The sequence below is a fragment of the Anabrus simplex genome, chromosome 1 (genome assembly GCF_040414725.1).
Source record: "Anabrus simplex isolate iqAnaSimp1 chromosome 1, ASM4041472v1, whole genome shotgun sequence".
NCBI lineage: Eukaryota > Metazoa > Arthropoda > Insecta > Orthoptera > Tettigoniidae > Anabrus > Anabrus simplex.
In genome coordinates, this window is record NC_090265.1 from 846,418,425 (window position 1) to 846,490,513 (window position 72,089).

Here is a 72,089-nt window from a genome sequence, read left to right on the forward strand (position 1 = left end):
AATGTGCTGGAAATTTTACCTACACTCAGATTGATTTACTCTTAGAAGTACCCTTAAATTTTAGATTATTAAGTTAAATTAATAAAATGTCAATGTAAGGTTAGAAACATTATAGTTTATATTTTTCGAGATATAGCTTTAATAATAGTAAATATTATAAATTAATTTTAAAATGTTAAAATGATTTTTATGATGCTTTACATTTCATACAAATTACATTTCACATTAACTTTAAATTATAATTAACTTATTTTAAGTATTTATAATGTTCAGTATATTATGTTTATGCAGGTGCATAATTATATGGTTTGGCATAATAGCAGGCTTCATAGCCTGAGCCCCGCCATGTACAGAAAGACATTAATAAAAAAATAAAATAAGCCCTTCTTGTCACATCTCAGCTAAATATTTGTACAAAATATTGTCATATGAAAAATAAGCCTATGTTTTCTTTCAATTAATGCACTTATTCCAAAACTTTAGTTACTTAATCGTGAAAATTTACTTATTAAAGACATATGCACATTGCTGCATTTTTCCTTTGTCGGTGAATAATTTTCTTGGCCTCTTATACTTTATAATCTGTGTCCTGTTCGTTCTACATGATCCATGTTCCGAATTACTATGGTGCGGTTACTGCAAGTACAGCCACAGTATGCAACCCACCTGTCCGCTGCTCTCTTCTCACGCGGCAGCCAGCCGTCCCGAGCGGAGCAAGTAGCTCCTGCTCCATAGAGCAACTGCTTGATGACGTCTGGTCTGGTAGATTCCACATTCATGCGAAAAGAACGGTTGCCAAAATGTATGCCCCAAACCTCGTATTAGTGAGATTCATTCATTATCTGAAGACGTACTAAATTACGCATGCGCTTTTTTAAATATTTTTTTGGTTGGAATATCAGGAAGAATAGTAGAAACTCCTTCCGTCAGACCTCTACACATAGGCTGAGTTCAAGAGGGTGAATGCTGTTAGCTTTTAGTAACTTCTGATGAGAGTAAGTTGAATAAGGATTTCTCCCGCCCTTTACTTTAACCCTAAAACACAAAAATCCACAGTTCTGGCCTTTCAGGCAAGTAACTCAATGTTGAAAACATCCTAGGGATATGAGCTACGAATTTTAGGTAAATAAGATATAATAGATTATGAGAATAGGTTTACACTTCTTTTTAGATTATGAGAATATATTCTTTATTTTTTCCTAAAAGTTACAATCCTTTTCTTAACCATCGTTATCCGGTCGATTAGATTAGCAGTTTGCCTTTTTCTACCACTACGAGCGTTAATGTGAGTCAATGCATTGTTTCACTTAAGCCCTTATAACTACATTCCGTGGGGACATTTTTCGAAAAATTCAAAAACATTTTTTCAGAATAAAGAGTATTGAACCAAAGAACACATTACAGAAATAATTATGTAAATAAGTTAATTTAGCTAGGATTTGAATAAAAAACTAAACGAGTAAAGAAACGAGCAATTTTAGGCTGTTTTTCCGGAAGTGCATTCAGGCCGGAAGCGATTTTCGAAATTTGGTTTTTAGTTTGATAGAGGTATTCAAGACTCACAATTAGAAACATTTCTTGGCTCTTTAGCCCTTCAACTTTCGGCACAATTGAGCAAAGTGCTTAATTTTAAGTTTTTCGTAATATGGGGACCACTACTGCTGAAATGTGTTCAGCATTAAAACTCGTAATTCTGACTACACTGATTTGACAGTAACGCATTATTTGTCATTATTTCGCACATCAAAATGTTCATTGTAACAGCTTCCTAACTCATCAGAGAAGTAGCCGTGATGTTCTCTTACACTCAGTCTGTTCAGTTATAAATGAAAAAGTGCGAATGACATCTTAAATTGAATAGCATGCAACCTATGTTTGTAATGTATGATAATGATTTAAGGAATTTTAGACTTGTACCTACTGAAGTGGAAACTGGATCAATTGCCACAAGGAGGACAGTTTGCCGCATATCCATCTATGAAGAAGCTACGTCATATTGCAGTCAAATTTCGCAGATGTATTGCAAACGTTGTGAATATCAGGGTACGAATCAATCCCGATGTACGAAGTCCGATACTTTTGTAGACCTTCCTCAATCAGAAGAGAGACTTAGTGGTAGGATGAAGTAAAAATTGTGTCACACATGCTTCTTAGGAGGGGCAAAAGACGTCGTAGTGCAGTTAGTGTCTCAAAGTCGTGATACTGCAATGGACATGATGGAAATAAGTAGACGAATTGCTGCTGATTGAAGAAATAGCTGTTATGTATGATATTTTTGTAATGTTATGATGTGTCTATATCAAAACAATGAGCGCAAATTGTACCAGTAAATACTACGTGGTTTTATTTTCTATTGAAGTAGGTTTTGTGTTCTATGGTTAAAGTAAAGTATCAATTTCCATTCCTTAAGTACATCCTTATTCCCCGTCGGTATGACGGACTTTATGTAACTCGGAATGACCAACGTTAGTACCAGTGGTGACTACTTTAGGGGACAAAACGTTTCCTGCACTCCACAAAATTATCTTAGAGGGGCAGAGTGCCATTTTCCCCCACCCCAAAAAATCGTAGAGTCTGGTAGTCTTCGGAGGCTGCTAATGCTTTAAATCTGGAGAAGATGGTAGATGATTTTATTTTATATCAAGAAATGAGATTAGAAAGAGGGCATTCGCTCAGAGAAATATATTTTCCAATGAATACTGTTCAGGTGGTACATCTGGTGGTAAAGATTTTCACATTTCGTATCATGAAATGCATAATATATACAGTACGGTAGTAGGATATTTATTAAGAAAATGTATTTATGAAGCAAGTTATATTTTTTTACTTGTGATTATTTTTGATAGATTCATACATAAAACATTCCTTCAAAGTATCTATTTATGAATCAAGTTTTATTTTTCTGTTTACTTGTGAATATTATTGAAAACTCTGTACATAAGACTCGTTCAAAAACGTATTTGAGAAACAAGCTCTATTATTGTACTGTTTTTGTTTGTTTGTGAATATTGTTATTATTTAGGTATGTTTACACTAATAGTTGTTCCTCATTTCACATGCCTGTGCTCATGTTAATCGTGCCCCCCCCCCCCCAATAATTACCCGAAATCGAAGCGCCTGGTTAGTACGATATATTGGGGCTTTACTGTATTCAGTTTGGAATATTTATTTCTTCCAATGTACCACTAGAGTCCTCGTAGATGGAGTTAAACAGAAAGTGTTTTGTCCGATAGCGGTAGCCATCACTCGATATGAGACTCTGTTTTGACACTAATGAGGTATCTTGTGACGTCACTGCCACTAATTAAGAGCCGGCCGGTAACGCAGTAATGAAGTCTATAGCATTTATCAGTGAGCATGCTGCAACCTTTGATGGGATTACCAAGGGAGGGAACAGCGATTACAGACCACATCAAGACTTATTTTCTTTATCGCTAATCGCATCACAAAGCGCACAGAGACAACGGTCGTTAGAGGGTCTTTGTCCATCCGTTTAAACCTTGACGGCGTCCAACATCGGACAGTGCTTTTATTTCTAATATTGTTAAATTCATAGAAGGTATCACGGTATACACAACCTGCGTTATGCAGATGACACTGTCTGCGGACAAAGCAGGCGATATGCAAACATTACGTGACAAAGTTGATCTCGCTTTCAATGACGATGATTTGAACATTTTAATGTCAGTTCTTCTCAAATTCATAACCATCTATTTATCAACTTTATTGTTTAATTTTTATTTCGCCGGCTTGAGTGCTCAGACGGTTGCGGTGCTGGCATTCCGACCCCAACTTGCCAGGTTTAGTTTAGTAACGCTTTATTTTTCCGCCTCTGTTGTGTACTCGTTAGTATGATTAGCTGCCACCCCCGGAGGCCCGGGTTCGATTCCCGGCTCGGCCACGAAATTTGAAAAGTGGTAGGAGTGATGGAACAGGGTCCACTCAGCCTCGGGAGGTCAAATGAGTAGAGGGGGAGGGGGGTCGATTTCTCCCTCAGCCATCCGCCAAGTGGTTTTCCTGGGTTTCCCACTTCTCTTCCAGGCAAATGCAGGGATGGCACCTAACTTAAGGCCACGGCCACTTCCGTTCTCTTCCTTGTCTATCCTTTCCAATCTTCCTATGCTCCCTCAAGGCCCCTGTTCAGCATAGCAGATGAGGCCGCCTGGGCGAGGTACTGGTCCTCCTCGCCAGTTTTATCCCCGACCCAATGTCTGACGCTCCAGAACACTGCCCTTGGGGCGGTAGAAGTGTGATCCCTTGCTGAGTCCGAGGGAAAAAATAACCCTGGAGAGTAAAGAGATTAAGAAAGAAAGAAAGAAAGAAAGAAAGAAAGAAAGAAAGAAAGAAAGAAAAAAGAAAGAAAGAAAAATGTTTTATTTTACCTGGCAAGATTGAGGCCTTCAGATCTTCTCTTCTACCTAACCAGACACTGAAATACACATATATATCATCAAATTACATTACAGTGATTAGATTAAATATAAATTTATAATGAAAAATGATGAATGATGAAATTAAATTATATTGAAATCAATTAAATAAAAGAAAAATCTTAAAACTAATATTATACATGTAAAAAAGAGGTAGTGCAATAAAATTGAATTACACTTGAAAAATAAAACGACAAAGAATTTTATAATAATTTTCTACCTGAGCATCGATGACCATAGAATGGTTGTGAGTAGCAGCACCAAGTTTACGTGTGTTCCTTACTGGTGCGTAAAATGTCTCCAAAGTGCTTCATTGAAAGTGCGAATAGCGCTTAACCCTCTGATACTTTCAGGAAGAAGGTTCCACTCACGGCAGGCAATTACTGTGAGTGAATTATCGTAAATAGCAGTTCTGTGTGTAGGTAAAGTAAGGATGGAATTATTAGCAGATCTAGTGTTAAGACTGTGATAAGATGGGAGGTATATGAAATATGAACTGGCTCAATCCGGTGGTATTAAAAAGGAGCTCAAAAATGTCAGCCTCGTGTCGGTAGATTAACTGGCACGTAAAAGAACTCCCGTGGGACTAAATTATAGCACCTCGGCGTCTCCAAAAACTGTAAAAAAGTACTTAGTGGGATGGAAAGCCAATAACATTATTATTATTATTATTATTATTATTATTATTATTATTATTATTATTATTATTATTATTATTATTATTATTATTATTAAATTTTGATTTCTCTTTGTATTATCCTATATAACGTGCCAAGTGGTCGTCGCGTATTTAAAAAAAGAATAGTTAGATTTTTGGAGTGCTGAAAATGAAATTTATAGAACATTCTATCACTGTTGTCGAATGCGTGTAAGCTATCAAAGATCGATATAAACCTTTTTTTCAATATGCTTTATGTCATACCGACACGGCGACGATGGGATAGGAAAGGCGTAGGAGTAGGAAGAAAGCATCCGTGGCTTAATTAAGGTACAGATTCACTGTATAAACAACTTGCGTTATGCAGATGACATTATTCTGCGGACAAAACAGACGATCTGCAAAAATTACAAACTGCATGTTTATGAATAATTTCTTAATTTTTTTCAAAACGTTAAATTCCTCACCTTTTTTCCCTTCGAAAACATAAAATATCCAGTTTACTATTGGGCCGATGGCCTGCGATGTTAGCCCCCTTTAAACAACAAGCAAGCAGCAGTTTACTATTTATGGTAAATTCACAAGAAAACCTCCAATATTTTATACCTCCTACTTGCCTTGTTGAAAAATAAATAAAGTAGCTACACTTAATACTTCCTGAGAAAAATAAACATATGTGTAGGGAAAAAATGCTCCTGAATATTACATTAATGTACACCAGGCCCATATTCTGGATCATCTGGGTTGTATTCATATTTTCTGCCCATCTTCTGGTTTCTGTTTTTAACCTCCTAGCTTCCTTTGAACTGGCTTCAAATTTTATATCTGACTTTCTCATACATAAAATGTCCATTTCACAGCACGCACCAATTATGTTCACGCGTGGCTCTGTACCCAGTTTTCTTAATACCTTAATCCTATCATTGTTCCCCTTCCTTGCAAGCACTTTCGAAGAAGATCGAGTGACTGCTAAGCGAACAAATGAACGACGCATAGTGTCTTTCAGGCTGGCCAATATACAAAACTCCCCTAGCACTCAGTCGGTTGCACGTCGGTCCCTTCGCCGCCGTTTTTACTTCACCCAGTGATAACACTGGTTAAAAGTCCCCTACAGTGTTGTTTCCCATTGTAACTTCTGTTCCGTTGTTACACTATAAATTATGGTCAATATTATTTATATGTTGCTTTGTTCGCGAGCGAAGTGTTAATAAACACAGGGTCGGTCGTTTAGACTGTGGCGCACCTTTTAAGGAAGGTGATATATTTGTAGCAATGGAGCGTTTTCATTCTGCAATTCCAAGTTGTACATTGTACATTTTCTTTATAGTTGGCACACTTTCTCCATTTTTTTATGAACCCTTAATGAGAGATTCTCGATAAAGACGGAATTAGTGGATATGGGGCGGGAGAAGAATTTTTTTTGCAAGAATGTGATCATAACAGGGACACCGACAATGAATTTTGTGATGAGGAAGTTAACGTTGGGAGTGATTTATCAAATACCGATGGGACTTTCGTTTTAGGAAAGGATAATACGAAAATCTGGACAAATTTACCACACAACTGAGGACCATAGATGGAAAGGATAAAGTGTCAGAAACATGTTTTCGAGTTAACGCCAATAGTAGAGTTTCCGAGCACAATGGCACTTCCAACCTTCTCTACTAAAGGAGACCAGAAATTAATGGTTACCTACGGCCTTTGAAGTGCAACTACATCCAATACATTTTATATAATTACATAACATATTTTAGCTTCTATAAATTTCATTCCTCTAATTAAGTGGCTCAGAAATTAGAAAATACATGAGTGATAGCACACTGACACAACGGACAGCACAGAAGAATTTCAGTGCAAGAAGCTGGCACATTCATTCTTCCCCACCAAACTCATCTGGACACATTGGACTGTGCCTCTATACCTGTTAAACTTCCTACCAATTAAACTAATGCCCTCAGGCGCATGCACAAGTTACCACCATATGCGGCATGGCTAATTACAAAAAATCCCACATTTTTCGTATTTCGGCATTCTCGCCATTTTCCATCTTTGTTCGTCGATTGTTTTGTTTTATAATCAACACGCTCTTTACTACGCACACAGGAGGAGGGGGCGATAACAGTCCTAAAAGAAAGAATAAAAGTCGTGACATTATTTGAAAAAGTTCATTTTTTCAATCCTCTTCATGACTTACAAGGCTCTATTAACCATGTATACGTTGTAGCCAGCAATCTCTACACAAGAACCAAGGGCGGCGGAACGACCGACATGCGCCACTAGCATTACCGAATTAAGCGCACCTCACTACGGGCTAGAATCCACAAACCTCCGAAATAGAAAGAAACTAGCCTAGAAAACATTTTCCAGTTCTCGGGTCAGAAGGAACAGATCTACTGTACAAAGGAGGGGTGACATTTTTATATGTCACATCGTCACATGGTATTTAAATGGCCGTTAAATGGCGTTCGGGGTACTATTTCAGAAAAAACCACATGAGCATTATAAAATGAACTTCCAGCTAACAAAATAATTAAAAATCTAAACATGGTATTTTCAATTCAAAATGGCTTACAACCTCCCCTTAAAACTCTTGGAACCGGGCGAGTTGGCCGTGCGGTTAGGATCGCGCAGCTGTGAGCTTGCATCCGGGAGATAGTGGGTTCGAACCCCACTGTCGGCAGCCCTGAAGATGGTTTTCAATGGTTTCCCATTTTCACACCAGGCAAATGTTGGGGCTGTACCTTAATTAAGGCCACGGCCGCTTCCTTCCCACTCCTAGGCCTTTCCTGCCCCATCGTCGCCATAAGACCTATCTGTGTCGGTGCGACGTAAAGCAAATAGGAAAAAAAAACCTCTTAGCCAAGTTGTAAACGCAGAGCCTGCCTTGCAGGATATCAAAGACGTAAAATACAGAGATGTGATGTCCACTTCTGGCTAAGCATATGTCCCTGAATTTCACTCTGCCTTCATAAAAAAGTGAGGTCCAGATTCATTCCAAAGGCAGGTAGTCATAGAGCGAACCGCTCTATTTTACTTAACGCCGAGGTTAAGAATAATGGAAGCTTTATCTTCCACTCCTCCAAGGACCTTCATGACTTGTAGAGAGATAATTTTGGTTTTCCAAGTTCTAAACTGAACTAAACTGCAGACCAAACGTAAACTAGGAGAGGTAAAGAGAGCCGTTAAAGTACTAAATTAACGCCCCGAGGTCTAGAAGAGTTGTTCGAAGTTGGAGGATGAGATTGTTTTAAACTTCAAATTCTTAGGTTCTCTATTATTTTTTTGTCCGTCGGAATCTGGGTCTTGTCAGAATACAGTACATGCAATAAAAGAAATAAAGCGTACGCGATTCAGCGTTCGGCGATGTGCAACCATTTCTTGTTTGATGTTGCTTATTATTGACTCGTTAGTGTTGTTTTGTTTCAAGTGTGGCTTCTCACCTGCCGATGCTCATCTCCAGGGCTGAGCAAACTCAAACATACTGTTCTAATCTAGGAGTGTATAGCCTGCTTGACAGAGGATTTTATATAAGTCATTAAACACATAACACATAGTGTTTGCAGTGTACTATATCTTCTGATATGGGCTTGAACTATTTTTGTTTAACTTTTTTTGACCTGTCTCAATCTCATGCTTGGACAACATGGAACTGACTGAGGTATGAGCGATGCTAGTAGTGCCATTCTTTATGCAGCCAGTCCCTTTTATGAATGGTGTGGATTTGTCGCGAATAGGGTCCGTTGATTCGTGCATTTCAGACGGCTTGGCAGACTGATTGGTAATAACAGCGTCTGGTTCGGTGAGGGAAGCACCCGGCAACTACCTTCCTAGTATGCTTCTTTAATGACGCAAAGGCCATCTATGACAGCTAAAAGGCATAGCTGTTCAGGATCAAACTAGCATTCGGACTGAATAACATACATGTATAAAATGCACTGGCGGAAAATGAAATCAAATCACCATGAAGGCATTTGTTTAGAGGTGTACAATTTAGGCAAAGCAATTGTCTAGGCAACATACTTATTTGATTAATCTTTCCATATCACAGATTCAAGCACGCACAAGAAGACATGAGATGTGGTGGTACATTAATAACCGCTCTAGTCGCCACGATTTTGAATGCAAGCATGAAAACGAGCATGCACTGTGTCGTACAGGTGTCATACGTCATTTTGTGGAATTGAGTTCCACGCCTTCACTTCGCCCTCCAATACACTCTAACTTGACACCACTGAAGTCGCAGATGGTAGTGATTCGGAGTTAGTGGCATGAACGTTGCGAACGTCTGGCTCGGAGCTGTCCCTCAAGTAATGGATGTGTTACAGTTTACTGTCACGCTTATGCCAACTGAGGCTCTAATGGATGCTGCAGATGCAATAATATCACCATAGCCATGCGGCGAATTCGGCGATGTATCTATATAGGCCTATCGGTTCCCGGCTGGGGCTGGGGATTTTAGCCATGTTTGCTCAGACTAATAATCGTTCTGGTTCCGAGACTGGGAGTTCGCCTTAATAAACACATTTTCATTTATACATATCATACTACCAACCTCCTCAACCGGACAGGTTAGTGAGACTTGTCAACTCTCACGCAAAATGCGTGAAACATACGCATTGAAACATCAACTCATGCTCCCACGTAACGAACTTTTAAACTCGCGCATTTTGAGATAAAGGCAAAAAACGTCTGCAGATGTCTCGCGCAGGAGCGCAGCAGAGCTCATGTGAATAAGAACCTTCAAATTAACTTTTAAATACTGGCAAAGTAGCTACGATGTTGTACAACGATGAATACAAATTAAAGTAGTAGCCAGTAAAAATAACTGGTCTTTGTTTTGCGTTCTTTCATTAAATTAATTACATTGAACAGTTGAACTGATGATATATTATTTCGTTCCTTGTTCAGTATCTACTCAGGTATTCTAGCTTATAGTTTAACTCGATATTTTTCTTGTATTTAATTTCGGTTTTTTTTTTTTTGGATAATTACTTTTGTTACCTTAAAAATTGATCTATTTATTCATTGTTCTTTTACAATCTGCTAGCTGCCTCTGTGGATCAGCGGTAGAGTGTCGGCCTCCGGATCCCAAGATAGCGGGTTCAAACCCGGCAGAGGTAGTCGGATTTTTGAAGGGCGGAAAAAGTCCATTCGACACTCCATGTCGTACGATGTCGGCATGTAAAAGATCTCTGGTGACACATTTGGTGTTTACCCGACAAAATTCATTAAATCTCAGCCATAGACGCCCGAGAGAGTTTCGGTTTACTCGGTCTGCCATCTAGTGGGGGCCTAGAGTAAAACGGAACGTCGAAATTGACGAGCAGACAGCCAGATGGCGTCAAATTGAAATGTCTGCACACGGTAGCTGAGGCCATACGATTATTATTTTATTACAATCTGCTTTACGTCGCTCCGACACACATATGTCTTACGGCGACGATGGGATAGGAAAGGGTTAGGAGTGGGAAGGGAGCGATCTTGGCCTTAATTAAAATACAATCCCAGCATTTGCCTGATGTGAAAATGGAAAACAACAGAAAAAATCTTCAGGGCTGCTGACAATAGGGTTCAAACCCACTATCTCCCGAATGCAAGCTGACAGCTACGTGACCCATAACACGCAGCTACACGCTCGGTATTTTATTTCGTTACGTACCAACATAGTGGTACATGCAAATATATAGAATTGTTGAAATGATCGTAATAAGTAGATGTAATGTCAGGTGCTACTAGGAGCCCTGTGGTCACCAATCCTTCCTTGAGACCACTGGAGAGGCACCTCCCATGAGTGGTAGAGGATACTGCAGATGTAATCTGCCGGACCTCTAATTATATTTACTAATTTTTATATCTTTTATTAAGAGTGAAGCACTGTATTTTCTCTTTTGTAAGGGTTTGTGGTGTTTTGAGGTCTGCCATTGCCTAAATTTAAACTAAGTCGTATCTTTAAACAGATATTTGTACATGAAATTCAACTTCAAGATGTTATAAACTAACACATTAATTCCTAAATTTCTGCTAAATAATAACATACATACATTATCATTATAGACTGTTATGCCTTTCAGCGTTCAGTCTGCAAGCCTCTGTGAATTTACTAAACGTCGCCACAATCCTCGATTTGCAACTAGTGTTGTGGCCTCATTTAGTTCTATACCTCTTATCTTTAAGTCGTTAGAAACCGAGTCTAACCATCGTCGTCTTGGTCTACCTCTACTTCTCTTACCCTCCATAGCAGAGTCCATTATTCTCCTAGGTAACCTATCCTCCTCCATTCGCCTCACATGACCCCACCACCGAAGCCGGTTTATGCGTACAGCTTCATCCATCGAGTTCATTCCTAAATTAGCCTTTATTTCCTCATTCCGAGTACCCTCCTGCCATTGTTCCCACCTGTTTGTACAAGCAATCATTCTTGCTACTTTCATGTCTGTTACTTCTAACTTATGAATAAGGTATCCTGAGTCCACCCAGCTTTCGCTCCCGTAAAGCAAAGTTGGTGTGAAAACAGACCGATGTAAAGATAGTTTCATCTGGGAGCTGACTTCCTTCTTACAGAATACAGTCGATCGCAGCTGCGAGCTCACTGCATTAGCTTTACGGCACCTTGATTCAATCTCACTTACTATATTACCATCCTGGGAGAACACACAACCTAAATACTTGAAATTATCGACCTTTTCTAGCTTTGTATCACCAATCTGACATTCAATTCTGTTGAATTTCTTACCTACTGACATCAATTTAGTCTTCGAGAGGCTAATTTTCATACCATACTCAATGCACCTATTTTCAAGTTCCACGATATTAGACTGTAGGCTTTCGGCACAATCTGCCATTAAGACCAAGTCGTCATCATAGGCCAGACTGCTTACTACATTTCCAGCTAATTGAATCTCTCCCTGCCATTTTATACCTTTCAGCAGATGATCCATGTAAACTACAAACAGCAAAGGTGAAAGATTACAGCCTTGTCCAACCCCTGTAAGTACCCTGAACCAAGAACTCATTCTTCCATCAATTCTCACTGAAGCCCAATTGTCAACATAAGTGCCTTTGATTGCTTTTAATAATCTGCCTTTACTTCCATAGTCCCCCACTATGGCGAACATCTTTTCCCTCGGTACCCTGTCATATGCTTTCTCTAGATCTACGAAACATAAACACAACTGCCTATTCCTCTCGTAGCATTTTTCATTTACCTGGCGCATACTGAAAATCTGATCCTGACAGCCTCTCTGTGGTCTGAAACCACACTGGTTTTCATCCAACTTCCTTTCAACGACTGATCGCACCCTCCCTTCCAAGATGCCAGTGAATACTTTGCCTGGTATACAGTGAGATACCTCGATAGTTGTTGCAATCCTTCCTGTTCCCTTGCTTATAGATAGGGGCAGTTACTGCTTTTGCCCAATCTGAAGGTACCTTACCAACATTCCACGCTAATTTTACTACACTATGAAGCCATTTCATCCCTGCCTTCCCACTATACTTCACCATTTCAGGTCTAATTTCATCTATTCCTGCTGCCTTATAACAGTGGAGTTTATTTACCATCCTTTCCACTTCTTCAAGCATAATTTCACCAACATTTTCCTCCTCCCCTTGAGCTTCGCTGTTCACAACACCTCCAGGATGATTTTCTTTTACATTGAGAAGATGTTCAAAATATTCCCTCCACCTCTCCAGTGATTCCCTGGGATCTATTATGAGTTCACCTGAATTACTCAAAACACTGTTCATTTCCTTTTTCCCTCCCTTCCTAAGATTCTTTATTACTGTCCAGAAAGGTTTCCCTGCTGCTTGACCTAGCCTTTCCAGGTTGTTACCAAAATCTTCCCATGACTTCTTTTTGGATTCAACAATTATTTGTTTCGCTCTGTTTCTTTCATCTACATACAACTCCCTATCTGCCTCGGCCCTTGTTTGGAACCATTCCTTATAAGCCTTCTTTTTACGTTTCCAAGCTGCTCTCACTTCATCATTCCACCAAGATGTTCGCCTTTTCCCATCTTTACACACAGTTGTTCCTAGGCATTCCCTGGCTGTTTCTACTACAGCATCCCTGTATGCCACCCATTCACTTTCTATATCCTGAACCTGCTTAATGTCTACTGTTCGAAACTTCTCACTAATCATGCTAAATAATAATAATAATAATAATAATAATAATAATAATAATAATAATAATAATAATAATAACTCGCAAAGAATGAGGGAAATTTGGGCTCTAAAGAAGGCCAAGTTCAGTGTCAAATGCAACAAGACTTAACGTGGTCCTTGATGGCCCCAGCGAATTATATATAATAATAATAATAATAATAATAATAATAATAATAATAATAATAATAATAATAATAATAATAATAGGAATGGAGAGAGAAGCCCTTAGGAAACGGATACGCAAACTTGAAATAGCGTACCAAACGTCACGCATGATAAAACAAAAATTGCCTTTCCCAAAATACCAAGATACGCCACTATGAAATGATTCTGAAGTCAGTAGTTACGCATGCATCCGAAACCCTATCACTAAATGCTAATAAAGGACTCCGCGAAGAACTGGAGGAAAAGGAGCGCAGAATAACTAGGGGAATCATGGGGTCCAACTACAAGAATGGCATTCACCAAAGAAGATCCAATAATGAAGTCTATAACAAAATAGAGAAAATTAGAGACACGATCCGCAAAAGACGGGCACGATTGTACGGTCACATCATACGAATGGAGGGAAATAGGTTGACCAAACAGATCTCTCACCTGTTTGATTCTAAAACCACGATGCCTTGGTTTAGAAACACCAAAGAAGACCTTCAGGTGCCACAGATCAAATCGGAAGACGCCTTTGACAAATGTATTTTTCCGAAAGAAGATGGTTAATTATGGGCTAAACGGAGACGAACAGGTGAAAAGAAGACACGGTGGCCCTTGGACTGAGGAACGCAAGCAGGTCCACTCAGAAACAAAGATCAAATCGGAAGACGCCTTTTAACAGGTGTATTTTTCCGAAAGAAGATGGTTAATTATGGGCTAAACGGAGACGAACAGGTGAAAAGAAGACACGGTGGCCCTTGGACTGAGGAACGCAAGCAGGTCCACTCAGAAACAAAGATCAAATCGGAAGACGCCTTTTAACAGGTGTATTTTTCCGAAAGAAGATGGTTAATTATGGGCTAAACGGAGACGAACAGGTGAAAAGAAGACACGGTGGCCCTTGGACTGAGGAACGCAAGCAGGTCCACTCAGAAACAAAGATCAAATCGGAAGACGCCTTTTAACAGGTGTATTTTTCCGAAAGAAGATGGTTAATTATGGGCTAAACGGAGACGAACAGGTGAAAAGAAGACACGGTGGCCCTTGGACTGAGGAACGCAAGCAGGTCCACTCAGAAACAAAGATCAAATCGGAAGACGCCTTTTAACAGGTGTATTTTTCCGAAAGAAGATGGTTAATTATGGGCTAAACGGAGACGAACAGGTGAAAAGAAGACACGGTGGCCCTTGGACTGAGGAACGCAAGCAGGTCCACTCAGAAACAAAGATCAAATCGGAAGACGCCTTTTAACAGGTGTATTTTTCCGAAAGAAGATGGTTAATTATGGGCTAAACGGAGACGAACAGGTGAAAAGAAGACACGGTGGCCCTTGGACTGAGGAACGCAAGCAGGTCCACTCAGAAACAAAGATCAAATCGGAAGACGCCTTTTAACAGGTGTATTTTTCCGAAAGAAGATGGTTAATTATGGGCTAAACGGAGACGAACAGGTGAAAAGAAGACACGGTGGCCCTTGGACTGAGGAACGCAAGCAGGTCCACTCAGAAACAAAGAGGGAATTCTAGGCTCAAAAGAAAGCAATGTTCACTGTCAAATGTATCAAGATTTAACGTGGTCCTCGGTGGCCCCAGCGAATAATAATAATAATAATAATAATAATAATAATAATAATAATAATAATAATAATAATAATAATAATAATTGAAAAGACGTACAGAAGTACCTGGGCATGAGATCAAGTCACAATAAAACGCGAGAAAATCGCCATAGTGCTAACTACTCCATTGTCGGAAATGTAGGTTAGTGCAACTTTAACCCCGTAGGAAAAAACAAGACATAGGCCCTACCAACATATTCTAGATTTTTGAAAATACGGGTTTGATTTCCGGCAGGATCGCGGATACAATATTATCTGCGTATAGTTAAATCCTCAAACTTCGTGTCTGAGTGTTTTGTTCTTCTTAATAAATATCTTCATTTACAATAACACACCACACAACCAACCACCAGAGAAACACGCAGTAATGAATACATCCCCCACATAGGGTTATCGTCAGGAAGAGCACCCGACCGTTAAACTGGGTTAAATCCATACAAAGCGCCGACGTCAGATAATTGAGAAAAAAACAAAGTAGAAGAAGATATTTGTTAATTTATTAAACATACTATGGAGTCTCTGTGATTGCCTTGAATATTAGTTTAATTCACTAAATATAAAATATCTTATTTAAAGAGATTTGTACAAACTGTAGGCAAGATTCAGCAAACTGAAAATCTTCAATGTTGTTATCATACTGGACGGGTAGAACATTGAGCGGAACTCGACTCTCCGGACTAATTCGTGCTGGGGGGTTGTTGGGATAAGCAAAAAATCAGCATAAACGAATTCGTAATTGTATGAACATTTATGAATTCAAAATGATGAACTGAAGAATTCCTGGATTTTGGCCAAAGGCTCTCAGGGTGTCTATCCTCATTTTGAATTATTCTTATTTATTTTATTCGTTTCGACCCATAGGATCTCGGGTGACTTGTTCAGCACATCTTCTTCGTTCTTCCCAGTACCTCTTCATTTTTCGCTCTTCTTATTTCTATTCGCTCCTGTAATTTGGATCTTAGTATCGGTCAATTTGTGACTTTCGACGAACCTTTTGTAAGCATATCTGTCTCGCACAGTTATTAGTGGGTATTTACCCATTATGCCAATGGCTTTCCAATTCTCTCCAACTTCCTTCATCCAGTTATTTCCCGTTAAGCATGTCGCATTCCATATCTTCTTTGTTAAACTGTTGTCATCAATCGTCATCAAATGACCCACGAAACTCAACCTTCTTTTCCGTAATACACGTGAAATTGGTTCTACTTTCTCATATATCTCCTCCTTGATCTATGCACCTATATTTCACCCTGCCTTTTTGTACTCCACATATCTCTCAAGACCTTTCTTTCCTCCTTTCGTAATCGAATACAAGCTATTTTACCCAATGCCATGGTCTCAGTAGCGTACAATGCAGCGTTCCGGATGGTCATCGTATAGTGTCGCAGTTCGGCATTCATCGATAGGTTCTTCTTCCCATAAGTCGTCTTGGCCGTGGATCGTAGTTTCTGTAGGAGTTGTGCTTTGTCTCCCGCACTCCTCTTATTCTGTAGTTTGCCTGTTATATTCTCACCTAGGTACCGGGAGCTGTCGACTCTCTCTACTACTTGATCCCCAACTTCCTATTTGGCCTTTGCATTCAGTATTTTGGTCTTCTTTTACGCTATCGTCAGGCCAAACTTCGCCGCTGTCGGCTAGATTGCTAGCGCCATCATCGCATCTTCTTCCTTCTCGTGTAGCAGTGCCATATCATTGCGAAGGCTAACCATTTGATCTTGTATCCAATCCGTAAACCTTCGATGCCCATTGTTTTGTTCAACTGTCTCCATTGTTTCACCACTTCATGAAGAGCCAAGTAGCACAGTATTGGTGAAAGTCCATCACATTGTCGGACTCCTGTTTCAATTTCGAAGCTGTCAGACAGTGTATTCCGGAATTTAATTCGGGCATTTGTGAATTCTAGAGTGTCCCTTACTATTGCAAGTGTTGTATCCAGTCTTCTGGCACGCAGGATATGCGGTATTTTATTCCTGTCTACTGAGTCATAGATATTAATTTCTCAATTTGTCATGATAAGTTTTTAAAATGGTTTTGTAGTTTTTAACTTTAGCTTTTTGAGAAGTATTTAAAATTGTAGATCTAATTTCACAATTTAAATATTTGAGTTCTTTATAAACTATTCCTTTTGTAATCAATGTTCACTTTAATGTGTATTCTTTGCCTTCAGGCAGCCTCAGGGTGGAGGAAGAATTTATAATAGAAAAATATTAAACATCTTTGTACATTTATGAAGTCTCGAATTTTGAAATCTAGCACGGTTTCAAGAAATACTTGATTTTCGCTTGCTGGAAAGCCTCCATCTTTTTCTTCAGGGCTAAATTACGAAAAGTCAATCAATCAGTCACTACTGATTTGCATTCAGGGCAGCCGCCCAGGTGGCAGATTGCCTATCTGTTGTTTTCCTAGCATTTTCTTAAATTATTGCAAAAAAACTGGAAATTTATTGAACACCTCCGTTGGTAAGTTATTCCAATCCCTAACTCCCCTTCCTATAAACGAATATTTGCCCCAATTTGTCCTCTTGAATTCCAACTTATCTTCATATTGTGATCTTTCCTACTTTTAAAGACACCACTCAAACTTATTCGTCTACTGATGTCATTCCACGCCATCTCTCCACTGACAGCTCGGAACATGGCACTAAGTCGAGCAGCTCGTCTCCTTTCTCCCAAGTCTTTCCAGTCCAAACTTTGCAACATTTTTGTAACGCTACTCTTTTGTCGAAAATCACCCAGAACAAATCGAGCTTCTTTTCTTTGGATTTTTTTCCAGTTCTTGAATCAAGTAATCATGGTGAGGGTCCTATACACTGGAACCATACTCTAGTTAGGGTCTTGCCAGAGACTTAAATGCCCTCTCCTTTACATCCTTACTACAATCCCTAAATACCCTCATAACCATGTGCAGAGATCTGTACCCTTTATTTACAATAATATTTATGTGATTACCCCAATGAAAATCTTTCCTTATATTAAGAACTTTCACCCCATCAACGAGTAATTAAAACTGAGAGGACTTTTCCTATTTGTGAAACTCACAACCTGACTTTTAACCCCGTTTATCATCATACAATTGCCTACTGTCCATCTCACAACATTATCGAGGTCATTTTTCAGTTGCTCACAATCTTGCAACTTATTTATTACTCTGTACAGAATAACGTCATCTGCAAAAAGCCTTATTTCTGATTCCACTTCTTTACACTTAGCGTTGGTATATATAAGAAAACAAAGGTCCAGTTATACTGCCTTGAGGAATTCCCCTCTTAATTATTACAGGGACAGATAAAACTTCGTCTACTCTAATTTACTCTAAAGTAAAAGAAAGGCCTTTCACGTCCAGATAATACACCTATAGGATGTTGGCTAAACACGAGAAAGGGGCGCGGTTGTAGAAATAAAAACCGGAAGTATGTTTGTGAACTTAAAACATCTTGAGTGCAATCGTAACCTGGTTGTCGAGTCGCAGAGTGTTGTATGTTAAAGGTGTTACTTTACGATGACGAAGAATGGACCCTAAATGTGGATTTATCGCAGAATGTGTAAGATCCGTCGGATAGACCATCTCACCAAAGAGTAGGAATTCCGTCGTGCCGGGAAATCATTACGAAGTGTTATCCCTCATAAAAGGCAGGAGAACAGCCGGTTTTAGTCACATACTTCGAAATCATACATACAACCTGGTACAACCGTTCACGGAAGGGCGGAGAAGATTATCCTCGACGCGGAAAATCCTCGATTCGCTAATTTTGATATTTGATACAGGGAACACGTACTAGTCCATGATTATCACTGACCTTCTGCGAGGAAATGGCAGAACAAGAAAAAGAAAATATGTTTCAACTGTTTTAACATGGGCATGTTTTGGAACTGGGGGTCTCTCTGGAGTTAGCATAATTAGTATCCCGACACCATTGTAACCATATCAACTAGTTCACTGTTTCTTTAAAGGTAAATTTATAGATGTAGGTGAGGTTAGCCATTAATCGTAATTGAATTCTTGGATTATTGGACAAAACCTGATTTTATTTCGCCGGCCTGAGTAACTCAGTCGGTAGAGCGCTGGCCTCCTGAGTTCAAGTTGGCACGTTCGATCCTGACTCAGTCCGGCGATATCTGAAGGTGCTCAAATATGCTAGCCTCGTGTCGGTAGATTTACTAGCACTTAAAAGAAATGCTGTAGGCCAAACTTTTGGCACCTCGGTATCTCCAAAAAGCATAAAAATCGGGCAAGCTGGCCGTGTGGTTAGGGGCACACAGCTGTGAGGTTTCATCCGGGAGATAGTTCGAACCCCACTGTCGGCAGCCCTGAAGATGGTTTTCCGTGGTTTCCCATTTAAGGCCACGGACGCTTCCTTACCACTCCTAGGGCTTTCCTATTTGGGTCGGTGCGACGTAAAGCAACTTGTAAAAAAAAAAGAAACCATCACCAACAACTGCACTGTGTTCCGTTCGCTGTTTTTGAAGTGACTGACAAGCTTACAAGGAGAACGTCCTGCTCGGAAATCTGAGAATAGCAATAACTGTTCACAACGCAGATGAAATTCGTAATAACTTTCAGCACTCCCCACTTTAAAGACCAATGGTGTAGAGACATGGCATATCTTCAGAAGAGTCGGAAAAATGCTGATAAGATTGTAGAAAATGTATTGAAACCATTCAATTGAACAGGGAGAATAATTTAAGAGTTCAGACTTCTGCTCGCATGCCGTGGGAATTACTGAGCGAGCGTCATATGGCTTGTGTCAACACTGGCGAGATAAGAAGTGTTCACCGCCAGCGCGCAGCCGTTTAGCACTCTGTCCCTCAGTTCGCTAGAAACTATTGGACTTTTAAGGTGTGTTGTGAGGTAATTATCACGATGGTTAAATACACTATAGAGAAAAGAATATTTTTGGTCGAGTGTTATTTGCACAAGAAGAAGAAACCAGTTAAAAGGTGCCTTCGAAAATTCCGTAGACAATTTCCTGGTGCGACGGTACCATCAAAACGTTACGTGCATCAGCTCGTTTACAAGTGGCGTAGTAGTGGTTCCGTAAGCAATAAGAAAAAGAAGCGAAGGAGAACAGCTCTCACACAAGAGAGGTTAGAAGATATACAGGCAAGACTCCAGGTCAGTCTACATAAGTCGCTTCGGAGATTAGCTCAGGAAAGTGGTATTTCACCTCTTCAGTACGTAATGCAACAAAATTTTTGCATTTACGATTGTATCGGACTCATTCAGTCCATAACATACTGCCTACAGATTTCAATGCAAGAATACGATTTCGCAATTCGCTAATGAATAGTGTCCACGACGGTATTGTGGATCCGAACTTTATTTTTATGAGCGACGAAGCCTGGTTTCCTTTAATGGATATGTCAATTCACAGAACAATAGAATCTGGGATACAGACAACCCGCACATTTTACAGCCGATACCTCTGCACGATGTGGAGGTGGGTGTGTGGTGCGCTATCAGTGCCCGACGAAGTATCGGTCCGATATTTTTTCAGGACATGATTACTTCTGACCGTTATATTCACAACATTCTGGAACCATTTTTTGCTGAACTGACTGAAGAATAGAAAAGGTACGGCTATTTCCAGCAGGATAGTGCAACGGCCCATACGGCGCGTAGCTCTATGCGACGGTTACGGGAAGTGTTCGATGAAGATCAGATCATCAGTAAAGCCACGTTCACCTGATTTAAGCACATGTGATTTTTATCTATGGGGAAATCTTAAAGGAAAAGTTTACAGTAATAATCCTCGAACTGCAGAAGAATTGAGAATTGAAATTAGGGACATTGTGCGTTCTATCGGTATCCATGAACTACAAAGTGTGTTTCGAAATCTCATTACAAGATGTGAAGCTTGCATTGCAGCTGAAGATCACTTTCAGCATCGTCTGTAAATACTGGTGAGTTCAGTTTAATTTCCTAGTTTATTTATTTATTTATTTATTTATTTATTTATTTATTTATTTATTTATTTATTTATTTATTTATTTATTACCGGTGAGTTCAGTTTAATTTCCTAGTTGATTTTTAAATTTTTTATTCCTTACTTATTTGTTCAGAGCATCTATGTAGCCGGCGAGTTCAGTTTCGTTTCTATAGGCGTAATCATGCCGCTTGTCATTGCGAGCACTGCGCTCGCCGTCTCCGTTTCCCAGCGCGCCCAATCCTCGGCACTCCGCTCTGAACTTTTAAATTAATCACCCTGTAATTAAGTACTTTCAATTGGCCACCAACTGTGACAGCATTCATTCTTATAAACTTGAGAACAGGAGACCAGTGCCTAAGCAAACCAACCTAACACATCTATGAGCAAACCAAACAAATTAAATCTTTGGCGGTGAAGCCCAAATGGGCCTTAGCCTGCCAGCGGGATAAATCCTTTTTGGCTGTCATTCTTGGCTTTCTAGACCGGGGCCGCCTCCCACAGTCAGATAGCGCATCAAGTGAGGCGTTGGCATGGGAAAGGTTGTAAGTGCAAAACATGGATTTTTCGTTGGGTTTTTTCGTGAAGAAGGCGGTAAAAACCAAGGTCAACACCACAAAAGAAGTAGTCCATAGGTAATTAGAACAGCTTGAAATTGTTCCCTTTACATTGCTCCTATGTTAAGCACCAGGCTATTCGAGCTTTTGGCACTTACTACCTTTCCCATGTCAAAAATTATTGTTTTCATGTAGGTTGAGTGGACCTCGAACCAGTCCTGAAAATGCGGATAATAATCCTTGAACTGGCCGGGAATCGAACCCATGGCTCCAGGTAAGAGGCATGCTACCTACCTCCAGAGAGGCCGGCATCAGCAATGACATTACAAATATTTATTTAGCGTATGGCATTACACATGAAATAAAATGTTGCCATTGATGTTTCCACGGTCCGTACTTACAGACATGATATATGCTTTTGGGCTTATGCCGTGCCTAGAAAAAGGTGAAATTCTTTACGTTTTGCTCTGCAACTTCAGAAGAAAATCTCGACTGTGCACGAGGAAGGCTTTTCAAACAATGAGGTTTGAATTTAGACGTTATAATAGGAGTTGAAGTGGTACGTTCATTCGTCACCAGATGGATCACCGGACGCGGTACAGCGCTAGCGTTCGAAGCGGAAGCTGAAGGAACCATGAGAATCAGTCTGAGAGGGTCACATAACATAACAGGTGTACGTAACATATGACATTGACAGGTGTATGACACTGACACAAGCCCGAAATCAAACATCTGGCGACGAGGAACGTACGAATTTGGAAAATACCGAAACGAAATAACAATAGTGAAGGGACAGGGAAGGGAGCTACCTACGTACATCTTTAATGGCTGGCAAACAGATATTACTTAATTGATAGTGTGGGTAAGAGCTCGAGCATCACGACCCGACGATAGGGAGTGCTCAGCTGATGCTCATTTGTCTGGCTAGTTGAGAAGAATATTCGGTTCATGTTCCTTGATACGGGTACCAATGGACTGGCATTTCTATTCCTTTATTGTTATTTTATTTTAGTTTACCGAGTGAGTTGGCCGTGCGGCGTGCAGCTGTGAGCTTGCATCCCGGAGAAAGTGATTTCGTACGCCTCTGTCGACAGCCCTGAAGATTGATTTCCACGGTTTCCCATTTTCACACCAGGCAAATGCTGGGGCTATACCTTAATTAAGGTCATGGCCGCTTCCTTGCCATTCCTAGCCCTTTCCTATCCCATCGTCGCCACAAGACCTATCTGTGTCGGAGCGTAAATTGTAAACACAAGTATATATTTTCACGCCTTTCGTAGCCCTTCATACAGACAAGGGCTATGGAAGGCTTGAAGATGAAAGAGTCACTAGGCATCACAAAACTAGTACCGTAGGGGTCCAAAGAGAACAAGAGTTGGTCGAGGATAGATGAAAGTGAAAAATCTCGCAGAATTAAGTGGAAGCGATGTCAGACTCAAATAAAGGCCCAAGGGTCACTACGCAACGAAACCAAGTTCAGATCCCCTGGGGTTTTACATTTTTAGTTGCCTCTTACGAGAGGAAGGGGATACCGTGGATATATATGACCACCTTCATACACAGGGGAAATCTGAATATCTCTGCAGTCTGAAAAGAACACGAGCTGATTAATGAAGTTCGGACAGGAAAGGTGGCAAGAGAAGGTATGCCCACAAAGATGGAATAAACTGTGGGGTTAAGTGAGGTCTCGTGGTAGGTAGCGCCGTCACAAGAGACAAGAGACTAAGAACCAGAAAGTCTGTACTGCGTGAGATTAGTCAGTGTCTATATAATAATAATAATAATAATAATAATAATAATAATAATAATAATAATAATAATAATAATAATAATAATAATAATAATAATAATAATAATAATAATAATAATAATAATAATAATAATTGTTACCGGGTTTTGGTGGTAGTTATGCATGAAAGAAGGTGCTGGGTGGTGAATAGGTCTCAAGCTACTAAAGTGAAATTAATTTTAAAATTTAACAAGGTTATATTTTCTTTGCAAAATTAGGTAACAACAAATAGAACAGGTACTTAGTAGCCGAAACACGATTGAAGAATACATTTACATAGGTACCCCATTTGGGGCTTCAAAAGTCAGAAACATAATTCTTGGGCAATCAGCTCAGTTTTACCCCAAACACAATTTTAACAGAGGGGCAGAAAACCCCATTCATACCTAGGAGCCCTTGCTCCAAATTACACTGAAAAGCCTCCTCGAGGCATACAATATACAATTTTCAAAAGAGCCACTCGCTCTCAAATTTAAGCCTCTCCCAGGCCACACCAAACTCCACCTTTAAGCTGTCCTCAAAGGACATATACACAGGGGTAAAATACCCAACCTACTGAGGTCTATTAAATGACAAGAAGGTTAATACATGACCTCTAAAATACAATTTGAGGGGAGGCGAACTTGCACTCCTAATACACTTTGTTTAAGACCTACTTGGCCTTAGGCCGTTAGTGCAAGGGCTAATCCCATACTACAGAGGTGACTTAAGAAAATAACAATTTACATTACATTACGGAAGAATTGGTTGAGAAAATAAGTTCACCTCAAGACAATGTGAGTGGGAGCTCGAGAGGGTTAGCACTCTCTATCCCAGTATGTAGCTTTACAAGAGAATAGATGAAAAGAGAAGTTACATTTTAGGAAAAGGTTACATAGTGGAACGCTTAGAACCCGCCCCGAAAGTTAAACTGCTGAGCTAGCAAAGAAAGAATTTATTAATCGGCCATTACCTTGTTGTTGACCGCTGCCGAAGAAAGAGGCGCTTCCCGCCCCCTGCTATGTACTTAACACACTGAAAGATGAAACAGAAGTGGCCGAGAGACCCAAAAATCAGCAGTTTAAATACTCTCGCGGAAGTTTCTAGGCGTTAGGGGAATGAAAACACCCTCCCACAAACACTTTATTGGGTAGGACACAGCAACATATTCAAGTTGGGGGAAGATACATCTGATTGGATAGAAATTAATTTAAGAAATTCGGGATTGGTTAGGTTCAACACAAGGGGAAAGAAGGGGTGAATATTGCCAACTTAAACAATGACTGAAAGAAATTTAACAAAGAACAAACTCTTGAAATTAAATTTTCTCCAAAAAACAGTTCTTTCACTTCGCACTAGAGTGCACCGTTGTTGATCTTCAGTAGTGTCCTCTAGAAGAGAAAGTTCACACTTCTAACTACAAGTGAAACAAAAACACATCAAAAATGACACAGTTCAAAAACTCAAACTTTTCCACGTGGTGACATCTTCTGAGAAAGTAGAAAATTAATACCGTCAATAAAGTTTAGACTTCCTCCAGCAGAGGAGTTTCAATTGGCGCACATTTTAAATTAATTGCGTGGAGGTGTACCGCCTGGTACAGACCTCCCCCCCCCCAAAAGTTCCACCAGGGGTGATATATGAAACCAGGTCCCAGGTTTGATGTAGATATGGAGATTGATTGCCAACAAAAAAAAAAATTTATAAGATTTTCTTAATTTGGTTTGTATCGGTTTCAAAATTTTCTTGTTGCAGGAGAAGTATAGTCTTTAAGTTGTAGAAATTGAATTCTGAAGATAAACTTTTAATACTTAAAAGTGATGAAGAATTTTGCAATGTCCACCAAATATTGCTTGTTGGTTTCCAAAGTGTAGTCATTGCTTATAGTAACTGTTCATGTAGTTGAGGTTAATGAAGTTGGATGGCCAGACCGGCCGTTGCAGCTTGCGTCCAAATGAGGCCGCTCGGACCCCTCAAGTACCCTGAGATACCGCTCGCCCGCACTATGAGGGGAGCAAGGGTGTTGAAGCACGCCGCGCCCGCAGTGAACATATACAGGCTGCGGGCAAGTAGCAGGTTGTGCGCCGCACATCAGCCTTGGCCGGGAGGAGAGCTCCGGCTCGCCGTGCACATGTCGTCCTCGCTGGGGCCGAGGGGGCCCGTCCTCGAACCCAGCCGCGGCACAGCGCCGCGCGGCTGCGGGGGCACTGAAACATAAAACTAGGCGGCAGAATTGTGTTGGACCATCATCTTTTTTGAGGGCACAGGCATTATGGAGAGGTTGAGGGGCCAGCGGCGTGTAGATATCCATGGCATTTAATATTATGAAGCCACAGTGTGTGTTGGAGCAGGAGACGGGAGCGTGGTAATGGCCGTGGCAAGGACAGGATGGCAGTTTAACAATCGGGGAGGTTTACAAGAAATGCTTACATATAAAATAAAATATAATAGAAGGAGCAGAATGCCTTAAGAGTGGAATTCAAAAAAAAAATATATATATAACCATCATATTCCTATCAAATTATATGAAGCAAGTTGACACAAAATTTACACCGGTTTCACCTGGGACAGGTGAACCCTAAATATCCTCTCGGTGGCTGGATTGCTTACTAACAATGTAACCGGTGTGAGAAAATCGAGAATGATGCATGGCCCATGAAATCTGGGGGCAAGCTTGCCCGCGGGAACAAAATTTTTGACCATAACCTGGTCACCTACCTTCAAAGGGGTGGGTCTCCGTCCACGATCATACCTTTCCCTAACCTTTTCATGAGACACTTTAAGATTGGCTTTAGCCTTCTTCCAAAGATCTTTAATGTTATCCGGATCTATTGTCTCGGGTAGAATGTCATTCAGAGACCAGAGGTTAGAGAGCGGCGAGTTGGGAACAAACTTGAACATCAAAGAAGCTGGAGTAAACTTGTGAGATTCATGAACCGCCGAATTCAAAGCAAAAGCTATCCAATGCAGGGACGTGTCCCACCTGGAATGATCTTCATGATGATAGGCAATAAGTGCGGACCTGAGATTACGGTTAACCCGTTCAGCCAGAGATTGTTGAGGGTAATAAGCAGAAGTAGTTACATGAGAGATTGATAAGTCAAAACAGAATTTACGAAATAAATTAGATGTAAAAGCCTTAGCATTATCAGATACAATATATTGACACGGACCAAAAGAAGCAAAAATAGAATTTAAGCAGGTAATGGTAGACTGAGCGGTAGCCAGCTTAGTCGGAAATAACCAAGAAAATCTGGTAAAACCATCTACGCACACAAAGATGAACTTGTTAGCATTACCCTTTGACTGGGGGAAGGGTCCTACATAATCGATATACAGGCGTTCCATGGGGCGCGACGCTTGATGCGAAGACAAAAGGCCTACCTTGGTGGACATGGTGGGTTTACTGAGCAAACAAGATTTACAAGCTTTTACAAGTTCACGGATTTCACCGTCCATACCTTTCCAGATGAACATTTCACGAATCTTTTCACGAGTTTTAAAGATACCCAGATGCCCTCCTAGTGGGGTCTCATGATAATACTTGAAGATCATAGGTACCAGAACAGCTGGAACGACAACTTTCATCATCTTGTCATGCCTCGAAGGGCAACATAAAACACCATTCCTCAGAACATAAGGGACAACATGTTCCCCAGAAGAAAGGGTTTCCATTATCGGAGCCAGCGTCGGATCTTCACGTTGGTATTTCTCGATATCCCTAAAAAGCATGGGAGCATCTGTTAGGATGGCATTAACCTCAGATAGCATGGACTCGGGAGGTGATGAACTGTCGACCTGTTCATGGTTCTCAACGTCGTCTGAAAACATACGGCTGAGTCCATCAGCGACAACATTTTCGGTACCTCGGATATGCCTGACATTGAATTGGAAGGCAGAAATACGGATGGCCCAACGGGCTATACGACCAGTACGACGCGGCCTACCTAAGACCCAGCTTAATGCTTGATTATCTGTCTCCAGGTCGAATTTGACGTGTTCCAGATAGAGACGGAACTTTTCTAAGGCGAATAAGACTGCCAAACCTTCGAGCTCATAGATGGAATACTTGGCTTCTTGAGCCGACAATGTCCTAGACGCATAGGCGATGGGTCGCCTCCCTAGTTCAGTCTCTTGAAGAAGGACTGCAGCTACTGCTGACGACGATGCGTCGGTTTGGACAATGAATTTCTTCGAGAAATCAGGCATAGCAAGGACAGGGGCATTACAAAGCGCTAATTTAAGATCTTCAAAAGCGGCTTGTTGAGAAGGTCCCCACTCGAATTTGATGCCTTTCCTACGAAGAAGGTTTAAGGGCGCCGCTCTATTAGCAAAGTTAGGAATGAACTTTCTGAAGAAATTCACCATACCAATAAACCTGGCGATGCCTTTAATGTCCTTGGGAGGTTTAAAATCACGGATGGCCTGTGTTCTAGAATGATCGACTGCTACCCCATCGGGTGACACAATATGCCCTAGGAATGACATAGAGGGCTTAGCAAAGGCAACCTTGGACAACTTAACAGTTAACCCAGCCTTACGAAGGCGATCGAGAACTTCTCGCAGATGATCTAGATGTTCTTCAAAAGTCTCTGAAAATACGACGACATCATCTAAGTAGTGATATAAGTACTCGAATTTGATGTCGGAGAAGACCCTATCTAGTAGCCTAGTGAGCACAGCTGCCCCCGTGGGGAGCCCGAAAGGCACGCGGTTGTATTCGTATAAATTCCAGTCCGTGGCAAACGCTGTAAGGTGTTTAGACTCTTCGGCAAGGGGAATTTGATTATAGGCCTGATTCAAGTCCAAGATAGTGAAGAACTTGGCCTTACGAAACCATGAAAAGCAAGAATGAAGGTCAGGAAGGGGCACAGATTGCAACACCACCTTCCGATTGAGAGCCCTGTAATCAATGACAGGCCTGAAGCCTCCTTGGGGTTTCGGGACTAGAAAAATAGGCGATGAATACGCCGACTTAGAGGGCCTAATAATACCATCCTTCAACATCTGATCGATAATTTCTTTCAGAGCCTTCATTTTAGGTGGAGATAGCCTATAAGGTGGAAAACGGACAGGAATCGAATCCGTGACCTCAATTTTGTATTCAATAAGGTCAGTAACACCAAGAGTATCAGAGAACACCTCTGGAAATGACTGACATAATTTACGAATACTATCAGCCTGCTCCTCAGGTAGATGTCTAAGGTCTAACAACATCTCATCCTGGGTAGGCGAAATAGATGAACATGACACAGAATTACACTTTAACAAGGGAATTTTACAATTGGACGCAAATTTGAATGTGCACGACTTACTCTGAAGATCGAGCACAAGACCAGTGTGAGAAATAAAGTCCGCTCCCAGTATGATGGGGCAAGACAGGTGCTTAGCCACAAACAATTTAATTTTCCATGTAAATTTAAAAATACGAATTTTGACCAGTACGGAACCTAGAATTTCTAATGGAGATGAATTAGCCGAAACATATTGAATAGGAGATGAGACGTAGTCAGGTAGTTTACAAACAGCTTTCAATTTAGAATACCATTCAGCCGAAATAATCGAACAAACACTGCCTGAATCTAAGAGAGCTGTTATAGGCTCGTTATTTAACTCAATCTTAAGAAAAGGAACAGGTGCGGGGGTATCCGCCGCAATCCTGAGACACTCTTTGGGGCATTCAAAAGATGTATTCGAAGACTTATCGTTCCCTGAATTCTCGACCTTTTTGCCAGGGGCTGAGCCTTGGGAAGCAGAATTAGTTGACTCAGCCGCAGCCACTAGTCACTTTTGATTGTTGTTGGAAGTTACACCAGAAGTTGAGCAGGAGGGGGTGCTATTCAAATTGGGACAATTCTTTGCGATATGTGAGAAAGCCCCACATTTAAAACAGCCTTGTGATGAACCCGCTCCATTATTTGCCCTACTAGACTTGATCAGAGGACACTTATTGCGCAGATGGTCAGGCGACCCGCAAGCATAACATTTACGAGGGGTGACTGATTGGCGAGGTGGAGGCCGAGTATTACTAATGGAAGGCGGGGGTTCTTTTGCGACACGCAAAGAATCGGCGTATCTAACTCCTTCCGCTGAGACGGCCAATGCTTCAAGTTCCGAGAAAGTTTGCGGGCACGCCGCGAAACACAAATATGACCTATAGGGAGGTGAAATTCCCTCTACAATAGCCTGTACAATCTGATCTTCAGGAAAATGAAGGGCAAACACCCTAGTATAAAACTTAATGTCCTGTATGAAATCAGCCAAGTTTTCATCCAAGCGCTGTACACGATAATAGTACTTCTGAATAAGGGAGGACCTGGCCCTAGCAGGGATGAAGTTAGCTAGCAAATGGGCATGGAAATCCTCAATAGATGATTGCTCGGCAATGGCTCTTACGATTTTATCAGAGAGAATACCAATAGCATACGGATAGATAATTTGCAAAATTTGACATGGAGAAAGAGAAAAAACAAGGGCATGATCCTGAAATTCCACTAGAAATCTTAAAAATGAAATTACATCACTGGTGGTATTAACGGAAAACTTAGAGATACCTCTGAGCAACATTGCCAATGGATGAGGCAAGCTGCTAAACCGGGTGACATAGTAGGTAAAGGTTTCAATGGTAAGGAAGTTAATTCAGAACGGATGTTACTCAATGATGCACGACGTTCGGATTCGTTGTCCAATGGGGCAGGGATAGTCTGAGCAGCAACGGTTATTCTATTAACTTCTCCCTTGGGAGGCGCTTCCTCACTACTTACATTTACTATGGTGGGTTGATCAGATTTGGGAGGAACTTCCCCAGTTAACAATTGAGTGACCTTACTAGATAATTCGGAAATATTTTCCAGGAGCGTACTAGCTTCCTTCCTCTGAACATCATTCAGTTTTAGAGACAACAGATCGTTAACCCTATTCGAAAAATGATATAGCCTGCCTTGCACACGCTTAATTTGATTAGGAGACGGATCATTTTCATCAAAAAAACTAACTACAGAAGCTAGCCCAGTAATATTCTCCGTGATCGTGGAAAGAGAGTCGTCAATTTCTTTCTCTCCCAAATTGGGGATGGAAATGGGCAAATCAAGGGACTCTCTAAGCTTGTTAGTGTCTATTGCAACCGTGCCTCCAGATTGCACATTTCTGATAGTTAATTCATAGATCAACTCCTCCTTGCGCAAATAGTTAAGAAGGAGAACATCGCGAGGGCCGGGCATGATGACAGACCAATTTTGAAAAGGTCAAAAAATTCCAGCAACTGAGAAAATGGTTAGAGTTCGGATCAAAACAATGTGTAGCCGTCAAAAGGGGCTAAATTGAGACCCATTCAACCACGCTCTGCTACCACTTGTTACCATGTTTTGGTGGTAGTTATGCATGAAAGAAGGTGCTGGGTGGTGAATAGGTCTCAAGCTACTAAAATGAAATTAATTTTAAAATTTAACAAGGTTATATTTTCTTTGCAAAATTAGGTAACAACAAATAGAACAGGTACTTAGTAGCCGAAACACGATTGAAGAATACATTTACATAGGTACCCCATTTGGGGCTTCAAAAGTCAGAAACATAATTCTTGGGCAATCAGCTCAGTTTTACCCCAAACACAATTTTAACAGAGGGGCAGAAAACCCCATTCATACCTAGGAGCCCTTGCTCCAAATTACACTGAAAAGCCTCCTCGAGGCATACAATATACAATTTTCAAAAGAGCCACTCGCTCTCAAATTTAAGCCTCTCCCAGGCCACACCAAACTCCACCTTTAAGCTGTCCTCAAAGGACATATACACAGGGGTAAAATACCCAACCTACTGAGGTCTATTAAATGACAAGAAGGTTAATACATGACCTCTAAAATACAATTTGAGGGGAGGCGAACTTGCACTCCTAATACACTTTGTTTAAGACCTACTTGGCCTTAGGCCGTTAGTGCAAGGGCTAATCCCATACTACAGAGGTGACTTAAGAAAATAACAATTTACATTACATTACGGAAGAATTGGTTGAGAAAATAAGTTCACCTCAAGACAATGTGAGTGGGAGCTCGAGAGGGTTAGCACTCTCTATCCCAGTATGTAGCTTTACAAGAGAATAGATGAAAAGAGAAGTTACATTTTAGGAAAAGGTTACATAGTGGAACGCTTAGAACCCGCCCCGAAAGTTAAACTGCTGAGCTAGCAAAGAAAGAATTTATTAATCGGCCATTACCTTGTTGTTGACCGCTGCCGAAGAAAGAGGCGCTTCCCGCCCCCTGCTATGTACTTAACACACTGAAAGATGAAACAGAAGTGGCCGAGAGACCCAAAAATCAGCAGTTTAAATACTCTCGCGGAAGTTTCTAGGCGTTAGGGGAATGAAAACACCCTCCCACAAACACTTTATTGGGTAGGACACAGCAACATATTCAAGTTGGGGGAAGATACATCTGATTGGATAGAAATTAATTTAAGAAATTCGGGATTGGTTAGGTTCAACACAAGGGGAAAGAAGGGGTGAATATTGCCAACTTAAACAATGACTGAAAGAAATTTAACAAAGAACAAACTCTTGAAATTAAATTTTCTCCAAAAAACAGTTCTTTCACTTCGCACTAGAGTGCACCGTTGTTGATCTTCAGTAGTGTCCTCTAGAAGAGAAAGTTCACACTTCTAACTACAAGTGAAACAAAAACACATCAAAAATGACACAGTTCAAAAACTCAAACTTTTCCACGTGGTGACATCTTCTGAGAAAGTAGAAAATTAATACCGTCAATAAAGTTCAGACTTCCTCCAGCAGAGGAGTTTCAATTGGCGCACATTTTAAATTAATTGCGTGGAGGTGTACCGCCTGGTACAATAATAATAATAATAATAATAATAATAATAATAATAATAATAATAATAATAATAATAATAATCGAAGCCCTAGGAGGGCGGGGGGAGGGGATATAAGGGCTTCCACTATCAGTAATCTCGGCACTTGGTCGGGTAGAGTGGTTAGCTCTGGGTATTCACCTGGTACTGATTTTTGGTGTGGGCTTAGTGAACACCAGGGCCATGTGCACCTCTAGAAGTGGAAATCTATTTTCTTAAATGTTTCGACTTCCTAACGCGGAATCGAATCCACGTCATTCCGGGCGAACCGAACACGCCTTTACTGCATCGGACAGGTAGCATAGCAGGTATCAGATGACATAGTATAATAATAATAATAATAATAATAATAATAATAATAATAATAATAATAATAATAATAATAATAATAATAATAATAATAATAATAATAATTTTTCACTTTTGCCGTTGATCTGAGCGCATTGTCATTCGCCTTGATTATGTATTTCCTGTTTTGATCGAGTTACATTTTCTATTATGCATAGTTTGGACGTCCCAGGTTAACCGTAACTTATATCTAAACCACTGACTGGAATTTCTGATAAAAGCCTCTTAAGGAAACCGCAGTGAAAAGAGTAGACTATGCAAACGTCGGAAATGGGGAAATCCTAAATGAAATACAAGTAGGCTACAAATTTGACAAGAAGATGAATGATTTGCCCAAATTCAGAAGGAAATCCAAGTATCCCTTTGATATCAAGGCGTCTGCTTTGATTTAATAAAGGAGTTATGACGTGAGAATTTCTTACAACTCAGCCATGCATATTCGGAAAGTTAAGTGTTAAGTGTCGCGAATTTTCTTCTGGGGACCATGTCTATTATTCTTCAAGAATAAGAAGTCGAGGGCTGTGTAAAAGAAGTGAGGAAAGGCTGCAGAATTTTCTGCTTTCCTTTGAAATGTCTATGTGTAACAGGCGGTAAAATCAAAGAGGGATTTTAAAGGAATCACAATCCAAGGAGAGGAAATCAAAACTCTGAGTCTTGGCAAACTGAGAAATTGCTATGATATGAACACAACCTTAGAGAATACTTAAGCCTCCAAGGTGAAAATAAACTACTCCGAAACAAAAGTTTGTTCAAATAAGGTCAGATGATACAGGAAATATTATATTAAAAAACGACGTCTTAAAGGAACTAGATTAATAGTTACTAGCAATGGCAGAAGTAAGGAGGACGTGCAATGCTGACCAGAACAAGCAGAAAAAGCCTTTCTTAAGTAGGCTATGTCCAACCCCTGTCCAGTTTCCTTACGGGGTCGGGTAAAATGTGAGATGAATCTTGGTAGTGATATTTTACGACGGATGCCCTTCCTGATAGCATCCTCTTCGGAGGAGTTATTGAGAGGAAATGAATGACGTGATATACGATAGTAGGAAGGGACATGGTGAAACCCGGTGACGGTACACAGTCTACTCCTGTCGAATAACACGAAGGAGTCTGCTCAAGGCTTAACGTCTCCATCCTACGAACGAATCGCCATCACTCCATATGAACACTGCAGAGAGGTTTGGAATTGAATCCAGGCTTTTCGCAACTCAGTCTAGTGAAATTGTATACCACCATCTCTCCTAACCTGCTGGCAAACATTCGGATGCTGAAATTTTGTTCGACCAAGGGGACTAGAACTGGATAATCGCGGTGTCAGACCATACAGACTTGACACCTTAATTATCAGGACTACGAGGCGAGCTAAGGAAGATATTTCTTAAGAAAAGAAATTAGAAGTCCGCCTCTGTGGTGTAGTGGTTTGTGAGATTAACTGCCACCTCCGGAGGCTCGGGTTCAATTCCCGGCTCTGCCACGAAATTTGAAAAATGGTACGAGGGCTGGAACGGGGTCCATTCAGCCTCGGGAGGTCAACTGAGTAGAGCTGGGTTCGATTCCCACCTCAGCCATCCTGGAAGTGGTTTTCCGTGGTTTTCCACTTCTCCTCCAGGCAAATGCCGGGATGGTACCTAGCTTAAGGCCACGGCCGCTTCCTTCCCTCTTCCTTGTCTATCCCTTCCAAACTTCCCATCTCCCACAAGGCCCCTGTTCAGCATAACAGGTGAGGCCGCCTGGGCGAGGCACTGGTCATCCTCCTCAGTTGTATCCCTGGACCCAGAGTCTGAAGCTCCAGGACACTGCCCTTGAGGCGGTAGAGGTGGGATCTCTCACTGAGTCCGAGGAAAAAGCCAACCCTGGAGGGTAAACAGATTAAGAAGAAGAAGAAGTAGAAGAAGAAATTAGAAAGTTGTTTTTGAAGACTTTCATCTGGAGTGTGGCATTGTATGGACGTAAAATATGAACAATAATAACTGGTTTAGAAACAAATAGAATAACAGCTTTTGAAATGTGGTGTTACAGAAAAATGCTCAAGGTGACATTTGTAGAGCGAATCACAAATGAAGAGACGTTGAATCGAATTGGTGATAGAAGGAAAATTAGACAAAATTTGATCAGAAGAAGAGGGAGAATGATAGGAAACATCTTAAGACACTGAGGAATTGTTCAGTTGACTTTTGAGGGAAGTGTAGGCCTAAGTGGTAAGAATGGTAGGGGTTGACCAAGGTATGAATATGGCAAATAAATTAGAGTAGATGTAGGATGTAGTATTAAACCCTTGAACTTGAATTATGGGTTCAGTATTGACATAGAAATGAAAAGGTTAGCGCAAGATGAGGTGGCATAGAAGCTGCATCAAACCAGTCTATACCAAGCTCGATAGCTGCAGTAGCTTAAGTGCGGGCAGTGGCGGATAGTGGGTTGGAACCCCACTGTCGGCAGCCGTGAAGATGGTTTTCCGTGGTTTCCTATTTTTACACCAGGCAAATGATGGCTGGGGCTGTAGCCTACCTTAATTAAGGCTACGGCTGATTCTTTCCCAGTCCTCACCCTTTTCCGTCCCATTGTCGCCATAAGAAATAGCTGTGTCGGCGCGACGTAAAAGCAACTTGTAATAAAAAAAAGTCTACGGGCTGATGAACAAAACAACAACAACAACAACAACAACAACAACAAGCAGCACGTTTAACGTAAATGTACCATTACACAGATCGGTGTTTGGGGTATACGGCTCACATATTATTTATTGTGCTGACGTCATTAGGCAGTGGCGTTACGATGGAGGGGGGGGGGCGGGTATGTGAGGGTGACTGCACAGCGAACCCCTTATTTCGAATAGTTCAGTGCGCTTCGAACCTCTGTAGCATGCGAACGACTCATCTGAGTGGAACAACTCTGGTGCCAATTTTCCTCCTCAACCCAGAGGTTGATGGGCTTGCAGATTCCTTCTTTGGCCAAACTGTTCACTTTATTGTAGGCCTATTCTCTTTTCTCATCCATGGATTCCTGACTTGGTCTTTCTCTCTCATTACGTCCTTCCATTTTCCCCTCCAGCAAGGTCGTGAACCATCTTGAATGTCGCAGTAGATGACGAATCATACAATTCCTTCTTTTCGCAATTGGTTTCAGCATATTCCTTCTCTCGCTTACTCGATGTAATATTTCCTAGTTAGTCACTCTCTCTGTCCACCCTCCTCCAGCGCTACGTCTCGAAAGCCTCAAGAGTTTTTTCTTTCTTTCTTTTCTGTTGTTCTTACTTAAAGTCCAAACTTTGGTGGCGTAAGTGCCTAAGCACGAAACAAAACTTTTGACAAATCATTGTCTATTTTGAGTGACTCATTTCTTCGAAACTTCTCTTCCTGATAGATGCCTCATTGGTGGCTTGGCCTATTCTGTACTTTTATGTCATCTGTACTTCTGCTGTCCGATTTTATAGAGCTCCCCAGGTATTTGAAAGAAGTAACCTGCAAAAGCTGTTCTCTTTGTAGTCATATTTGTGCGATCTGGTCTCCATCTCTGGAGCACCTCATGATCTTCGTTTTTTTTCCCTGTTTATATCTTCTTCTTTATTTATTATGTTATTCATAAGGTGTCTTGTAGCTCTTCATCATCATTTCCCAGCAAAGCAATGCCATCTGCAAAACGGATTGTTTTGTAGTATTCTCCGTTCACAATGGTGAACACCACTCCTGCTGGTTTTTAAGAATTATTTCATGGTATGTTCTATACAGGATGGTCGGAAACAACGCGATCCGGATATATGAGGGTTGGAGAGTTGCGCATCCTGATAAATAATTTGAGAATAAATAATTCAATATCTCTTGCCGTTGTCATTTTATCAGCTGCTGAAGTTAGGCAATCAGGTCGCTTCGTGGGCGAATTCAGATGGGCTTCGCAAGGCGTTGTTGCTAAACCTGCACGTGACTTAAGACCGGCTTGAGAGAACCAATCGAAGAAAAACAATTCTCCTGAGGGAGGGATTTGAACACGGAACTCCGAGTTGGCAGGATCGCACCACACTACGAAATACAATAACCAAAATCATTAATAACACACGGATTTCTCGGCATCGGTAGCTACTAGACGATAGGTCATTTGCGGAAACGTTCATTATTCAGCCATCTGGAATGCGTGCAATGGACTTGGACTCACATTGCAACGCAGCCTTCTTCGAGTGGCGCTCTCAACGCGGTCGTAAACCATGTCCAGATTTAGCAACATCGCCTCGCCAAGCCCATTTGTATTCGCCCGCGAAGTGATCTGATTGGCTAACTTCAGCAGCTGATACAATGACAGCCTAGCGAGATACCGAATTATTTTTTTAAAAATTATTTATCAGCACGACCAAAACGCTAACGTTCATACACCCAGTTCATGTTGTTTCTGACCATCCTGTATACAAATTGATCAACAGTGGAAACAGTCCACATCACTGTTGAACACCTTTGACAGTCTTTGCTTGAATTCCTTCCAATTTTTTGTATAATTGCAAGATTATTCTTCAGTCTCTGTATTCTATAGGCGGTAAAGGCGTACTCGGTTCGCCCGGAAGTACGTGGGTTCGAATCCCTGCCAGGAAGTCGTAAAATTTAAGAAATGAGATTTCCACTTCTGGAGGTGCATATGGCCCTGAGGTTCACTCAGCCTACACCAAAAATGAGTACCAAGTTAATTCCTGGGGGCAAAGGCGGCCGGGCGTAGAGCTAACCGCTCCACCCCATCAAGTGCCGAGGTTACGAATAGTGGAAGCCTCTACCTTCCACCCCTCCCAGGGCCTTCATGGCCTGTACGGAGTTGACTTTGCTTTGCTTTTGCTCTGCAATCTATCCTTGTATTCTTGAGCAATGTTTTCCAATCCACATTGTCAAATGCCTTTTCAATGTCAATGAAAGATCTCATGACCTCTTTTTCTGTGGATCAGTAGTAGAATACTGGCCTCTGGATCCCAAGATAGCGGGTTCAAACCGGGCAGATGTGGTCGTATTTTTGAAGGGCGGAAAATACCCCTTCGACACTCCATGTCATACGATGTTGGCATGTAAAAGATTTCTGGTGACACATTTGGTGTTTACCGGACAACATTCGTTAAGGCTCAGCCATAGACGCCCAAGAGAGATTCGGTTTACTCTGCCATCTAGTAGACTTAGAGTAAAACGGAACGTCGAAATTGACGAGCAGGCAGCCGGATGACGTGGAATTAACATGCTTGCACAGGGTAGCTGAGACCATACGATTATTATTATTATTATTTATAGGTAAGTCTCAGCGTTTTTTCTTATTATTCGAAGACTTAATTTAGCTTCTCGTGTTCATCGGTTTCTTCGAAATACAGTCCGGCTCCATGGCTAAATGGTTAGCGTGCTGGTCTTTGGTCACAGGGGTCCCGGGTTCGATTCCCGACAGGGTCTGGAATTTTAACCACCATTGGTTAATTTCGCTGACACGGGGGCTCGGTGTGTGTGTGTGTCGTCTTCATCATAATTTATCCTCATCACGACGCGGGGGTCGCCTACGGGTGACAAATCAAAAGACCTGCACCTGGCGAGCCGAACTTGTCCTCTGACACTCCCGGCACTAAAAGCCATACGCCATTTAATTTTTTTTTCGAAATACAATAACCAAAAATATTAATAACAAACACACATAGGGTCTACTGACTTTATGACCAAAATGTACATTTTCTTTGCAGGTTATAAGGCAAATTGCTGATTTGGCCGTCGAAATGCCATTTTTCTCCCTCCATGGGGGACACGATTAGAAAGCTGTCTCTGAGCCCTACAAGATCTTACTAGGGCAGTTACCCTGCAACCCTTAAGGGACAAAGTTATCTGGGGTAGAAAACAAGAGAACGTCTTAACTTGCTTATATTAATTCGGGCGCATGACGTACGTATCATTAGTAGACATTATTTTGCCCGAAATAACGGTGCCTTCGCAGTATAATTACAATTAGAACTGAATTAGAATTAGAATTATAATTCATATGGTTTTCAATTTAAATCAGCAGAATGCATGCGACCGGTCAGATAATTTAACTCACAACGGTCCATGTTCTGTGCTACAAATCACGTGAGTTAGTTGATAATAAATAAATAAATAAATAAATAAATAAATAAATAAATAAATAAATAAATAAATAAATAAATAAATAAATAAATACTGGGAAGACACTGCCCGCCCAATAGTCTAGGGGTTGCCTGGTTGCCTCTTACCCGGGATCCCCGGTTATATTCCCGGTCAGGTCAGAGATTTTTACCTGGACCCTAGGGTTGATTTGAGGTCCACTCAGCCTACGTGATTAAAATAATTGAGGAGCTATCTGACGACGAGATGGTGACCCAGGTCTAGAAAACTATAACGCCTGAGAGAATTCGTCGCATTGATCACGCATCACCTCATAATCTGCAGGCCTTCGAACTGAACAGCGGTCACTTGATAGGACAGTACCCGTCAGGGCTGTAATGTCGTGGAAAAGAAAATTAGGCACTAAACGAGGGTTGTCAAACCAGAGAGATTCTACTGTTCAGAATGTCTGATACTGAACAAGAAAGGGGAAAGTGAAAAATCTTCAGAAAGAACTTGTACCCCAAAGAAAGAAATCTGGGTACATGGAGAAATGAAGAGAAGATTACAGGTACAAGCGTAAGAAGTGAATGAAGTTTTATGGGCACTTCATGAGAATGAACGAGAGTCGACTAACGAAGAAAAATCTTTCATTACAACAAGATAAAAGCAAGTACCAAATGGGTACAAGAAACGAGACAGGACATGGAGTAGATTGGCATCAGTCCTAAAGAGATCTGGAATAGAGATATGTTTCGAGCTACGATTGAATACCAAAATACAAAATAAAAAGGCCAAGAACATCTGGTCAGAGGTAAGGAAGAGGAAGCACAGAGAAAAGATGATAACATTCTGGGAGAAGAGAAGGAAAAAATGACTAACCACGAAATCGTTTCCCGTGCTTCAAAACAGGCCAAAATCAACGAAAATAAATAAATAAATAAATAAATAAATAAATAAATAAATAAATAAATAACGGCTCATCAATCAAAGCAATTCTGATGACAATTTGTGCCTAAACAAATAGACTAACTAACACAATACGTATCAGCAGCGTTGTAGTCCCATAATATGTACAGAGTGTAGTCTAAGTCAGAGGGTCCGATTCCTTGGTTGAATGGTCAACACTGAGACCTTCGGTTCAGAGGGTCCAGGCTTCGGGTCGGGGATTTTAATCGCGTGTGGTTAGTTCTTCTGGCTCCGGGACTGTGTGTTTGTGTTTGTCCCAACACTTTCCTCTTCATATTCAGACAACACACCACACTACCAACCACCACAGAAAGAAAGTGCTGGCGTCAGGAAGGGGAACCGGGCGTCAAACAGGGCCAAGTCCACGTGTGCGACAAAGTTCGCACACGCGACCCCATAGGTGTGGGGAAAGCGGCAGAAGAAGGCCCTAAGTCTGAGCATGAGAAATGCCAGACAATTACAGTTACAATAATTTAAACTTCCCTCAATTTGGCATAAAGGAGGCATAGGCCTACATAAGGCATTTTCAGATGAAAGAAGAAGAAATTCTATTTAAATCCACTAGTTTGCTTAGGTAATAGTCTTCTGCCCGACCTACTACTTCCACCTATTTATTTTAAATAAATTCCACAGTGCCTCTTCTAATGTGATTTATGATCACACTTCTCACTGAAGAAACTCTTGAATTGGTGTATGCTGCAATACGGTGGTTGTTCAGCCCCGTCTTCGCATATTTCACAGGCTTAAATCGGTCAACTGATGGAGTATTTGAATCTATAAGGCTGGAGACTTGAGCTACGAAAAGTGATGATCTTAAATCAGTGACGAACTGATGACTGATAATGTTATCCATTAAGCTGAACCTTCGACGTCCGCGATTACGAGCGTAATCGGAGAGTAAAAACTCACTGACAGAATGGTGAAATTAACGAGGAAGAAATGCAAAGCAGAAGATGTTTTATGTTGGGTATTTAGCCCGAAGGCTGGTTTGATCCTCCACATCTCCGCCAACAGCTGTCATAGATAGCTTAGGTCTCAATGAAGACGTATACTAGGGAAATGGTAAGTGAGGTAGTTTCCCGTTTCTTTCCTCACTGAGCCAGAAGTTGCTATTACATATTAGGCTGCCAAGCCCACTGAAATGCATGCACCAACCGACCTTATGAGCGATATTTTCACACCATTCATAACAGGGACTGGCTTCATAAGGAGTGGTATTACTAGCATCGCTCATACGTCGGTCACTTTCATATTGTCAAACTCAAGAATGAGACTGAGACAGTCAATGAAAGTAACAAATTTATTCTAGCCCATACTAGAAAACATAATGTACTATAAACTGTACATCTCGCCAGCAAAAGCAAAGCAGAAAAAATAATATACGCAAGAAATTAGAAGGCATACTCTAAAATGAGTGGAGTCAAGTCCAGGCCAAACGGCGTATAACCGCGTATACCCTCGACTACAGCGCTCAATATCAGTGACAAACACTCATAAGTTAGCAACTTTATAACCAAAGCATTTTCTTTGCAGGTTACCCACCCACTGATGTTGTCACGTAAAAACACAATTTTCTAATCTATTTGTGTTTATTTATTTATTTATTTATTTATTTATTTATTTATTTATTTATTTATTTATTTATTCATTTATTCATTTATTTATTTATTTTAGCAGTGGCGAAGTTAGGGCTCGTGGCCCTCTGTTACACTTAGCCACATAATTTACAGATAATGTATATATAAAAGAAATCCGGAGCGTAAAGATAAAAAGAAGATCATAACGAAAGTAACATACAAACTGAAAAATATAAGCAATGAATAAAGAGAACACAATACATAATAAAATAAATGGAAGTATAAGTATGGCCATAAAAAGTGATATACGTAGACTACATGAGTAAGAAGCTAAATATTATGTAGGCCTACATTTACACTATAATAATAATTGTACCGGGCGGTACAATTCCACGCCGCTAGTTCAAATATTGCGCCAATTGAAACTCCTCTACAGGAGAAAGCCTGAACTTTAAAAAACTGTATTAACACAACAGTTTCTCCGAAGATGGCTTTGTGTGAATTTTGATGTGTTTTTGTTTGTCATTGATCAAGAAGTGTGGACGTTCTCTACCAGATGTCTCTACATAAAAACTACGATTATGCACTCTGGTGCGAAGGAATGAACTTTCCTGGAGAAATATTTTATTCATAAGTTTTGTCTTTACTATATTTTGTTCTGTTATCTTTGGGTTGGCAATATTAATCCTTTCTATCCGCCTGTTTTGAATTTAGCCAATCACGAATTTCTTTAATTAATTCTCAGCCAATCATGTATGTCTTCTTCGATATGGATATGTAGCTCTAAGCTATCCAATAAAGTTGAGGGGGTGTGTCTACTCATTCTTGAAAGGTCTCGAATTTTCCACGAGGGTATAAAAACTGCTGATTTTCTTGTCTCCGGGCCACTAGTATAACATCTAACTCAGTGTGTGGATATGTAGCAGGGGGCGGGAAGCGCCCCGTTCTTCAGGCACCAGTTCTTCATCAAGGTAATGGCCTCTTAACATCTTTATCTCTTGCTAGCTCAGCAGTTTAACTCTCGGGGAAGGTTCGTAACCTTTAATATGTAACCTACCACTTTAAAATGTAAATTCCTTTTCAGTCTATGTAAAAACTACAAATCTCTTTTACTGTAAAGCGGGGATATAGAGTGCTTTACCCTCTCGAGCTCCCGTTCATCTTGAAATTGAGGTGACTACGTTTTCATAACCGTTTCTACGCTTCCTTAATGTGTTAAGTTTCCTCATACGAGTCACCTCCATAGATTGGGATTAGCCCCTGTATTATCGGCCTAGTGCCTCTTAGGTTTTAATAACTTTTGTGTAGGAGTGCATGTATTCGCCTCCATTCAATTTTGTATTTTGGGCCATTTAATTAACCCGATGTTTTGTTTTCTTCATGTGAAGGCCCTGTAGGTTGGGTATTAAATGCCCCTGCTTCTTTGTGTGCCTTGAGGGCAGTTAGTAGTAAGGGTTGTTGTGGCCTTCGATAGGCTTGTAAAAATCGAGAGCAGGTCAGCTCTTTCTGGTATTTTGGAAGGTGCCTCTAGGAGGCCTGACATTAATAAGCGGGAGCAAGAGCTCCATGTAATGAAGGGGTTTTCTGCCCTTTGTTAAATTGTGGGTGTGAGCTGAGAGCTCAGACTTTGGGGCTTGTAGCCCAGAATTTGTAAAGTTGCTGTGTACCTGATTTAACTGTTGTTATTTGTTGTACGCTCAAAATTCTTTGTTACCATTGTTAAGTTTTGAAAATATAACCTTGTTGAAATTTTAATTCATCTTTCGAACTTTTGTAGTTGAGACCTGTATTCGGGAGATAGTAGGTTCGAATCCCTCTATCGGCAGCCCTGAAAATGGTTTTCCGTGGTTTCCCATTTTCACACCAGGCAAATGCCGGGGCTGTACCTTAATTAAGGCCACGGTCGCTTCCTTCTCCTAGCCCTTTCCTGTCCCATCGTCGCCGTAAGACCTATCTGTGCCGGTGCGACGTAAAGCAACTAGCAAAAAAAAAAAAAATGTTGAGACCTATTCCAGCCCGCATCTTCTTTCACCTCTAACTACCACGGATATCTCCGTAACAACAACAACAATAATAATAATAATAATAATAATAATAATAATAATAATAATAATAATAATCTCGCAACCTATCATACGTCACCAATCAGCGGTATTCAACAGGTGATCTCTACATGCAGTCTTAAATTTTGAAATCGTTTTTGAGTTCCTGACAGCAGCTGGGAATGAATTCCAAAGTCGTGACCCAGCCACAACGCAGGATCTATTATACATTGAAGAGTGGTTGACGGGGATAGCGAGGGAAGTTCCAGATCTTGTGTTACAACTATAGAATGAGGATAATGAATGGAATTTTGAAAAAATGTATTTGGGTAGATTTTCCTTCTGAGTTCGATATATCAACGTAAGTATGAGGAACTTCCGTCGCCTCTCGGGTTTCAGCCAGGAAAGAAATGTACAGCTACGGGTTATGTTAGCATCATAACTCAAGTTAAAAACAAATCGAAGACCAGAGTTCAATGCTCGTTGAAGTTTCATAGTTTGTAGGGAGGTTGCTTTAAATGGGCCGTATACCGAATGTACATTGTAAAAACAGAGGACCGAGCTCGATAGCTGCATTCGCTTAAGTGCGGCCAGTATCCAGTATTCGGGAGATAGTAGGTTCGAACCCCACTGTCGGCAGCCATGAAAATGGTTCTGCGTGGTTTCCCCATTTTCACACCAGGCAAATGCTGGGGCGGTACCTTAATTAAGGCCACGGCCGCTTCCTAGCCCTTTCTTGTCCCATCGTCGCCGTAAGACCTATCTGTGTCGGTGCGACGTAAAACAACTAGCAAAAAAAAAAAAAAAAAAAACAGAGGAGCAATTTATGTGTTTACCTTCAGTTGCTATCGATTTTAACAGACACCAGAGTTCCAAAGTTTTGCCTTGGAATTGGTGCTGGAACGTAATATAAATCTTCTGAAAAAAATGCAAACTGACTGCGACGAGAATCGATTCCCAAAACTTCACCATAAAAATTCCAAACGAACACATTCTATTATTATTATTATTATTATTATTATTATTATTATTATTATTATTATTATTATTATTATTATTATTATGTTACTGGTTTTATGTAATTAACTAGTTTTACCGTTTTCTGAGACACCGAGGTGCCGGGAATTTAGTTGTGTAGGAGCTCGTTTACAGGTCTGCAAATACTACCGAACTGAGCCCGTACAGAACCCGCCAACTTGAGCACAGAAGGCCTGTGCTCCACAGTCAGCGCTGCTTAGCGGAAAAGACATAGCTAATTAATTTCTTTAGTCAACCATAAGAGTTAGGTGGAATTCTAGTGTAAAATATGGAGATAATTTACAAGTTGCTTTATGTCGCACTGACAAAGATAGGCATAGGAAAGGGCTAGGAGAGGCAAGGAGGGGGCCGTGACTTTAATTAAGGTACAGCCCCAGCATTTACCTATTGTGAAAAAGGGAAACCACAGAAGACCATCTTCAGGGCTTCCGATAGCGGAGTTCGAACCTACTATCTCCCGAATGCAAGCTCATACCTGCACGCCCCTAACCGCACGGTCAACTAGCTCGGTATAATCTATTTTTAGAGGATACCGAGCGTTTTACCACGCCATTAAATTAACAACCAAAAATGAATCTATAGCAGCACTTGCATTTAAAATTTCCTCCGTCCGTTCTTGAAGAAAATCTCCGATCACGCATCCGTCCCTCCTGCTTTGAAGAAGAAGAGTCAATACCCCCACGCGCTCTCGTGCCGACCGTCAAACTATTTGACTACCCAACCAATTACAGATCTCTTCATTATCGACGCAGCCCTTCCTATTGGCTAGTAGTTATGCAGAATCGCTACTAGGGAGCGCGTCAGTACAACATGACCTGGAATCATGCAGCAGTAGTTACTGAAGCGCTGGGAAGAGTGCGCTGTAAGTCCACTAACTAGTCCACGAGGATTAAATTAGCAAAATTATTGACGGTAGCATTTAAATTGTCTGGCCACTGGACACTTATCCCAAGTAACGAACGACTGTTGACCACACTGAAGATATATGACAGAGTGGTGTTTAAACGACTCCCAGCATTAGTCATGAGTTTAGTTGGGGATTTATACATGCTTTCTCCTGTGTTATTCATCCTTACATTTGGCCCCAATTGTCACCTCTAAGCTAAGCTTACTTAAAACTCAGATTTGAGCAATAATTCACTAAAAGTGATCACTGCAGGTCGGATGACAGAACAGAGATTAACTCGACGAGACAACGACTACCATTTTCGGAGAATATGAGGTGTGCTTTACTGTATATACGTATAACTCAGATAGGCAAAACCAGTTAGCCCTGATTCTATATACCCTATTATTATACATTCGCTCTTGTTTTAACAAATTATTATTATTATTATTATTATTATTATTATTATTATTATTATTATTATTATTATTATTATTATTATTATTATTATTATTATTTCTTTCTCCTTTTACCCTCCAGGGTTGGTTTTTCACTCGTACTCAGCGAGGGACCTCACCTCCACCGTGAGATTTTGGGTCGGGGGATACAACTGAACAGGGACGTTGTGAGGTGGGGGGATAGGAAAATTGAAAGGGATAGACAAGGAAAAGGGAAGGAAGTGTCCGTGGCCTTAAGTTAAGTACCATACCGGCATTTACCTGGAGGATGAGTGGGAAACCACGGAAAACCCCTTCGAGGTTGGCTCAGGTGGTCATCGAACCCACCTCTACTCAGTTGACCTCCCGAGGCTGAGTGGACCCCGTTACAGCCCTCGTACCACTTTTCACATTTCGTGGCAGCGCCGGAAATCGAACCCGGGTCTCCAGGGGAGGCAGCTAATCAGGCTAACCACTACACCACAGAGGCGGTCGTTATTATTATTATTATTATTATTATTATTATTATTATTATTATTATTATTATTATTATTATTTTCTTTCCTTATTTCTTTCTTTCTTCCTTTCTTTCCCTTTCTTTCTTTTTTTCTTTCTTTCTTTTCTTTTTTCTTTCTTTCTTCCTTATACCCAATTTTAAAATGCGCGTTTGAACATGTTAGATTGGTTTGACGGCTTCCCATTCTTCTCCACCCAAAATATTTTCATTCATTCGCTGTGATGTTTCTCCGTACTTCTGTCCACAGTTTTCCAGTGCTCTTTTTAGCTTTTTACACAAATCTGTGATTTTTAACCAGAATTCCAAAGACTTTACGATTTTTTATGTAGCGTTTATTTCTTCCAACCAGTTGATCTTGACCTTCTCTGAATTGATTATAGTTAATAGCTTTTTAAGCAAGTCTATTATTGACATGATACTGTATAATAATAATAATAAGAATGTTATTTGCTTTACGTCCCACTAACTACTTTTTAAAGTCTTCGGAGACGCCGAGGTGCCGGAATTTAGTCCCGCAGGAGTTCTTTTATGTGCCAGTAAATCTACCGACACGTGGCTGTCGTATTTAACCACCTTCAAATACCACTGGACTGAGCCAGGATCGAACCTGCCAAGTTGGGGTTAGAAGGCCAGCGCCTTACCGTATGAGCTACTCAGGCCGGCATGATACTGTATAGGCTCTCTGAATTTACTATAGTTAATAGTTTTTTTTTTTTTTTTTTGTTTTTTTTTTTTTTTTTTTTAGCAAGTCTCTTATTGACATGATACTGTATAGACTTTTGGGCTTATGCCATGTCAAGAAAATAAGGTGAAATTCTTTACATCTAAAAGCTTATACAGTATCGTGTTTATAAGCACGGGCCGTGGAAGCATCAATGGCAACATTTAAAACCTCTATGGGCAGGATACTTTTAAGAAGACTTCAAAATTCAGCGAGTCATTGTTTAAGAAGCCTTTCTCGTAGACAGTCGAGATTTCTTCTGAGGACGCAGAGCACAGTTCTCTGCGAAATGTAAAGAATTTCACCTTATTTTCTTGACACGGCATAAGCCCAAAAGCCCATACAATATCATGTCTATAAGTACGGGCCGTGAAAGCATCAGTGGCAAGTCTATTATTGTGCATTCTACAGATGTGACCACAGAATTTTAAGCGTCTCCTACGTGCGGCATCAGTAATCTTACCTGTTGCTGTGTACAGGTCTGTAGTTTTCTTCTTCTTCTTATTATTATTATTATTATTTTATCCGCCTCTGTGATGTAGTGGTTAGTGTGATTAGCTGCCATTTCCTGAGGCCCGGTTCGATTCCCGGCTCTGCCACGAAATTTGAAAAAGTGGTATGAGGGCTGGGACGTGGTCCACTCAGCCTCGTGAGGTCAATTGAGTAGAGGGGGTTCGATTCCCATCTGAGCCATCCTCGAAGTGGTTTTCCATGGTTTCCCACTTCTCCTCCAGGCAAATGCCTGGACAGTACTTAAATTAAGGCCACGGCCGCTTCCTTTCCTCTTTCTTGTCTATTTCTTCCGATTTTCCCATCCCCCCACAAGGCCCCTGTTCAGCATAGCAGGTGAGGACACCTGGGCGAGGTACTTGTCCTCCTTCACAGTTGTATCGCCCGGCCCAAAGTCTCACGCTCCAGGACACTGCCTTTGAGGCAGTAGAGGTGGGATCCCTCGCTGAATCCGAGGAGAAAACCATCCCTGGAGGGTAAACAGATTAAGAAAAAAGGTGAAAAATGATTAATGGTATTTAGGTTGTATGTTCTCCCAGGATGGTCGTAATTAACTGAGATTGAATGAAGGTGCAGCAAAGCTAATACAGTGAGTTCGCAGTTGCTTCACCTGAATGTTTCATCTTGGAATGACGATTCAAATTTTTTCTATAATTATCATTAATATTAAGCAAGCTCCTTCTACAATCCCACTAGGATACAACACCATAAGTAAAGGTCGTACATTCAAATACTTAGGAGAATGGATCTCAGCATGCGAGAGCGAAACTTTGGCCATAGACACGAGGTGCACCAAGTTAGAGAGGGCCTGTCATTGCTGTAAAAGCATCTACACCTCCACGTACCCCTCCAAGAACCTAAAGCTGAAGGACTACAACTCAGTAGTAAGACCCTCTGTACTCTACGCCTCTGAGTGCCTCTTGATAAATCGAAAGGACTCGCTCAGGAAATAAAGGGAGGATGATCTTGAAGTGGATACTAGAAGCCATATGGGAGGGGGATGGCACCTACAGGACCAGGCACAACAACGAGCTCTACGAACTTCAGGAAGACATAGTCGCATGTATGAGGAAAAGGCGACTGACCTTCTACGAGCACAGGAGCCGCCTGAAACCCTGCAGGCTCACCAACAGAATCCTCACAGCGACAAGTAGGGAAAAGTCTTCCAAGACCAAGTGGATCACTTCAGTAAAATCAGGCCTAGAGGAACTAGAGATCCCATTAGAGACCACAGAGAAATGTTCTCAGTACAGACAGGCCATCCTATAGGGAGTCTTCCCACTGTCCCTCACAAGCGAAAGAGTACCGGGTCCGCCAGACCTAAGCGGACGAACGGAAGAAAGCAGGTAATAGCCAGAAAATGAAAGCGTACCGGACCAAGAAGAAGCAGAAGACCGTAGCTAAAAGTTAAGACGAGCCCGGTAATCCCTAGTAGGCCAAAACGAACAAAAAATAATGATATAGAACATACTGAGAACACCAAGTTATTTATTACTACTTTAGAATTAAAAACCGGTAATGTACTAGCTTAGTTAATAATTACACTCCAAAATTCTCAAGTCCACGTTTTAACTTCATCTAACTACCGCAAGCTACAGATTGAGAGAAAGCATCGTTTTGCGCGGGATCTTCGAGAATGCATACACTACAAGAAAGTCTTGCCTATAATTAAAGGATGTAGAACATACGGGCACACCAAGTTATTTTTAGAATTAGCTAAACTAGCTTAATCATTTCACTCCAAGGTTCTGGAAAAATCAAAGGTGACCGGGGCTTGTGACCACACGATGCGTTCGGCACTACGAACCGAGTGACAGCGAATATAGCCGATGACAGCTTCCGAGTGTCAGTCTGTAAAAGAAAGTGAACTGTTAAGTACTTACGAACATACTTTATTTAAATTTCTATACAAACGAACGAACGAATGAAGTTATTTCATTCCTGTCCTTTGACAGGCGGGCCGTTAGCTAAACTAGTAGCTCTTAGGCCTTTGATTTTTAGTTTTTGATTGACTTGAGAGTTGGGTGAGTTTGTATGTTTTGTACATACGTTGTTTATTGTTGTTTGGTTCTGGCGCAGAGGCCGCCGGACCCCCAAGGGGCAAACCAAGGAGAGAACCCACACCGCAACCCCTCCCCCACTCATAGTTTTCCCCTGTTATCTCCCCTTTATTGAAATATTTGTTTTTTGTATATGCTATTTACATTATTTACATTGAGTTATATACATTTTATATATTTATTTTGTTATTTCTTTGGTATGCCTATTGTTTGGCGTAAGTCTTTGAGTCCGTTTCTTGCTGTGGATTTGCGTATGTCAAGGTAGTCACTAGTAGTATTTAACACAATTTTTTCAGGTATTTCAATAACAATAATATAATATTTATATAATTAACATAATTTCGCATACATTTATAAATTTATTTTCTTTGCTGTGAATGCCTCTTGTTTGGCCTGAGGCTTTGTGTCCATTTCTTGGTGTTATTCGCGTAATTTGAAACAGCTGTGGTAGTACTATTGAACATACGTTTCTTAGGAATGTCATTCATTAGTCGTAGTGGTCACTGTTAAAGAGTCAGTCAGTGTTGTCAACAATGTGGTAGTAGTAAACACGTGGTCATTGATATTTTGGTATCTTCTTGGGAGCGATTTACTATTGTACACATTTCCAACTACAGTAGAACCCCATTAATTCAAAATAAAGGGGCCGGAGCTACTTCGGTTGACGCGTTTTTTCGGATGACACACGGTAAATATTTTCGGAAGTTAAATGTCGAAATAAAAATGCATAAACTCTGTTAAGCAGAGGGGCATACTGTATGTTAACATTAAAATATTTGTATATCACTCATTGTATAAAATCAGTAATTTTCTTCTGAATTCTCTCGGTGCAGCTCTGTCTTGCAGCTACATCGCGCCACCGTTTAATGAACAATACATCAGCTGGTGTAGATTTTTGCTTTGTTCAACAAAGCGCAAAGCAGTCTGAAATAACGGAACAATTTTTTGATACTACTGACCTGAATTCTGTATAAAGGAATTTTATTACAGTACTGTAATTAAAGCATGTGGTACCGTATTTTAATAAAAATTCGAAATCATTCTTACCTCCAATGCATTAAATCCATCATCTGCTGTAACTTAATTCTCAGAACTGCTATTGTCAAGGTCTGAGTCGTCAGTACAATCATGACGAATAATACAGTAATAATAATAATAATAATAATAATAATAATAATACAGTAATAATAATTCCTGCTTGTTCAAGAAACAAATGTATCATGGAAGAACTAGATGGTAAGAAACTATTTTGTTTTATGCTACACCTGCATTCTGGCATAAGTCATCATATAAAAATAGGGTTTGCCACGTAGCTCTCAACACATATAGCAACATAATTACTAATATCGACACCTAAGAACGAGAGGTTAAAGACAAATATTAAAATACAATTTTGCAAGAACATTTCTGTTAAGCGGGTTTCTACTGTATTTAGGAACAACCTCCTGTATTACAGGTTGCCACTAAGTACAAGGTAAAACATATCAAATTTTCTGTACAGATCTATTAATTGAAGAAAACTCTAAATTACACTGACTGACAGAGCAAATGCAACACCAAGAAGGAGTGGTTCGAAAGGGATGAAAGTTGGGGAAAAAACAGAGACGGCATGGAGGAATAATTGATGTTTATTTCAAACCGATATGCAGGTTACACAACGCGCACGGCATCGACTCAGTAGGATGTAGGACCACCGCGAGCGGCAATGCACGCAGAAACACGTCGAGGTACAGAGTCAATAAGAGTGCGGATGGTGTCCTGAGGGATGGTTCTCCATTCTCTGTCAACCATTTGCCACAGTTGGTCGTCCGTACGAGGCTGGGGCAGAGTTTGCAAACGGCGTCCAATGAGATCCCACACGTGTTCGATTGGTGAGAGATCCGGAGAGTACGCTGGCCACGGAAGCATCTGTACACCTCGTAGAGCCTGTTGGGAGATGCGAGCAGTGTGTGGGCGGGCATTATCCTGCTGAAACAGAGCATTGGGCAGCCCCTGAAGGTACGGGAGTGCCACCGGCCGCAGCACATGCTGCACGTAGCGGTGGGCATTTAACGTGCCTTGAATACGCACTAGAGGTGACGTGGAATCATACGCAATAGCGCCCCAAACCATGATGCCGCGTTGTCTAGCGGTAGGGCGCTCCACAGTTACTGCCGGATTTGACCTTTCTCCACGCCGACGCCACACTCGTCTGCGGTGACTATCACTGACAGAACAGAAGCGTGACTCATCGGAGAACACGACGTTCCGCCATTCCCTCATCCAAGTCGCTCTAGCCCGGCACCATGCCAGGCGTGCACGTCTATGCTGTGGAGTCAATGGTAGTCTTCTGAGCGGACGCCGGGAGTGCAGGCCTCCTTCAACCAATCGACGGGAAATTGTTCTGGTCGATATTGGAACAGCCAGTGTGCCTTGCACATGCTGAAGAATGGCGGTTGACGTGGCGTGCGGGGCTGCCACTGCTTGGCGGCGGATGCGCCGATCCTCGCGTGCTGACGTCACTCGGGCTGCGCCTGGACCCCTCGCACGTGCCACATGTCCCTGCGCCAACCATCTTCGCCACAGGCGCTGCACCGTGGACACATCCCTATGGGTATCGGCTGCGATTTGACGAAGCGACCAACCTGCCCTTCTCAGCCCGATCACCATACCCCTCGTAAAGTCGTCTGTCTGCTGGAAATGCCTCCGTTGACGGCGGCCTAGCATTCTTTGCTATACACGTGTCCTGTGGCACACGACAACACGTTCTACAATGACTGTCGGCTGAGAAATCACGGTACGAAGTGGGCCATTCGCCAACGCCGTGTCCCATTTATCGTTCGCTACGTGCACAGCACAGCTGCGCATTTCACATCATGAGCATACCTCAGTGACGTCAGTCTACCCTGCAATTGGCATAAAGTTCTGACCACTCCTTCTTGGTGTTGCATTTGCTCTGTCAGTCAGTGTATAAAGGAACAGTATAATTAGTGCGGCATTTCAGAGCTGTAGCTGTATAGGTGGTGTCTCAGAATCTTCATGGAGCCTCGGAGGACGAGAGTTGCAATTTCGGGGATGAGCTTCATTGGGAGTTGGAAGCGCTTCCATGTGGCGACGAAGTGACGAGATACGGTACCGCGAGCTCCAACCATTATCCCTATTATTTCGATTTCCTGAAGGTGGTATTTAGATTTGTAGTAAGGGATAGTGGGTTTGTATTTGTTTATCTCTTCTAGATTAACCTCCTCTGGCTGACCGCTATGGTGCTCGAACCTGACAGTCGGATCTAAGATGAATCCTTGAGAGCTGTTGTATTTAAAGGCTATGATGACAATTCTCTGCGAACTACCGTTTATGGCCAGTCCTTGTACCTCCTCATGTATATTGAATCCCTTCTTTCTCAGTGTTCTTCGGCAATGAAGGATCTGATCTGGTGGTGCCGCGTGTTTCTTAGGAGCTTCCCGCGTGTGCAGAATCCCAGGACATGACCAAGAGTTTCCTTCTCTCCGTGGCAATGCCGACAGAGGTTGTTGTCCAGAATAGTGTTCTAACTGGAACAAATAATAATAATAATAATAATAATAATAATAATAATAATAATAATAATAATAATAATAATAATAATAATAATAATAATAATAATAATAATGGTGGTGGTGATTATTGTTTTAAGAGGAAGCGCAACTAGGCAACCATCCTCTATATAACACTAATCAGAGGGGAAAATGGAAGGGATCCGACACTTCGAAAAATGAAGATATCGGTCAAAGAAAGACAAGGACCATGAAGGGCGTGAAACTGAAAGACTTCCTAGCCCTCGCAAACCTAATAGCGTCGGGGTCGGAAAAGAACAAGAGTTGACCAAGAGAGGTCGGATAGGATAGATGAAAGTGAGGAGCCTGGCACAAGTAAATGGAAGCAATGCCAAGACTCAGCTGAGGGCCCCGTGGTCGCCAACCCACGCTCCAAAGTTCAGAGCCCCTGGGGCCCTTTTTATTCGCCCCGTACGACAGGCAGGGGATACCGTGGGTGTTATTCTACAGCCCCCACCCACAGGGGGTAATAATAATGATAATAATAATAATAATGTTGTTGTTTGAGTCATCATTCCATAGACTGGTTTGATGCAGCTCTCTATGCCACCCTATCCTGTGCTAACCTTTTCATTTCTACGTAACTACTCCATCCTACATCTGCTCTAATATGCTTGTCATGTTCATACCTTGGTCTACCCCTACTGTTCTTACCACCTACACTTCCTTCAAAAACCAACTGTTTTGTACAGAGCCGTGTTTATTTTCACGTAAAAACATAAGAATAACAAGATGCAAACAAAATAACAATCCAAAGAACATGTATCAGTCTCAGAACGCGTCACCAACATGCCGCCCACCTAATTTGAGGAACAAATTACGTAACCAGAATCAATAAAACTTCAAATAACAAGGAAGGAACATACAATAGCAAGAAAATGGTTCATGGTATTTGAAAAGTTAAAAGAACAATTTTAAATTTTATTGAACAAATTATTCTTGAGGAAACACACAAAGTTTTGTAATAGGGCGTTTGTACACGCCCTTTGGAGTGCGCACTGATACAACACGGACTTGCCCATCAGCCCCAGGATGAACCGCCTCAATTACCCCAGTCTGCCACACAAGTGGGGGTAAATTGTCCTCCACGATTACCAATTTACCAGGTTGTAGACTGGGTAGTCTTGTAGACAATTTACTGCGCTGCTGAATTTGAGACAGATAGTCGCTAGACCATCTTTTCCACACCTGTTGTCTGCATCGCTGAATGAGTTCCCATCTTGACAAACGTGACACTGGACCTGGAAGCAAATCTCGCTCCGGCATGGAAATAAGAGGTTCACATACTAAGAAGTGGCCAGGTGTTAAGAAGGAAAATTCATCAGTGCTGTTAGGTAAAGGAGTGATGGGTCTGGAATTGAGGCAAGCTTCAATCTGTGTGAGGAGTGTGTACATTTCTTCAAATGTCAGAATTGTGTTCCCCACTACTCTCCTTAAATGGTACTTCACTGATTTTATCCCGGCTTTCCACAATCCACCAAAGTGTGGTGCTTGAGTGGGGGACAAAATGCCACTCAATTTCTTCTTGAGGGGCAAAGGCCAGTATTTCACTTTGATGACTCCGTGACTTAAATAGAAGATGCAATTCCTTGAGTTCACTCTTTTGTACCCACGAAGCAGGTGGCATTGTCACTGTAAATGCTACTACATCTACCTCTCCGTGCTAAAAATCTTCTTAGTGCAGCCATGAAAGCCTCTGTAGTAAGACTACTCACCAACTCAAGGTGAATTGCTTTAATAGCCAAGCATACAAATAAGGCAATATGACATTTTATCTTCACCTTGCTGCGTACCGTTCCTTGCTTGATGTACAATGGTCCACCATAGTCTACACAACAATTAAAAATGGTTTACTTGGTTCAACTCTTGCAGGAGGCAACTGACCCATGAGCTGTTCTGTTGTAGTAGCCTTCAGTCTGAAAAAAAAACGAAGACATTTATGGATGGTCTTTCGGATGACAGATCGCCCGTTGGGTATCCAAAAGCGTTGTCTTAGAGATGTAAGGAGCAACTGAGGGCCGGCATGTAATAACCTTTGATGTTCGTACAATACCAACAGTTTTGTTACATGGTGCTTTGGAGGCATTATCAGTGGATGTCTTTGATCATAGAGTGCTGATGAGTTCTCTAACCTACCGCCCACCCTGAGCACATTATTCTAGGAAAGGATGCAGAGATTTTAACTTGCTATCAACGGGAACTGACCGACCTTGTTTCAGCGTTTTGATTTCTTTATGATAAGTACTTAGCTGAACATTATGGGCAATGACGTTCGCAGATTTATTAAGCTCTGTGGTTGTCAGACTTCCAGTCAGGCATTATCTCGTATCAGTGCATTTGAGATTGTATATTATAAATCTTAGAGCATATGCCAAGGTTCGCAATAACCTTGACCATAAGGAGAAATAATTTAGAAGGTGTTCCCATGGCAAATGCACGGAAAGTAGACTGATGCTAGTATGTTTTCTCTCTGGTACTTCCTTCGCTTCATTTTCTTGTAATTCTGGCCAAGTGGTTTGAGGTTCCTTAAGCCATGAAGGTCCCGTCCACCACAGCCGAGTTAGCTTCAAATTTTGAGGATCAACTCCTCTTGTAATGATGTCGGCAGGGTTATCTTGAGTAGTAACATGTCTCCAATTCTTTGTATCAGACAGCTCTTGTATTTCAGAAACACGATTTCCCACATATGTCTTCCATGAGTTAGGTGGTCCTGGTCCAGCTATCCAAGCTAAGACTATATTAGAATCAGTCCAATAGAATTCACGTTCTGCTCTGTCTTTGATAGCAGTTCTCACTTTCTTCATTAGCCTAGCTAGGAGTAAGGCACCACACAACTCAAGACGTGGCAAGGATACTTTTCTCAGTGGTGCTATTCGAGATTTTGCAGTTAATAATGAAACAATTGCCTTTCCTTTGGTATGTACACATCGCAAGTAAATGCAAGCACCATAGGCTTGCTCTGAAGTATCTGAAAATCCATGAAGCTCTGTAACGGGTGCTATTACTACTTCCGAGAACATAACGAGGAATGTGTATATTATTAAGAGATGAAAGTGTGTTGTGTATTTGCTGCCACTGTTCTTGGAGCTCATCACATAATGTTCCATCCCAATTTACTTGTAATTCCCACAAATGTTGAAGAATTATCTTGCATTTTACTATGACAGGACCTAGTAATCCAAGTGGGTCATATATTGCGGCTACACTGGCCAGCATTTTCCGTTTTGTCCAATTTTTTTTTTGTATGCTTAGAGGCGACAAATTGGATTTGATCCCTCGATGGGTGCCATAACAAACCAAGGATTTTTATGGGTTCTTCTTTACTGTCAAGACTCCATAGAAGTCTAGTTTCTTGAAATTCCTTAGGGATGGCTTCAATGATGTTGGGGTGGTTGGCACACCATTTTCTAAGTGTGAAACACCCGCTGTGAAGCAATCTCACCAACTCCTTTTGCAGCTCAACTGCATTTTGAATTGTGTGCACTCCTGTAAGTAGGTCGTCCACGTAAAAATCTCTCTTCAGGATTTCTGCAGCCCGAAGATATACTTCTTGTTCGTCATGAGCCAGGTGCACAAGACACCTGGTTGCCAGAAAAGGTGCTGCTGCAGTACCGTATGTCACGGTGTTCAATTTATAGATTTTGATAGGTTCTTGATATGAGTTTCTCCAAATTATTCTTTGCAGATCTTGATCTTCTGGATGCACCTTTATTCCTCTGTACATTTTTTCGTCTGTAATGAGAGCATATCTATGCATTCTAAATCTTAAAATAATGTAAAACAGGTCTTCTTGTCCTGTTGGGCCCACCATCAGAATATCATTTAATGAGAAGGAATTAGTATATTTAGCTGACGCATTGAATACTACACGAAGTTTTGTGGTGGTACTATCTTCCTTGATAACAGCGTGATGTGGCATGTAGTACGAGGATTGACTCGGCCAAATTTCTTCAATTGGTTCCATGTGACCTAATGCAGCATATTCATCCATGAACTCAACATAGGATTCCCTCATGGATGATTGGGGTTTCAGTCTCCTTTCCATATTTTTGAAACAACGCGTGGCATTGTTGAAGGAATCTCAAAGTTGCTCTGGTTGGGTTCGAAAAGGCAATTTCACCGTATATCTTCCCGATTCGTCTCGAGTCGTGTGTTTCATAAAATGTTCTTCACAAAATTTCTCCTCCTGAGAGAGTGGAGGGCCTTGAAACTCGTCTTGTTGCCAGAAACGTTCCACCTTAGTATGAAGAGAGTCATGAGTTGCTACACACCTTATGGCAGCAGACTTTTTTCTGACTCATGTTTGTAGTAGGTATGCAACCTGCCAGCACCCAACCAAATACAGTATTCTGGATGGTAGGATGTCCTTCTTGGGTGAATTGGCCTGGACGCAATACTTCAAGAAATACGCTCGCTCCTAGCAGTAGGTCAATTCTCCTGGTTCGTTGAATCTTGGATCTGCCAAGCTAATGTCAGAAGGTAAATGCCAATCTCTACAGTCGATGTGAGAAGAAGGAAGCTGTCTAGTAATTTTAGGCAAAACTGAACAAACAATATGGCGGCTGTAATCATACATCCTAGATGAAATGTGAATTTGGTAAATGTGTGATGACTCTATATCTTTGGAGTTGCTGATTCCTTGAATAGGAACGTGGAGTTGACCTAGAGCTAATCCTAATTTATTAGCAAGCTTTTTTGACATGAAGTTCATCTGTGAGGCACTATCCAGAAGAGTGCGACAGTCATGAGTGTGACCTTGGCTGTCGGTAACCCTAATGATTGCAGTTGATAGCAACACTTCACAGGTGTGGTATTTTCCCTTTAAAGAACAATATGATTGTTGTTGGGAAATGTTACCGGTATCCTTGTGTAGTAATATATGATGCTTTTTGTTGCACAGTTTGCAGTTTCGAGTGGAACAGTGGCTGGTTTGATGACCACTCTTCAAGAAATTGTAACAAAGCTTATTCCGTTTTGCATACTGTAATTTGTCATTAATTCCCATATCCCTAAACGTTAAGCACTGAAATAAGACATGTGGAGCGTCACAGAGGTTACACGTTGATGATGTGGACACAAAGGCTTGTCCTATACTTTCCTTCTTACTACTGCTGTATCTGGTTCCTTGGGATTGTCTTTCATTCATTAGTTTATTAGTGCTGACTAGCTCTAAAGTTTGATAACTACTTTCAAGGAATGATATTAGTTCTTTCAATAGGATATGGTTGGCCTGAGGTTTTGACCTTCCATTGTTTTCTAAGACTAACACTGATTCGTTCTAAAATGTAATGCGACATTATAATTTCATGTAAAGGGGTTTGAACCTTCATTACTTCAATGGCACTTAAATTACTGCACGTTTGGTTTATTAATGCCCTCAGCTCCTTTGGATGATCACTCTTGGGAGAGGGCAACGATGACAACTGTCTAACATGCATATCCAGAATCTACCTAGGATTGTTGTGTCGGTTACAGGTCAATTCCCATGCTAATTTGAAGTTTTTCTGTGTAACTGGTAAATTCTCTATCAACTTATGTGGCTCATCTGATAAGCACGACAGTAAATAGTGGTACCTCTGAATATCTGTCAGGGCATCGTTATCAATGACTAAACTTTTAAACGTATCATGAAAATGCATGAACTCTGACAGTGGCCATTAAATTTAGGAAGTGAAATGGTAGGCAATTTCAGATCACTATTATTGTTATGGCTTATGTCACTACATTCATTAATAGATGACAGCGGTTTAACCTCTAATCATGTTTCCATCTTTGACTGCAACTGGAAAAAGAATTCTTCAAATCCCTCTCGATCTGAATCATGAGGTTCATTGGTGTCATTAACTTCTAAATGTGTCTGAATCTCGTTGTATTCCTCTATACTAGTCTGTAAGTGTTTCTGTCTTACTTTTATATCGTTAAGAATAGAGCCCACAGAGAAATTATTAACAAATGTAGCTATTCTAGTTACACGGGCCTTGATGGTAGCTCGCCTTTTTATAAGAGCTTTCTTCTGAGCTTCTTCCATTGTAGAAATGAAGGAGTACTGAGAAACAAGGAATAAACCAGATTAACTCACGTAGGTACTTAGTGCTAAACAACAGCTTTGGATGTCTGACACAGATGGCTATGCGTAGGCTCATTCAAACGTTTTCTCGTATAGTTCTATAGTACTCTTTGGCTAATGGGTCCAATCCGCACTAGAGGTCGTTGATTGTATCCAGAGAACTCTATTGATATATATATATATATATATTTATACAGGCTGACGTCACACAATGTTTCAGTCTCTCGAAAATGCATTGCACACACGCATCACGAAAGAATTAGTGGTTTATCAATAAGCACTCGCAAATATTTATGTTTACAGTCTATAGCAAATAACACTATCCACATACCGTAAAAAATTATCTCCGAACTCCAAGTTCTAACCAAATTCCGGAACAATCCGGCCTTTCGAGGACCAAAACATGTTTTGTGCAGTGTCGTGTTTATTTTCACGTAAAAAACATAATAACAAGATGCAAATAAGATAAATAACAATCCAAAGAACATGTATCAGTCTCAGATCGCGTCACCAACACCAACAGAACAAGTCCTGGGTGTCTTAAGATGTGTCCTATCATTCTATATCTTCTTCTCGTCAAATTTAGCCAACTCGATCTCCTCTCGCCAATTCGATTCAGTATCTCTTCATTCGTGATTCGATCTATCCATCTCACCTTCAGCATTCTTCTGTAACACCACATTTCAAAAGCATCTATTCTCTTTCTTTCTGAGCTAGTTACCGTCCATGTTTCACTTCCATACAATGCCACGCGAAAGTTTTCCGAAACATCTTTCTAATTCCTATATCAATGTTTGAAGTGAGCAAATTTCTTTTCTTAAGAAAGCTCTTCCTTGCTTGTGCTAATCTGCATTTTATGCCCTCCTTACTTCTGCCATCGTTAGTTATTTTACTACCTAAGTAATAATATTCATCTACTTCCTTTAAGACTTCATTTCCTAATTTAACATTTCCTGCATCACCTGCCTTCGTTCGACTGCACTCCATTACTTTTGTTTTGGACTTATTTATTTTCATCTTGTACTCCTTACCCAAGACTTCATTCATACCATTCACCATTTTCTCGTGATCTTCTGCAGTCTCAGATAAAATAACAATATCATCGGCAAATCTCAAGGTTTTGATTTATAATAATAATAATAATAATAATAATAATAATAATAATAATAATAATAATAATAATAATAATAATAATAATAATAATAAAATTTTGATATTTGAATATTTGTAATAGTAATATTGTTGTATGTAGGAATAATAATAGTAAAACAATCTTAAAATAATAATAAGAAGGCTAAAAATGATAATGATCACCATCATGTTAATAAATTTGTAACACTTATTCGGCAAAGATAGTAATATTCGCACTGACTTTATCACTCACTATTTAGGTATTACTGGTGGTTTCACTTCACTTTCATTTGTTATTTGTGACAGCACTTGTGGTGCCTTTGTTGGCCGGTACAGTAATCAGGTGATGTGTCACCGCGGCCAGGAGCATCTTGAACTATTGTATTGTTGTAATTGTTGAAACTTTGGGGCAGTGACAATGGAGTGTAGGTGGAAGTTATGTGATGGGTGGAGGGAAGAGATGAGAATATTGAGTTGTAGGGTTGTCATTTAGGATTGCGGTGGCTAGAGGTGAGATTGGGAGGGCTTCTCTTATTATAGGGTTATTATGGAAGGTGCTTCTTGTCAAATATTGGAGACGTAATTTGTGTAGATATGACGTAATTTTTAGGAAAGTGTAGTAAGGAATGAAATTGGCGGAAGGTGTGTCATAAGGTAGACGGTGTACTATACGTATAGAGTGACGGTCGAGTCTATTGAGTCTAACGTATTCAGTTGGGTGAGCAGGGATCCATGTCAGGGAGGCGTAGGTTATTAAGGATCGAATGAAGGTCTTATAAACGTTAATTATTTGGGTGGGTTTTAGTCCCCAGGTGAAACCTGTCAGAGATCGAAGTGCTCGGAAACGATTAATAGCTTTTCTATGGATATCTGCAAGGTGATGGTTCCATTGCAGATTATTTTGAAGTTTAATTCCTTGATATGTTAGCCGGTTGGTTTCAATAAAGGGTAACTTATACTATACATTGTTACGTGGACTTTGTAACGTGCAAGGGAAAGACGGGATTTATTTCGGAAAATAATAAATTGGGTTTTGGTAAGATTAATGGAAATGTGCCACTGGTTGAGCCAGGTTTCGAGGGTGTTCAAGTATTTATGTAGTCTTCTGTTAAGGGTGGTATAAGTAGGGATGAAGGCTAGTACGGCAAGGTCGTCAGCGTATTGATAGAGTTGTAGTGGTGGTGCTGGGTGCGGAATATCGTAGGTGTATAATGTATAAAGGAAAGGAGGGAGTGAAGAGCCTTGTGCAAGACCTGAGGTTATGGGGAAGATGTATGAATGTGTTACATTAATATTAATCACGGATTTTCTAGATTTAAGGTAATTAAATATCAATCTTATAATGGTGGTGGGGAGAGGGAGATGACTAATTTTGAATATAAGTCCTTCGTGCCAGACAGAATCGAAGGTTTGTTAACATCTAGGCATATTAGGGCGTCTGGTTGACGGGTCTTAATGTAGGTGTTCACGGAGGACGTGATATGGAAGAGGTGGTCTTGGGTGGGAAAGTGGGGTCTGAATCTGGCTTGGGAGGATGGGAGGAGGTTGAGATAGTGTAAACATCTCGACATTCTTTTATACAACATTCCTGGAAAAATTTTACTGAGAACTGTGAGGAGTGTAATTGGTCTCTAGGAATGAATGTCGGACGGGAGCTTGTTAGGTTTTAGGAATAGTAATATGATAGATTTACCCCAGTGTTCTGGAAAAAACACCGGTATATAGCATAGTGTTATAGATAGAGCAAAGGATGTGGATTAGGATGAGTGGAGCTTCCTTAATGTGACGGTAGGAGTTGTTATTTGGGCCTGGAGCAGCATTACGTTTGTAACGTAAATGTTTAGGATTTCTTGTGAAGTGATTGGAGCGTTAAGTGGGTGGGTGTACTCTACTTCACGGAAATGATTGAAAGAAGGTTGTAGATGAGGGAGTTCTGGATTGTTATATTGAAGTATTGTGGGTTCTTCGGGGTATTCGTATCGTGGTATTTGTGGGGGAGAAAATACCATAGAAGAGTGGTCAGCAAAGACGTCTGCCTTTTCTTTATCTGTATAGGGGGGTTGGGAGCGATATGTATAGGGTAGGTAGGTCGAAGTCTGTGAGTTTTAGTCAGTCTTCGAAATGTAGTCCAGAACTTATTGGAATCGTGCCTATCAGAAAGTTCTGAACATGCGGTGGTCCATTGTTTTTGTTTTATTGTTTTAATGTATGAACGTGCGTGTCTTAGTGTTTCTTGATACTAACTTTATCTGTCAGTTCATTCAGTATTAGTGGGAGAAATTAAATGTTACTCGGTTATGGAATAACTGATACACTAGTGTGCTGTTGCGACACAAATCCATTGAAAACTTGTCTAAATATAGCATTTGCATAAAGAATGATTGATTAGCTGTACTCGTCCGATGTTAGAATATAGCTTACAAACCAATGTTGATGAGGTCCAGAGTGCTCTCTTTCGGCTAATGCTGAAAGTTAACTTTTTTCTAGTGGTTTAACGTCGCACTAATACACTGAAGGTTTTTCGGTGACTCAAGGATAGGAAAGGGCTAGAATTAAGAAGGTAGCGGCCAAGGGTGTCTCGTATTAACGATCACACGAGCTCGTGAATACCCTAGTAATCACAAACATTTCCGATTTACACGATATGGTATGATGAGAACAAGATTTTGTACGTTGAGAACAATATGAAGGGGCCCATCCAAATCGTTCAACTTCACGAAAGCTAACATTTGGGCCTAGCACATCAAGAGGTGAACAATCTCCGGATATCTACATCTGTCAAAAATCTTGTGAAGACGATGATTGGGTTCAATGCAGTGAATGTGGTGAATGGTGGCATGAGTTGTGCACGTCATATGAAGCACATGGAGGATTTGTTTGTGATCATTGTTAAATAGTTGTTATAATTTATTGTGACTGCGTGAAATGAAGGGAATTGTAATGAGAAAACAAATGCGCACACTTACCCGCATATGTCGTCTAAGTGTTCGTATACGTAAACTTGTGTGAACTCGTTTGTCAGAATAAATCATTATCACTGTATATTGTTTTAACAATATATAAATATTCTTCATGTTCCCTTCTACAAAAATATCTATTAAAGTTACGAACATAGTTATGGAACACAAAGTTATAAGAGCTTAAACATTAAGTGGCCACACTTATCCTTCTCCACCTGTACCGAGGAAGTGGCAGAGTGGTTTGCGTCACGTAGCTGTTAGCTTGTATCCGCGAGATAGTGAGTTCGAACCCCACTATCGGCAGAACTGAAGATGTTTCCTTCCGAGGTTCCCATTTTCACACCAGGCAAATGCTGGGGTTCTACCTTAATTAAGGCCACAGTCGCTTCCTTCCCACTCCTAGCCCTTTCCTATCCCATCGTCGCCATAAGACGTATCTATGTTAGTGCGACATAAATCCAATTGTAAAAAACCAAGTCCGCCTCAGTGGTGTAGTGGTTAGTGTGATTAGCTGCCACCCTCGGAGGCTCGGATTCCCAGCTCTGCCACGAAATTTGAAAAGTGGTACGAGGGCTGGTACGGGAGGTCAACTGAGTAGAGGTGGGTTCGATTCCCACCTCAGCCATCCTGGAAGTGGTTTTCCGTGGTTTCCCCACTTCTCCTCCAGACAAATGCCGGGATGGTACCTAACTTCAGGCCACGGCCGCTTCCTTCCCTATTGCTTGGATATCCCTTCCAATCTTCCCATCCCCCCGCAAGTCCCCTGTTCAGCATAGCAAGTGAGGCCGCCTGGGCGAGGTACTGGTCATCCTCCCCAGTTGTATCCCGACCCAGAATCTGAAGCTCCAGGACACTGCGGTAGAGGTGGGATCCCTCGCTGAGTCCGAGGGAAAACCCGACCCTGGAGGGTAAACAAAGAAGATAAAGGAGATAAAGAGTTACAACAAATAAAAAGAAAAATGAGTATCCACGAAAGAATGGTAAGGCTCATGAATTGTGAGATGATGAAAGATATTTTAGATCTCGTAAATATAGGCCTAAGATGATGATGATGATGATGATGATGATTATTATTATTATTATTATTATTATTATTATTATTATTATTATTATTATTATTATTATTATTATTATTATTATTATTATTATTATCCAGCCCTGCGGTGTAGAGGTAACGCGCCTGTATCTTATTCCAAAGCTCTGCGTTCATTTTCCGGCCAGTTCAAGGATTTGAATTGTGGACTGAGGAGTACAATGGGGTTCACTTCATACGAGATTTTTTCAAACTTTTAGTTCCAGGAAGAACGCGACTCCCATCCCAAATACATATCCTTGTTAAAAAAAAAAGGCAATTCTATTGCTTGTTGTTTTAAGGGGCCTAACATCGCAGGTCATCGGCCCGGCAATTCTATTAGGTAGGCCTATACTATAATATATATAAAGCTCGCCTGGTGGCCATGATGATGATCGTTAAGGCGTGACGTGGTTGGCCGGTTCGAGTCCCGTTGGTCGAAACAAATTTTACCATCAGAATGTTGGCCGGCAGGATACGGGAGGTGGTGGTAAACAATTTATAATCACTAGATTGCGTTCCAAAAGCCTGGAGTCAATTCCAAACCTCTCTGCAGTGCTAATATGGAGTCAGGGCGTTGATGGTGATTCGTCCGTCGGATGGGGAAGTAAAGCTTTAAGCAGACCCGTTGGTGCTATTCGACAGGAGTAGGCTATGTGCAGACACCGGCGTTCACCCTCTCCCTTCCTGCAATAATGTATCGTATCATTCATTTCATCTCATTAACTCCTCTGATGAGGTCATGAAAACTCGCTACGTAGATTCATCTTACTTCGTACCCAACCCCATAGAGAAACGGGATGGGGGTTGGACAAACACGCTATATAAAATCTACACAACAGGCTTAGTTTCATTTTAAGGCTTAGTTGCAAGTGACGAAAAAATAATTTCCTCGGCACTTGAGACTTACTGCTTTGAGTGTTGTTTATACAAGGGAGAATAATAATAATTCTTATTTCCATGTTATGCTATGTGGTGGAAGGGATTGTTGTGTATTATACGATCTGAGATTAACACAGCTCTTTATACAGAGACCTTTATTTTAAAGCAGGCATGCACGCACAGTGTCCGGGATTCATCCCTTTGAAGAGCTTGCGATGTTCTTCAAAAGAAGACAGCTTTTGCGTGACCTGATATTTTCCTGTGAAGCTCAAACAGTAGCCATATCACGCACACATCTGCTTCCCTCTTGGCCTGGGAAGCATACACCCATTACCTCGACTCTCTTGTGACACTGAGCAAATCTACATTTTTAAGAGCTTGTTTATAATACAGTAGCTCTTCATCTGAAGATGGCAAACCGTTGATAAGTTCGGGCAAGAGAGGCTAAATGCTTGTTCCTTCCTTATCAAGGGGCCACATCTTCACCAGATGAAAAACAACCCTCATCGTATGTCACCCCCTCGTTATCCTCAGAGTGGTTCCGAGGGTAACACCAAAACCACCCCAACCCCTCTTCCGTTTTATTGCGGGATGCTTCCAACTTCCATCCATCCCTCTTTTTTTTTTTTTTTTTTAATGAACTTTTCTAAAGGGACTAAACTGAGATTTTTCGAAAAATACCATGTCTGTAAGAAGTAGGGTGAGGGGAGGGTTATAAAGCCATTGTGACCTCCATAAAGTTCCAAAATGAGGCGATGTCGGAAGAGATAGGTTTGGTCTTTTGTGTTCGCAGCCCTCTTAGTCCGTGTCACGTGCTCTGCTCTGTTAGGAGGAGAGAGGACGATGGTGTACTGGCTAGATGATAGAGCTATAGTGTTGTCGACCTTCTTCTGTGTTTTATTTGAATCACAGTTCAAAGTAAGGAGATCTAAACAACCAATGCTGCTATTATTATTATTATTATTATTATTATTATTATTATTATTATTATTATTATTATTATTATTATTTATTATTATTATTGCTAGTTGCTTTACGTCTCACCGACACAGATAGGTCTTATAGCAACGACGGAACAAGAGAGGTCTAGGAATGGGAAGGAAGCGGCCGTGGCCTTAATTAAGGTACAGCCTGGTGTGAAAATGGGAAACCACGGAAAACCATCTTCAGGGCTGCCGACAGTAGGGTTCGAACCCACTATCTCCCGGATGCGAGCTCACAATTAGCGCGCTCCTAACCACACGGCCAACTCACCCGGTATTATTATTATTATTATTATTATTATTATTATTATTATTATTATTATTATTATTATCTATTTTGGCTATCTTAGGATCACGTAAAATAAAGCACTGCATTCATTTCGGTTTGTTTCGTGCTTCCTTTCTTGCTTTCCTCTAGTTCATTATTTCACTGTGTTTATCCTCCTCTCTTTTGTCCAGCTGTTATTATTCTTTTCTTCTCCAGGAAACCCTTCAAATGTTGTATTAATCTCCTAAAAGTTGTTCTCTTCTCTATTATAGCAAAGCAAAGTCATCTCCGTACAGGCCATGAAGGCCCGTGAAGGAGTGGAAGGTAAAGGCTTCCACTATACGTAACCTCGGCACTTGGTGGGGTAGAGTGGTTAGCTCTACGCCCGGCCACCTTTGTCCCCAGGAATTAACCTGGTACTCATTTTTGGTGTAGGCTGAGTGAACCTCAGGGGCATGTGCACCTCCGGAAGTGGAAATCTCGTTTCTTAAATTTTTACGACGTCCTGACTGGGAATCGAACCCTCCCTTTACCGCCTCGGCCAGGCAGCTCCTTTTTCTCTTTTATATCTGCTGTTATTCCCATCTCTCTTTATACTTTGCATCCACTGACTGCCATTCTAACTCCTGTAAACATGATTACACATTTGTATTGCGAGGCTGACATTATCCAGCCTCATTATTATTAATATTATGATTATTATTATTATTACCTTTATTGCTGAATCTTCTCTGACGTGATATAATGGTTATAGTGTACTTTATCTTGTGGTATTGTGATCGTACAAAAGTAGTGCCAGGAAGACAAATTTCCAATTAAATCTTTAATCTATCTCTCTTTATAAAAATTAAATAATGCTTGTCTTTGGAAACATCATGTCTAAACTGACACGTGGAATTTCATGAAATTTTACACAAATATTCTATGGCTTTTCTTTCAAAATATTGACCCAAAAATATATACAAAATATCGCATAATTGCTTAAAAAGGGATGGCACGTATTTTTTCTCTCTCAATCACACCAAAACTTCGCGATCAACTTTTGTTTTGCTAGTGGTTTAACATCGCACTACCACACTGAATGTTTTCAGCGACGCAAGGAGGTAGCATTCGTGGCCTGTGGGTGGGGGCGGTAGAATAACACCCACGGTATCCCCTGCCTGTCGTAAGAGGCGACTAAAAGGGCTCCAGGGCATGGGCGCCCGCAAGGGGGGGCAAGGGGGGGCACTTGCCCCCCCCCCCTGGAATTCTAAAGATGTTGATGTTCAACTGCTTAATATCATACCAGATTATTTCATAAGCTGAAATTACTGACAGTCATCTAGCATATGTTATAAATGGAAGTTTCTGTAAACAATTTAATGTTGCTGACGTTATATTGGTTTTTATATTCAAGAAAATTGTTAATGTGCCTCCCCCTGGAAAAGATCCTGCGGGCGCCCATGCTCCAGGGGCTCTGAACTTTGGAGCCTGGGTTGGCGACCATGTGGCCCTTAGTTGGGTCCTGGCATTACTTCCACTTGTACTAGGCTCCTCACTTTCATCTGTCCTATCCGATCTCCCTTGGTCAACTCTTGTTCTTTTCCGACTACGACGGTATTAGGGCACTCGAGTCCTAGGGAGTCTTTCATTTGCACGTCCTTCGTGGCCCTTGTCATTCTTTGACCGATACCTTCATTTTCGAAGTGTCCGATCCATTCCATTTTTCTCTTTGATTAGTGTTATATAGAGGATGGTTGCCTAGTTGTACTTCCTCTTAAAATAGTAACCACCACCAACCACCAGGTAACATTCGTGGCCTTAATTAAGGTACAGCCCCAGCATTTGCTTGGTGTGAAAATAGGAAACCCTGGAAAACCATCTTCAGGGCTGCCGACGGTGGGATTTGAACCCACAACCTCTTGATCAATGAATTTGAGATTTGCTAAGAATAAATCTCAGAAATTCGTTTCAAACAGATGAATGTTCACCAGACCCGATCCATGGCATCAGTAGAATCCTGGAATGTAGACTCCAGCATGTAACACATAACTTCGCGAGGATTAATTTACATCAATACCTAAATGAACATTCTACAAGTAATCATGAAGATGCTTCTCCGTAATGATAGTGAATTCTTCGAAGTTAGGTAGGCATGAAATGAAAACAGGAACGTTAGCACTATCAGATGATGTTTCCCCTCCATTAAGAAAACCGGCTCGCATAGTTGTATGCAGCTCTCGGAATCTCTGTAAATATGAGTGTATGGATACTAGATCAACAGTTTTTCGATAAGCGAAAGAAAGGATTTATTTTTGTAACCTTTCAGCTATTGTTTTTTGTGCAAGACAGTTATTTATATCGTCGAAGTCCCTCGAAATGGGGGTCTTACAAATTGAGATGTATATTTACCTTTATTTTTCCTAAACATTTTCGGGAACTTCAAAACTGATAGGACATGGAGTAAAGCGTTCCTGCGGGGTTGGAGGATGGATGCGCACGAGCTCAGCTGACACTTCCCTTCTGCAATACGAATTTAGATTTATCTATTACACTTACTGCAATGGACTGGGCGTCACAGAGCAGAAGCACCAACATAATTCAGGAAGAGCAAATTATTTGACTCACTCAAAAATATCACGTACAACCTAGTTTCTTTGACAAAACACTTCCATTGAAACACTCTTCCTATTGGTTAATATTTAGTATGGTATCACTTGTTTTTTAAAGAATAATTTTGATACGGTTTGGCATGCTGTTCATAAGGTTTTTATATTTTCTTTGACACCTTGATCCCTGTGTCAAATCTTCGCAAGCTCCTACAAATCTGTATGTTGTTGGTAAATCGTCACCTTCCTCAGTGTGTATTTATTTATTTATTTATTTATTTATTTATTTATTTATTTATTTATTTATTTATTTATTTATTTATTTATTTAGTGACCTTTTACTGTTGCCCACAGGTTTTCGATAGGGTTTTCGTGCGGGCTGTCACCTGGTCAAGGAAGATCATTTATCGTACATTCTTCTCTTCCAGAAACTTGAGTACTTATTTGGCTTTATGACAGGGTGTTTCATCTTACACGACGATGAAATCTACATTCCTTCAGTTGCGAAAGAATCAAGTTTCTAGGACTTTGTTGTAGTGTTCCCGTCCCATAGTACCTTCTAATATATACAGTCTGTCAGTTCGTTTGGATGACATTTAGCTCCACACCATTACAGAGATTGGATGCTTCACTGCATCTGCGACGCACTGGGGATTTTATCCTGAGCACTCTCTTGGAGTTGCTACGGATATGGGACAATGCAAATTCTTCCAGAATATTGTCGTCGACAGAGCGAAGTGGAGGAGAAGAATAAGGAAAGCTGATTCCACCAAAATGTGAGATAAAAGTTACGAAGAGAGAGAGAGATTCCTTTCAAACAGAGGCCTAAACTTATATTTCAATTCTTTACTACGGTATTTCAAAACGGCCAGTAATATCTCGGTTATGAAAGAGCTGGGCTGAGTGACTCAGACGGTTGAGGCATTGGCAGGTCCGATCCTGGCTCAGACCGATGGTATTTGAAGTTGCTGAAATACATAAGCCTCGTGTTGGTCTATTTACTGACACGTTAAAGAACTCCTGAGGGAGTAGGTTCCGGCACCTCGGCGTCTACGAAGAAAAGTAGTTAGTTGGAAGTAAATTATTATTATTAAAACGAAATACTTCCTAGGCCTCGGAAACCTAGTACCGTCGGGGTCGGAAAGGAACGAGAGTTGACCAAGGCTGGTCAGATAGGAAGTATGAAAGTGAGAAGCCTGACACACGTAAGTAGAAAGAATACCAGACTGATGTTGCCATTGATGCTTTCACACCCCGTACTTATAAACATGATATAGGCTTTTGGGTTTAAGCCGTGTCAAGAAAATAAAGTAAAATTCTTTACGTTTCGCAGAGAAATTTGCTCTCCGTCATCAGAAGAAAATCTCGACTGCTCAAGAGACAGGTTTCTCAACAAATGAGGTTTGAATTATAACGTCTAACGTTATAACGTCTATAACGTCTATAACGTCTATAACGTCTAACATTACAACGTCTATAATGTCTATAACGTCTAAAGTTATAACGCCTAACGTTACAACGTCTACAATGTCTATAACGTCTAACGTTAAAACGTATATAATGTCTATAACGTCTAACGTTATAACGTCTATAACGTCCAACGTTATAACGTCTAAAACGTCTAACGCTATACCGTCTATAACGTCTATAACGTCTAACATTATGATGTCTATAACGTCTATAAGGTCCATAACGTCTAACGCTATAACGTCTAAAACGTCTAACGCTATAACGTCTATTATAACGTCTGAGTTAAGGGAACCGTGGTCACCAAAATACGCTCCCAACTTTAGGCTCCCCGGTCTCCCTTTTAGTCGCCTCCTACTAAGCAAAGCAAAGTCATCTCCGTATAGGCCATGAAGGCCCTTGGAGGGGTAGAAGTTAAAGTCTTCCACTATCCGTAACCTCGGCACTTGATAAGGTAGAGTGGTTAGCTCATACCCGGCCGCCTTTGGTCCCAGGAATTAACCTGGTAGGCTACTCATTTTTGGTGTAAGTCGCCTCTTACTACAGGAATAAAATTAAATTTCAAGACCGCACGGGCACCGTGCACTTAATTTTTCAATAGGGCCAACCGTTTACCCCTTATTTTAGTTAATGTAGGGAAAAATTGCCCAAATTTGGGACATTCCTTTGTAAAATCCCTCATTAGTTTGAAACGGTAAAATTATAAAAATAAAAACATATTCCTTGCGTGACTTGGGATTCCAAGCTGTATCTTTCCAAAAGCTCGATCGGTCCGGTAGTTTTCGAGTCTATTCGCAACAAAGAAAGAAAGAAAGAAAGAAAGAAAGAAAGAAAGAAAGAAAGAAACAAAGAAAGAAAGAAAGAAACAAACAAACAAACAAACAAACAAGCAAGCAAACATGCAAACAGACACCATCTCATTTTGTATTAATGGTACAGTGTATCATAGACAGAGTTTTAAAATCTTCACTATTTCCGTCTCGCTCAATTTTTTTAAAATGACATCCCGATTAAAATAAGACATATTTAAATGCATAACAGTTCAAATAACATTTGCAGAACATGTGATAAAATATTCCTATAAGTATATTGCAACATAACGCAGTCACTCGGAATTTCCCTCAAAATTGACAAAATATGACTTAAACCCCGCTTCAACCCTTAGTACAGTGATAAAATCCCTGGAATGTCCGGAAATAGAACCCGAGGTCTGTGGGTAAGGGACAGGAACGCAATTTCTAGACCAAGGGACTGATAACTAACTAACAACAAGATTATTCATTCATTTATTTCATGACCTTTTTCCAACCGAAAGCTAAAAGACTACAAAAACAGCAGAGAGGAACCTCAGTGCATGTACAATACGTGAAACCAAATATATTTGTGTCTTTCTTTTGTACAAATATAAATTGGACTTCGCAGAAGGAAATTCTAAAGTTACGCTTTCTTAGGGTCAAATTACTGCTCAGTCTGGTCGCTGTTCTCTGCGAAAGAAGATCTCAGTTACAGGATTATTCCATTTAGAAAAGTAAATCTCTCCTGAATCTGTCCTTTTGTACAAAAGATACTTGAGGAGAAGTTGGCCAATTGTATTACCTCGCGGTGTTTGGTTGCTCTTTCCAAGCGTCTTCAACTTCCAGGAAAATTGTGTCCATTCAGTTGCCACGTTTACACATGGATATGAACATTTTTGTATTCGTACTAACTAATTGATATTAAGAAAGTTGAACCATTAAATCCACTTGCTTTAAGTCGCACCGACACAGATAGCTCTTATAGCGACGATGGGATAGGGAAAGAAGTGGCCGTA